Consider the following 72,089-nt stretch of genomic DNA (forward strand, 5'->3'; position numbering starts at 1 on the left):
ACAGCTAGCATTGTCTAGGGGGTGGTTCTAGGGCCTCTGTGATCAATAATTCAGGAGGGACATACCCTATGCCTGCATAGAGATTTTTATTTAATAAGCACGTCTTCTAGGAGCACCATTCAAACTCCTTCAAAGGTATCTTTAATTAGTTTACAAAGTACTGAGTTTCCATTAGGTTTTCTTCATCCATGCTTTGTTTCTGCTAAGAGTTTTTCTGTCTTGTTTATTTTCTTGATGTACCAACTCCTCACTTCTTTGATTGTATTTGCGGTTTTCTGTTTTCATTTTAGTAATTTGAACCCTGATGATTTCTTTTTCTCTACTGATTTGGGGTTTGGCTTGTTCTCAGTTTTCCAGACCTTTAAGTTATCTATCTAATAGCTTTCTGATTTATTAGTGCGGGCACTTAGAACTGTAAACTCCCCTCTTAAGACTGCCTTCATTGTATCATATTTTTACTTCCTTCTTGATTGCTTCAAGGACCCCTTTGTTTCTCAATACTGTGCTGTTTAATCTCCACGAGTCTGTATATCTCTAGTGTATCTTCTTTTGCTCTTGATTTACAGTCTTATTCTATTGTGGTCAGCTACACCACAGGGAATTATTTTCAATTTTCCTGTACTTGATGAGACTTGCTTTGTACCCTAATATATGGTGTATTTTAGAGAAAGTCTCACAAGCTGTGTGGAAAAATATGATTTCACAGTCAGTGTCTTCATGGAATATTCTGTAGATGCCTGGGGTCTATGATGTCATTTCACTCAGATTTTTCTCTTCTTATTTTTTGCTGAGACAACCTGTCAGTTTGTGAGACAGGGATATTGACGTCTCCTCCCTCTGTGCTGAGGCTCTGATGTTGCTTTGGATCTAGCGGTGCTTGTTTCACATAATTGGGTATGCCTGTGCTTTGGTATATTTAGACTCATAATGGCCTCTTGATGAATTGTTCCCTTAATCAGTGTAAATCGACCTTTATCTTTTCTCACTAGTTTTACTTTGAAGTTGACTCTGTCAGCTCTGAGAACAGGGATGCTTGTCTCCCGGATCCATTTTCTCAGAATGCCTGTTTCCATTCTTTTATCCTTAAGTAGCATCTTCCTTTTGTGATGATGGCTGATTCCTGGAGGCAACAAACATGTCACTCCTAATTTTTTAAATCCAATCTACTATCCAGTGCCTTTTCATTGGGGAATTGAGAACATTAATATTGTTACTATTATTAATTGTATATATTGTTACTATTACTAATATTGTTACTATTGTAAGGCATGGATTTATTATACTGCCATTTTTTGACTTTGTAGTATTGGAATTTTTCTTCTTTCTTTCTTCCTTACCTATTATTGTAAAAGTCTATTCTTTCCTGTGGCCTTGGGCATAAATTTTCCCCTCCAGTCTGAACCACTTCAAGTATCTTCTGTAGAGTTAGCTTAGTGGTTATAAATTTCTTTAATCTATTTTTGCCATGAAAAGTTTTTATTTTTCCCTCACTTAGACAATAGTTTTGTTGGGTATAGTAATCTGGGTTGGTAGTTTCTCTTAAAACTTGAAATACATCTTTCCAGGAGCTTCCTGGCTATTAAAGTTTCAGTTGACAAATCATCTATTTTTCTGATGGCCTGGCTTTGTATGTAACCTGGTGTTTCTCTCTTACCACTTTCAATATACTTTCTTTGTTTAGTATATTTAGGATTTTAGTTATGAGGGAGGTTATATATTAAATATAAAAAGGGGAGGTTTTTATGTTTGCTGTTCTAAATACTTCTTGAATATAGATTATTATGTTTCTCAAGTCTGAGAAATTTTACGTTATGATTCTTTTGAAAATGTTTTCTATGCCTTTAACATGAGATTCTTTTCCTTCTTCTATGCCAATTATCTACATGTGAATCATGAAAATCTCGAAATCAGCATCTGTGACTTTTATTATTTTATCTGATTTGTTTATTCCTTCACCATGCCTTTAAGCTCAGATATTCTGTATTCTCCTTGAGTCATAGAATTGTTGAGACCTTTCAATGAGACTTTTCATTTGTGTTACTGTGGTTTTTGTTTGTCTGTTTTGTTTTTTAAATTCCCAGCACTTCAGATTGGGTTTTCTTCAGTAGTTCTATCTCTGCTGAATTCTCCTTTTACACAATCTATTACCTTTCTTATTTTAGTCTACTGCTTGATTCTTTGAACGTGCCTTGAATCATGATTTTGACTTCTATGTCTGGAATTTAATCTAACTTACTCTCATTTGGTGTCTTTACTGGAGGGTTATTAATTTTTGGAGGAATTATCTTAAGTTCCATGTGTGTGTATGTGTGCATGTGTGTGTGTTTATGTTACTGCATTAGGATTTATACATCTGGGATTATTTATATCCTTGGTTTACTTTTTTTTAGTAACTATTTCCTTCAACTGAAGTATTTGAAATGTTCGTGTGGAACGTGAGCATGATAGACATCAGTGTATAATTCAGATTATAGGTCCTAAGTCCAGGAGCTCAGGTGTCTGGTGTAAGTTTTATATTGCTCCCCAAGTACAATATTAACTGAGAGCAACAGCAGCTGTGCGAAGCAACTGTTATGTAAATGTCATAGTAGCCAGTTAACAGCAGTTACCACCTTGGGCTTCTGAAGTTTTTGGAGGATAAACAATGGAACGTGAGATCCAGTTTGCTCAGATTGTGGTGGATGAAGTAGCTGAGAAGGGGAAATTAGGATATTGTTATGATCCACAGACTTTAGGGATTATTAAAGCTATGGAAGATTATAAGAAGTAAAAAGAGACTAAAGGAGAGAGAGAAAAATGAAGGAATAGAAGAGAGTTTGAGGTGTCACTGGGAGTGTAGCGAAGCTTGTCTTATAGGAAATTGGGTGGAAAACATACACAATAATCTTGAACTATACACAAACAAAAGCAAAACCATCCTGCGATGTATACGCAAGAGCAGGACTTAAACAATAGAAATAACAACTTTAAAAAGATGTAGAGGGTGGATTTCTGCCTCAGCTGTCCGGAGCTGAAGAGTGACGTTCTCAGACCCCTCAGGCTCTGGTAGGTTCCAAGTAGTGCCGGGTTGGGCAAGTGGGAGACGTTGGTCTCTGCAGCCTCAGGGTTCCTGGGTTTCTGGTGTGTGGAGGAGGGGGGATTATAAGGCCTTTCAGGAAGGTTTCCCTCTGCACGGCATCCTCTGTGGCCTCACCTGCCTCTGTAGGTGGAATGCTGGTGAGAAGCAGGATGCACAAGGCATCTGGACTCCCCGCAGAGCTCTGAGTTTGGGCTGCCCCGCCTCCTTCCCCATCGAGGTGTCCCCCGATCAGGAAGTTCATAGCAAGCATCCTCTCTTGAAGGACAAGATCGTACTGTGTTTTACCTTCGCTATTTTCGTTCATGGAGTATCCATTATAAGGTTTGGACCATGATTTTTTTTTTAAATCCTTTTCTCGACCCCTAACTCACTCAGACTTGGCATGTTCTCTGCTAAGAGCCCAAAATACTCATCGACCCGTAACACCGGAGGAGATACGAGACCGCATCTCTTCTGTACTACGTCTCCCCATTCTATGAGCTCAAACCTTGCCTTCCCTCGTCTTACTGAGTGGATGTCCCTGTATGACCAGTCCCCTTTGTGAATTTTCCTATTCCTTACATCGTTGTCTTCGGTGTCCTGAGTTATCAACCTTTCTTTCTAGCATCGAATCCCTCGCTGACCTCACATGCCCCGCCAGCTGCTACTCTCTTTCTGTGGTCCCGTTTCAGGAAAAACAAAACAAAACGAGAATTGCCTCAAAAATAGCCCGTCCTCACTGCCTCCAAACCTCTCCTCCCATTTTCCTTTGAACCCATTTCAAACTGGCTCTCATCCCCACCACGCCACTGAAACTCCCGTGTCAACGTCCTCATAACTTCTGAGGCCAAATTAACGGCGAAACCTCAAGCCTTGACTTGGAGTGTTTGACATAGTTGTTCGCTCCAAGGTCTCTGTGGATTTCTGGATTTTTTTTCCTTCAGCACAGGCTTTGCCTTCTGTCTCCTTGATTGACTTCTTGTTTCTCTGTCTTTCAGACACTAGAGAATCCTCAGGGGCCGATTTTCCAGCCTGTCATTATGTCTGTATTCACTCACTAGCTGAGTGAATTCTCAGCTCAGGGCTTCGAAGTTCCTCATGCACGAGTATCTGTGAGACTGAAATCTCCGATCTAGATTTGTTTACCTGGCTGCTGTGATGGAATCTCCACTTGGCTTTGTCTCAAAAACAACTAATGTCACAACTAAAACTGAATTCTAATCACCCAACAACATGGGGATGTTTTTGGTGTCCTGTTTCTGCAAAAAGTAATTCTACTTTCAAAGTAGCTCTGACCCAACCCCTTAAAGTCATTCTTAGGACACATCTCTTTGTACAATATTAAGTCTGTCAGAAAAGTCTATAATATACATGTTTTGGATATTAGATTATTCATGCCTGTAATTTTAAATTGCTAAAATTATTATTATTATTCCATCGATAATAAGAAGAAACAATGCACACCCAGTGCCAGTTCTCTTCTACATATTTTAGCTATGATTCCTTTGAGCTCCATAAAACCCTATGAGATATAATTATTATTTTTCTTTAGAGATAGATAAACTAAGGCACAGAGTAATTTGTTAACACTGCCTGGCTAGTATATGAACAAGCCATGACTGTGGCCTCGATTGTGGTACATGACATTATACATTTGCATACTGACACAGTTTAGAAGTTCCTAGTTGCCATAAATCATGCTTTGCTAATCACCTTTGCTTACAAAGCCCTTTCTCTGTTTGGAATCATTTCCTTGGCATATATTCTCAAAAACTGGTTTACTCTAGGAGTAAAACCCTTCTTCATTCGGATAACTTATTGTCATTAAACATTGGCTTTTTGGAAGTTATTCATAGTTACTAAGAAACCAGCAATTTTTGCTAATAGAGAAGATCGCAGGGGGAACTTAAATAAATCCCACTCTTAATTTAGTCACAACTTATTTTGAACACTCATTCAATCATGTGGTTTTCAGTTTCCTTGTGTGTTATACTGAGATTATCTTCATGACAATTTCCTCCCAGATGCATTAATTGCACCCTTCTTTCTATCAGAAGAAGAACTTTTCGTGTTACTCTCCCTCAAAACAACAAACCCCACTCTCTGCTCACTGGATCAAACGCTGCTGCCTTCTATAAAAGGTTTGATCTGTTCTCTCAAGATCACAGGGACAATAAACCTTACTTTTAATGACTTGCGATGTCTGAATTTTACACCTACCTTTGCTATTCATTGTTGTGTCAAGATCCTAGAGACATGAGGAGGATATCAAGCCATATCGTCCATGGTCTTATGCCAACTATGACCACAAAGAATGTCATTTGAATTTTGATGGGCATTGCATCAAATCCATAGATTACTTTGGTGATACAGTCATGTTCATACATTCATCCTGCTGATCCAGGATCATGGGAGGTCTTTTTGTTTAGTATCTTTTTAATTTCATAACAAGTTAATTTTTTATTATATACCTAGTATAGGATATTTTTCCTAGTTTCTGTCTGAGCAAGTTTATTATTAGTATATTTGGAAGACATTTGGCTTGTGTGCTGACTCTGTAACCTGAAACACTGTTAATCAGCTATCGCTGTTATGGAGAGACCCTGTCTCAAAAACAAGCCGGACAGCATCCAGATGAATGACACCTTGGCCATCGTCATCTTGACATCTGGTCTTCTCATACATGGAAAAACATGTGCATATGTACCACACACTTGAACATGTACAAGCACAAACAAATGTGTACACACATAAAAAGTGGAAAAGTGACTTCAGGAAGTATCAGATATTTTTTCCTAATGTGCACAAGGACCCAGCACAAGATACGGTACCCAGCTCTCCCTTTTTGATTCAATATACCTTACTGTGTAATGTGCAAGCTGTAACCTCAACCACAGAGGACAGGTGCACCTTATGGAAATGAGACTGTACAAGTTTGAGATTGCTGATACACAAAAAATATTATGTGTTGCTGCATAAAATTGTATCTTTTTAAAAACAGCCATGAATGGCAAGATCCAAAACTAGGTTGGAGTAGTGAATGGCCAACTCGGATCACTGACTGTCACCCACAGTGACCGTGTTACATAGTAGGATGGAACCCATACTTTTATTTATGTGCCGAAACCTCTGCACACAAGTCAGTGCTGCATGGGTTACTGTTTGCGCTATAAACCTCATCCCAGATGTTACAGGCAATAAACCACCCAAGGCCCTAACAACTGCAATCGATAATCTGTCATCTGATAATTTGAGAAAGAGGGCTAAGATGCAGTGGAGAAAATGAATAAAATATAGCAGCAGGGCAAAAATAAATCCACAGCAACAGCGTGCCTCCTAATACTTCTATCTCTGTGGAAACTAATATTAAATCACGAGCAAATTGTGTCATGTGTTTGGGAGAGCATCACACAAAATGTACTTTCTCTTCCTTTAAAAATCCTCCTAGCAATCTCAACCCCAGCTTCTATGCCTCAAGGACAATATATAAAACTGGAAGGCGCTTTGGGGATTTCCAATTTAACACCATGTTTAGTGATCCACCAAGGGAATGAGATTCTATGGTAAGCTCCCCGGAAATCAGATCTGCTGTGTGGTGTTTTTAATTCTCTTCAGGACACAGTGAGATACTTTGTGTTATAGGCTAATGTCGAGGCTATTTTTATTCCAGATTCTAATGAGTCTCGAGTTTGTCACTAAGTCACCTTCATGGGTGTCTTTACACAGCTTACCTTCATTACACTTGTTCCACAATGAGGAAAGGAGAACCACATAGTCTATGCCCTTCACTGGGGTGACTAGAGGACTATCCTATCGAGCTAACAGGCAGAAGACAAGTACCTTGGCCAGGCCCATCAGCAAACAGAGCTCGGAGAAACCTGTAGTCTGCATGGAGCAATGTTTGCAGGTGAACAGAATCACGGTTGCTGTCACATATGCTGGGGGCTTGGTCCCAGGCCATCTTAACATGAGGTGGGCATGTGCTCAGAACCCAGGGCATCAGAACTGACCCGCTGACCCATTTTGACCTTTAGCATTTGTAGAAAAGGATCAATATACTGGTTTTCATAAGGGTGTTCACATAGTTGGAGGCATACAGAGATGGTGAAAGTTAGTTGGACTTGTACAAATGCAACTGGGCGTAGTTCTGTCACTCTATTTAGATCCGGGGCTTCTAAAAGTCACAAACAGGCATTCAGTTGCAACAAAATTGTTTTTCACCAAAAAAATTTCAAAAGCTTGTTTTCAAACATTTTTTTTTCTTTCCAAGATAGCAGTTTGATACCGGACTAATTTCTCTCAACAGCACAGATTGATCAGAACAGCACAGACAATACTGCAGACTTAAAGAGATGAGGTCTTGTTTGACCTGTGCTTAGACTCAACTATGGAGCTGACAAAGTCTGGGTGAGACATTCAGTAAGAGCATTGCAAGGAACGCAGGTAAGATTTGCAGACTCAGGATCTTAGAACTGTCAGAGGAACACTCTTTCTTTGCCTTTATTCCTCTCACACACCAAATGTTGGATTTTCCGAGTGGTCTCTGTGAACTCTGTAACCCCTCCAAACATCATTTCCAAATATACATGAATTCCCTATTCTTGTGCCGTTCTCAAGATGTGTGTGAGCATAAAAACAAAAGCTATATATTTCCACCCTGTGTTTCCACATTTTTGGATCCCCTCCAGACACCATTCTGAATATGACACTCGGATGCAGGGCACTAAAAATGGTTCTTGCCTCAAAATAAAACCTTTAAAGATCCCTTAGTAGCTATTCAGGGACTGGAATTCAATTTCCATTCTCCACCCTTTGGCCAGCTGTAGATTCGGAATGCTCACATAAAACACCGAGAGTATGCACTTCATGGCAAATTTGATTTTTCTTCTACAATAGAAGTATGAGTCACAGTTACCACAAGCTGTATTTTTGCTTAGATAACATACAAAGCAATAATGGACCTCATCAAGTGATAACAGGTCCTTTAAAATTTTTATTTTATAGGTAGCTTTCACATAAGGTAGGTACACCTACCTACTGCATCAAGCATGTAAGATCCAAGACTTCAAATCATAATGCTCTATATTTTAGGCCATTATATCTCAAAGCATAACTTCTTAAAATCTTTTATTACAAGTAGTTTGTGCACATAAATGTTACATCACAACAGCAGAGAGGAGAGAGAGAGAGCGAGAGAAAGAGAGAGAGAGAGAGAGGAGAGCATGTAAACATTTGCAAACTACATAAATACTATAGTACCTGCTTTGAAGTTATTCTTACCTTAAGTCAGAATATACTCTAAATGTCTTACATAGAAAACACTGGTCAGTAGCCTATGTGTATGGAACATTATTTTTGTTTTTAACTGATCTGCCTTTCATAAGCCTTTGAAGGAGAAAAATACAAGATCAAAATTCAGTCCACAAGTAAGATAAAGAGTGCTGGCAGCCTTGGTTAAAATATTAGATGTGCAATTACTCTGCACATAGGATCCAGCAAGCCCCTCAGTGGTATCTGGATAACCAAGACTGAGGATCTATTCATGCTCATATTGACGCTATTTGAAGAGGTTCAGCCTGCCGGTCAATATCATCACTTACTTTTCTATACAGCTGCCCATCTAGCTCCTGGCTGTGGCTTCTCTGGGGAAGTCAAAATCCACTGCTAAAATATTTCCTGAACATTTTAAATCCGTGCTGAAACAACTAGAGTCTAGCAGCTACACAAGGAGGCTCAGGTACCATTATTTACTACTTCCTTTGACCTAGGACCTTCAACACCATCTTTGAAAACACACAGACAATGGCGGCAAGATGGTGGCAGAGCCCAACATGCCCTGCGAGATTGCTTGAGTTCGGAGACAACAAGCTGGAACCCACTGTTCATCTCTCCCTTTTCTGTGCACTTTTACTAAACGCAGTATCTTATCTTGACAATGAAAACTTAAAAGCCCCAGCAATGATTCATGGAGGCCTCTAACAACCCTGTCCACGTGCTTACTGAGACAGGTGAGGCTTCTTTACTGCTCTTTCCCCGGGGGAAGAGGGCGGAAGCGTCCTTGGCTTAGGAGCTGTTCTTGTTGCACGCCTGCCCCTGGCTAATGCTGTCCTCCAGGTACTGGCTGCCCGTGTCGCTCCTGCTGTGGATGGTAGAGGGGATGCGGGAGGGGCGCCTCTCAGTGCTGCTATCCTGCGCGGCACAGCAGATCATCTTCCGCATGGTGTTGTACATGTCCTCGTCCTTGTACGAGTAGATGATGGGGTTCATGACGGAATTGAGCAGTGCCAGCAGCAGGAACCAGCGCTTCACGTTCTGCACGTTACACTGCTTGCAGTTCAGGCCGTCCAGCAGGAGCACCACTAGACCCGGAGTCCAGCACACCACGAAGGCACCTGCGGGAAGAGACGAAGAAGTAAGGGCTGCTCAGACCTCCGCATGCTGACTGGGGCTTCTGTCCCCTTTTGTGTTTTGTCACAGGCCATGGGGAGCTTACATCCTTCAGTAGAAGGTTAGAGGTGAGTGGATGGAACCCCCTTTGGTCATCCAGGGCATCAGTCATCTGCTCCTCCAGGCCTCATTATTGATAAAAGATAACCTTTATAAAGTAATTATAGGGTGTTCTACATACGTGAGCCCCAGCAGTGAACTACATTAGAAGGCTGTGGTAGTTACTCACATTTGGACAGAGAGGAAACTGCAGCCCTATTCCTAGTATCTGTGTGCAGGGCCCCAGAACTTCTTACCCATTCTGCTGTTCCCGACTTCAGACTTTCTAAACACTTCCTTGAAAATTCTAGCAATGACTAATGCACCCCACACACAACTCCCCGAAGTCACCCCCCACCACCAAATGACACCGTACAATGGGTATTGTCAGGGGCAAGCAGCCGTGGCCCCTATAGCATTATCTTTAGACTTGAATTAAGTCAAAAGTTCCATCCATCACAAACGCACAACTGTTCTCTGTGACATGTTCACAGGCTGTTTACCTAATCACTTGCTGAGATCTCCATTGGTTTTGTAAGAAACAATTCTCTCGTAGTGTGATAGACAGAGATGTGCTTTGTAGAGCGTGGTGGACCACGAACACCATCCACTAGTAACTGGATCGCACTGACCTTCCCTCTCAGCTCAGTGATGCTGAAACAGGTTCAGTATTATGCTGCCCAGTTAACATAGCCTGGGGCAACAGCCAGCAGCTACCTTTTCTATGCTGCCTACGAGTCAGGCCTTGCGGGAGAAATGTGTTTCTTGATTAACTCATAGGATCATGCTATGAGACTGGCAGCAGAGAAGAAGTTACATACTTTGCCCACAATAAATAGGTCTGCTTTCCTCCACGGTGATATTCTTCACCGTGATGGTTCTATCTCTTTACCATGATGTGGTTCTTCTTCAGTGTTCTTAGGATGCCATTGCTTACAAATCAAGAAATATTATTCATCTCAAGCTTACCACATGCTTGGGGCTGTGCCAGACAGTGCCAAGGAGCTACCAGCTACCATGGAAAACAGAATTCGCCAAGTCTATGAAACCGTACCAACAACTAGTTTCTCTCATTGGCTACAATCTCTGGGGAGTTTTCTTCTTGCTGTTCACATAAACGTGGTTGTATGTGAGGATCAGAGTTGATGAGAAACAGTCTGAAATACTACTGTGTTTGTGCTTCTGAGCTGGGGCTTTGCTTGGGCCAAAGTCAGACATGTAAGAGATAACAGTAGAGGTTAGTTTTCTCATTTATAATTACACATCACCAAAGCCTACTGCTTTCCCCGTTACACTTGTTTGGTGTGTGTGTGTGTGTGTGTGTTCCTGACCTGACTAACACATGGGTAAAGAACTGGATGTGAGTTTCAGAGAGTATGGGGTCTTCATGCACTTATTGTTCAGCTCCTGCAGATCCAAGCCACAGCGGAGGGACAAGGCTTCCTCCACTGCACATCAGGGACTTCATGGCACATCTGGATTTTTACACTGTGGCACAAATCCTTTGGTGGGTGTGCAATCAGTTATTCGGCCTGGACCATATATACTTTTTTTTTTAATAAAAAGAGGGTAGACTAGAATGGACTGACTCGGTTTATTACACAGACCAGTATATTTAATTTCTATTTAACTTTATATGTCACATATGGGTATACTGGCAATGGAACAACAGATCCCTATCTTTAAAAAGATTTATTTTTATAGTTTTTAATAAAGTGTGTTTGTCTGGGTACACGTACAGGAATATGGGTGCCAATGCAGGCATCCAGCGGCATCAGACCTGGAGCTGGAGTCATAGGTGGCTGTGAGCTACCTACAGTCAGTGCTGGGAACTAAACTCAGGTCTTCTAGAAGAGCAGCATGCCCTCTTAACCACGAGCCATCGGTCCGCACCCCAGGGCATATTTCTTATTTCTGGACTTAGTGAGGTCTTTGAAAAGCACTAGTTTGAACCTCTTTCCAGCTCCAATGGTCTGTATTTTCCATAACAAAATTTATTTTTGTTGCTGTTTCTTAAAGAGGGTTGCAATGTTGTCAAGACACAAGTGCTAAACAAGCCAGACATCAGAAGCTAAGGCTGCCAACACTGATGGAAGAGTCTTTCTGTATGAAATTGCTCAACTGCAAACAAAACAAAACAAAACAAACAAACAAAAAACTCCAGTGGGAATGTTCCAGTGTCCTTGGGGAGAAAGGAAAAGGAATGAGGAGAAAGGAAAATAATAGGAGGAAAGGAAAAAAAACAACTTCTGATTTAGACTTTGTTAAGCACACAGTAACATTTAATAAACATGGAACTTCCAAGCCAACGAGACGGGGCAATGGAGCTGAAGGAAAGAGAAAAGACCTCAATAAGAAAGAAGGAAGTTTTCAGATAGTGTGTGTGTGTGTGTGTGTGTGTGTGTATCTGTGTGTGTATGACTGTGTCTGTGTGTGTTGTGAGTGTGTTTGTGTGAGTGTATGTGCATGTGTGTGTGTGTGAGTGTGAGAAAGTGTGTGTGTCTGTGAGTGAGTGTGTGTGAGAAAGTGTGTGTGTCTGTGTGACTGAGAGTGTGTGTGTGTCCGTGTGAGTGAGTGTGTGTGTGTGTGTGTTTAAATCTTGAAAGCTATATTTCTCACTCAGCACATTTGTCTGTGTTAGTCAATCAGGTGACATAAACACTACAAATAAACCTTTAAGTTGGTGCCTACTTGCTAATTCTCTCTCTCCCTCTGTCTCTGTCTCTCACACACAGACACATACACACACACACACATTTTCACTTTCTCTTTTTCAAATAGTTTATTCAGCAGTAATGCGGCACTTTTTATTGAACCCTAATTATATGTCAGTACTGTTTTATTAATTTTTTATGAATTAAGCACTTAATTTTTCAGTGCATTTCTCGGAAACAGGCACTACAATTTTCATTTTAGCCCTGAGGCCCACTGCCAGGTGATGTGCTGAAAGGCACCACTTAGTTGGTAACTGGCAAGACCAGAATTTTAACCGGGGAGCCTTGCACCTGTCCTCTTGCTAGGCTGACCACCCGGCAGTGAGTCAGAATGTGTTTTCCTGCAGAGGGAAGGAAGAGAAGTGCCGCTCCTGGATTCTGAGGTTCTGTTACGTCATATCTGACTGTGGAGCAGCATCCAAGTCAGTTACAGATGTGCAACAGGGAGATTTATCTAGTAGGAAAGGGAGAGGTGAGAATAGAAGGAAAAGGTAGACCAGATGGACAAAGAGAAAAAGTAAAGCTGGCCATAGGGTAAAGGAAAATAGTCATGCTGACCTTCTGTTTCTATTGTTTCCATGAACAATGAAAGACAAGTCTCCTCTGAAAGGACACCCTAAGCTCGGTGGCAGGGGTCGGGGCACCGAGGAAGGCTGATTACCTACAGAATAGGTGTTTCATGCTGAGGCCCACATCCTACACATTAACTGGGATAACGTAAGACCCCAAGCCCTGAAGTCCAGGTTCTCATCCATGTGCTCCACACAGAGCAGGTACTGTTGTATGTGATCTGACAGTTAATTTTCTAGAGGGTCTTACAGTGAGTCATCCAAAAGGTATGATGTCACTCTCTCAAAATATTTTAAATGACAAGTCAGGAATAGTCTGGGCCCTGGGAATCTGTAATAGTAGAAAATTCTTTGAAAGAATGTGAGAAATAGTGGATGTATGTGGGGAACTGTATTAATCCTTAAAAACGGGAGGAAAGGGTTGAGACATGGCTGGGAATTTACCTAGCATGCATGAAGCTATGGGTCCTTCCCACTGCTACCACCAAACAAAACAAGTGGTAGTGCACTTGGAGAAGTGGAGGCAGGAGGATCAGAAGTTGAAGTTCATTGTTAGTTGCATAGAGGTTTAAGGGCAAATTGGGACACATGAGACTCTGTCTCAAGTAAAGTGAGTGGGGGTTGGGAGAGGAAAGATATCCTGGGAATAGAACAGCTCAGTCAGCCCCCATCAATCTTTTATAGTTTCTAGAAAAAAAATCTTAAAGGAATGCTCTGTCTCCATCTCCGTCTCCTTCTCCCTCCCCTTCCCCCCTCCCCCCTCTCCACCTCTCCCCTCCTCCCTCCCTCTCCTTCTCCCCCCCCCCTTTGTGTGTAACAGAAGGTTCAATGCATAAACAATTATTGGAAGGAACTACCAGGGTTCAAAGAAGCCATGATAAGATCAGGTTCCCTCCTAACAACAGAATCAGCATTAACCAACAGGCATCAGTCCACTGGTGCCTATCTGGGGACGAGGGGAAGAAATTAGGAATGCTTTTCTTGGAGAAGATTAGGAGAAGACATGATGGGTCAAGTGTCTTCTAAGACCTGCATGTTGACCACACAGAGGAGATAAGAAAGAGCTTGCCTGGGGTGTCCAGGAGGGCACGTGGAGCACATGGAGCCAGACAAAGAGCTAAGATTTGGATGCAAGGCTTCAAGCAAATGGGGGGATTTAAGAGAAACCTCTATGTGCAGGTCGAGTCTCGCTGGGCCACATATGTCCTTTTGTCTACATCATTCTAGGATGCATACTGGGAGATTTTAATGTTAAAAATAAAGATAGGCTAAATTTCTTCTGAACTTATTTCATTTAGGAAATTGCCAAATTCTATGTAACTATTAGACTCAACCCATTATAAAATTCAGACAGATTTGGCTTGTTATAGGCAGCTCCTTGCCTAAAAACTGATCAAGGTGAATTCTCTAGACTGTTAGTTTCCCATGTTAGCTGGCCATCTGAATTACAAGGGAAGTCGTGTGCATGTGCACGTGTGTGTGCATGTGTGTGAAGGTGTACATGTGTGGGAGCACACATTCACTTGTGTGCACTTATAGACAAACTTGGATGCCATGTTTACATGTTGTCCACCTTGTTTTTTTGGGGATAATCTCTCATGAGCTTGACACTCATCAAATGGGTTAGTCCTGCTAGCCAGCAAGTGCCAGGGATGTGCCCTGTATTCTACTCAACAGTGAGACAATGTTCACGTACCACCATCTACCCACCACTGAGACTGCGGTCATGTACCACTACATTCTGGTTCTTTTTTACACGGGTTCTGATGATCAAACTCAGGTCCTTATGCTTACAAAGCAAATACGCTACACACTGAGCAATCCCCCCATCCTAATAAGAGAAAATTTTAATAATTTACCTTCTGGTCCCCCGGTGGACCTAATATCAGCATCTCTGGAAGTGTGTAGGACTGACAGATTCCCTGGGTGGGTATAAGGTAGCTAACTTTGTAAACTATCTCTAAGCTGACCCAAAATGATTCAAACAATCTGACCTGGATGACAAAAATCACAGACTCCATATTTAAAAGGGGAAAGAGGCAGAATCCTTCAGACTCCATATTTAAAAGGGGAAGGAGGCAGAATCCTTCAAAATGAGAAAGACATATCTCTAGAGATCACATTCTTTACCACAGATTCAAAAAAAATGCTCATGTTCACACGTATAAATCGGTCTACAAACCCTGGCCTCAAAACGACTCCACAGGCAAGACACACACGGTCCTCCTCTGGGCACCGTCAGCTCTTCGTTTTTGCTTTGCCAGAAATTCCTTCCCACCCCTTTAACCTGAGGTCTGGTTTTCGTTCCAAACTGAGCACCCATCCATCACCCACAGTGGTCAGTCCTTCCTTTCAGTTCCTCGATGCCTTCTACTGCAGCATCCACATGTCTCTGGGTGCTCTGCCTGCTTCAGTCCATAGTATCATGGCCCCCAGAGCTCTTGGCCAGGCAGAGTGCTTAGAGGTTTAGATGCTTCCCATTTAAAGCTCAGCCATGCAAGTTCGCTATCTTAGTCTCCTAGGTGATGAACTTTGGCATTTAGAGTACTTGAGCTTGAGCCCCGGAAGGAAGGCCCCATCCCCCTGCACAGGCTCTTAGCACTGTGCATTATTTAAAGTGATTTTTAATGCACAGCCCTTATCTCCAGGCCTCTCATAAATCCCCTAAGTGAGCGAGCTTTACCTTAGATATCCTTGTCATCCTTAGCATGAAGCTGCACCTTAACCAGCAAAGGAGATAAGTCAGATGAACCTGACTGAAGGCTATGAAGAGTCACACGGCCAGGCACTAGGCTAGCTGGCTGCCATCACCTGCCACTGCTGACAGTGTACGCCCCTGCCTCTCAGGACTTGGCAGGAATGGAAACCAGGCCCTATGACTCCAGCAGCTCTCGGAGAAGAACTCAGAGGAAGAAACATTCCGTTGAGCTGGGTATTGAAGTTCAGGAATGACTGTGCAGAGGTGTCGGAGAGAGAGCTCGAGGCACCCGGGGAATCCCAAACAACCCAGGATGGTTTTAAACCAGGTAAGCCAGTGAGGAAGTCAGATGGAGCCTGAGAACTGAAATCTGGACAAGTTCCCTGTGTAGTACTCAGGGATGTGGGTTTTGTAGCTCAGACTCTAGATGCCTCCTTCAACAACTTCACCCAGAGAAATGAGCTAGAATGCCCTCGAACATCCATTCTAGATGATGAATTAACTTCTCTCCCAAGCATCTGAAATGGCGTGAGTTATGTGCCCTTCTTGAAAGGACTAAGAAAACATTTCTTTGTATGGTTCATAACGGAATGCCAGTAAGGAAGACTAGGTCAAAGGTTTCTCTGTCTCTGTAGCCGCTCAATGGATCGTGAAGTCAAGTTAGTAGCTCACAACCGGCACTGAGAAGAAAAATGAACTGAGCAGAAAGCATCGGCATGTATAAAGTGCAGGAAAAGTATATGTGTTTCATAAGATGGGCTTCAGTCATACACGTGTACGTGTGTGTGTGTGTGTGTGTGTGTGTGTGTGCTGGGCTGGGATTTGGAAGCCATGGCGTTTCTTATTGCCGATTCCAATTTAAAACTAAACTCGAAAACCTACTTCTCTATATTAGTGGTTTTCAAATCACTTTTTAAAAGTGGAAGGATACTTTTTTTAAAGGAACTTTCTCATCAGGATTTTTAGTCAGGTTGGTTTTTTTTTCTGACTAAAGAAAGCATGGGAGAGGGAGTGCTGAGTAAGCTGCACACAGCGAATTTGCTCTCATCTTTATCCCAAGGGCCTCTCGTCCCCATCACATACAGTGATGATTTGAATCTGTTCCTCAGGGTGTCAGGCTTTTCCACACTTGTTCCCCCAGCTGGTGGCACTGTTTTTCCAGGCTGTGGAACATCTGGAAGGCGACGCTGCACTGGAGGGAGTAGGTCACTTGGGAGACGGATGCTCAGAGGTATAGCATACCTGTCTCCTTCATATCCCACCCCGTTTCTTATCTGCCCATCTTCTCACCAACACGGACTAAACAACATGCTTGTATAGTCCTTACTATGATGGACTAGAATCCTCTCTAAAGCCCTGTTATGTTGCTTCTGTTTCATAGCTGGTTATAGTGACAAGAAAACCCCAACCCACCTACACACATTTCCGCCCTTGGCTGGCCCACTGAGCACATTCTGGAAACTACCGCTACATAAGGCAGCCTTTTGATACTACTGACTCTTAAAAGTCTTACATTTTTTTCAGTCTAGCTTTATCTACATTCCCAGATAGACAGGAGGAGGTGAGTCTGCTCCCAACTGAATCAGGGTTGGCGAGGGAGGGGAATCCACTTATGATGTCAGTTGCTACCAAATGAAAACGAGATGTGAGCTAAGTATCTCCCAGCTTAGCCAGTTCCCCGGGAGTGCTTGGGCATGGTAAGCTGTGAGAACCACCAGCCTGACCGAGGCTTCTGAAGACTGGCAGAAGTCCAGGTGAAAACCTGACCAGGATCTGAAAAGGTTTAGATGGATGGCAGATGTGTTTGAGGTCGAGAGGGAGAGACAGAACTTGAAGACGAGTTGCTTTCTTGGATGTAGGCACTGAGGGTAGAGTAAGAATCAAGAAGACCTGGGAAGCACGTGTCTGGGATTGCCAAGCAGAGGAAACTGAGGAGGGCTCTGTCTGGAGGTGGGGTGGAGAAAACAGTTGTTCAGTTATAGGCACTTAGAGTGTGTGTGACTTTTTTTTTACATGTAGACAGCAGCTGGAAACAAAGTTGCGACTCTGAGAGCAATGCATAAACATGCTGACTTGGGAGCCATCAGCTGCAGGCTGCAACTGAAGCCATATGCCGTTCTGTCAATAAGTATCTACTAACTAAGTGCCTACCACAGCAGACACCAGAAGTAACTGTCCTCATGATGACAACATTTGAGTGAGAAGCCCAATTGCCTTCATTGCCAAGTGACAGGTCACTTGTACTAATCACACACTGTTATTTCTTAATGGCGTTTTATGCTCTTTAGGTACTCGTTGTAGAGACTCACTAATTGTCTAGTTAGACCATGAAGGAACTTTCTTCTCATAATCAAATAAACTAGTTTGAGTGCCATACTTAAAAATCAAAAATGATGAGCTATTAAAATTAGTTTTTAAATCACACAGTAGAATATTCCTGCCAAGCACTGAGGTGAGAATTTGATGACTTCAGTTTAAGGTTATCAAAAGCATCCAATTAAAGACACATCACATACACATTAGAGGCCACATCAAGGGACAGCAATGCTCCAGGCAGGCAAATTGCCCTCACTCATGTATTTAAGGTGGTTTAGCATTCCTGGGGGAGGAGTAACTGTCACATTGGCTTCAATTGTCAACTCCACAGGATCACTGAGTCGTCTAGGCAGAGGATATCTCACATGAAGAACTGCCAGATCAGAAAGGCCTGTGGCCATGTCTGGGAGACATTTTTAAAATTGTCAATTGATGTAGAAAGGCCCAGACCACTGTGGGAAGTGCCATCTTTGGGCAGGGTGTCCTAGGTTGTATAAGAGGGTAGCTGAGCAAGCTACGAAGGGCAAGCCAGCCATTAGTGTCCCCAGTCTCTGCTTCAGTTTCTGCTCCAGGGTCCTGCCTTGTGTCCCTTGGTGATGGGCTGCAGCATAGAGGACGGGATAAATCATTCCTTTCCTAAGCTGTGCTTGCTGACGGTGTTCACCACAGCAGATAAGCCAACTAAAACAGTATGTGCACGTGATTAGAGTCTCCCTGTGCACAAACCCTGACCTCCCGGACTCATGTTTCTATTCCAGACTCTCAGACATGTATCCATATTTTCATCTGTTTAAAATTTTACACATGCAATTAAAAAAAAACAAACAAAACTTTGACAGGAGAGTAACTCACAAAACACTCATAATGACAAAAACAGCCACGCAGCCTTGTCTCACTCTGGCACATGGACTACTAATTTCATCAAACGGGAGGATATATTTTAAATCTGTTCACTCTGTCATTCTTTGTTTTTAGCCCAGGAAAAAAACCACAGAGTGAAAAGCAATAATACCAACCTAGGAAACCACAGGGCTGTCTGATTCACTAAAATAGAAAATTACAGCCCCACATAAAAATCAGGTGGTGACCCGAATTCTGGCAAAGCAGTCTTCGTATTTACAAAACAAAATGAAAGCGAAGCAAAAATGCAAAGTAAATATGTGTTATGCGTTGAAGCCTTATAATGTATATGGCATACATTAACAGGATATTTAGGGGAAAGTGTTCTTACAATATTGAAGAACTTGGTCCATGGTTTAAAAATGTTGTTTGTATCGGAATTCAAATTCATTTACTGAATTGAATTTATTGAATAAGAGTTTTAAAAGTTTGATAACCAAGAAAAAAAATTTCCCTGTGTCTGAAAGGAGTGGTATGTATACTTCAGCTAATCTGAACAGCTTCAAACAGATGCTGAGCGGGACACTGCCCACAGAGACTCATTTGACACTGCTGTTTCCACTGTCAAGGCTCCTGAGTCTAACAAATAGTTTTTAGACACTTGTTTTAAATTTGTGGCCAGCTTCAGAAAGTTGGATCTCTTCGTGCCAAGCACTTATAAAACACAGCCTGAAGCAGAGGCGCGGCAGCTGGAGCCACAGCTGGCGCCTAATTCTAGTCTTTAACTTGGGGCAAGAGCTAGAAATCATAAACTTTGTTAGCAAACACTGTCTCTACTCCTAGAATCCACATTTAACAGCTTGTGTGTGGACCCCAAGTCTTACCGAGTATTCTCTCAAGGACCTCCCACCGTCTGGGGAAGGTCAGTTGGGAGCATGAGCAGAGAGGGAGCTATTTGGTATAGTATAAACACTGACAGACACCGATTCGTTACCCAAAAGATTTAAAAAGGGCTTCTCACAGAAGTCCCTCTTTTAGAACAAGAAGCCATCTTTGATCCCTTACCCAGAATGTTATCTTTTCAACTGTAGGCATGAAATACTTTGTAACACCAACTGCTCTTAGCACAGAATGGGGTCCTGTGGGAGGCATAAAATGGATGTCTCTTGATGGGTTCACATTTTCAAATAACATGGGAGGCTGGTCCAGGTGGGTACCACTGAAGCTCAGAGGAATGAAGCAGGGAGACATGGGCCCTGAGGGAGTGGATGGAAACCACACTCTCTTACAGAGATGAGAAACTGGGGAAGTAAGCACGGTATCACAGAGGTACCACTGCTCGCCTTGGAGCCCAGATATGGGCATCATGCTTCTAACGGTCTCTAACGATCAAATAAACTTTTTCCTTGAGAGAAACACCCTCACCATTCTCATCATAGAGAGAGAAAAATGCTTGAGATCTGGCAGGCTCTTGAGTTGAAATCCTGTCTATGACCAAGGGCAACCCAGCTCTTTCCTCAGCCTGTAGAATAGAGGATATAGAAGAAGCAGGTGACAAGGCACAGGAGGAGTTTTGTTAGAATTTAGTATGATGATAGGTGGAGAATGTAGGAGGAGCTAAGGTGGGAGGAGCTAAGGTGGGAGGAGTAAGGAGAGGAAGAGGAAAAGGAAGAGGAGTAGCGAGGTGAGGGGGAGGGCGGAGATGTAGGAGCGATGGAGAGCCACAGAGATATGGAGAGCAGTCATGGGTAACAACTTTTATTTAAGTTAGCTAATTGGGAAACGACTCTTTTTGTGTGGGCATATTGTTATTGAGCATTACCAAACATATAAAGCCTTTGATTAATATTTAAGCATTAGAGTCTCATTTTCCTACCGGGCCCATGTGGATGGCGGGATGGTCTGGGCAATGCCCAGTCGTGTAGAGACAGTGTGGAAGATTGACAGAGCCATCTCCCACGCTGGCATCTTGTGGGTGGCAGGGCTGGTGTTTCTGGCTGGTCATTTCTAGCTGCAGAGCACGTGACCTCTGGCCTCGGAACATGGCAGCTGAGCTAGGCAGAGCCACTGCAGCTTAGATAGTGGGCTTGACTAGCAGCTGTTTTAAATAATTACTTCAACAGAAAACACTTCCAAAATGTTGGTTCTGACTGCCCAGAAAGGCTACTCCCTGCTGTGCATCTTAGATAATTTATAAGCAGACCTAGTAATGTACTTTCTATAGTGTGTTCACGTGTGCACACACATGTAAACATGCATTATTTTCAACCACTCTCTGCTGCTATAAAAGACTGCCCTATGGTGGGTAAATTATAAATAATAGAAGTTTATTTAGTTTATACACTGGGAAAACTAAGTGCAATGCCTGCATTCGGTGATGGCTTCACGCTATGTCATCATGTGGCAGAGGAGTGAGCAAGCATTCATGAAACTGGGGCAAGAGAGCGTGACCTTGTCACAAACCTACTGTCAACACAATTAATTCTGGGATTATGATATTCATTCTCCTCTTATTGCCCAGTTACCTCTTAAATGGCCGACTTCATTACACCGATAGTACAGTGACTGGGTTTCAACATGACCTTAAAGGAGATGACTGAACTGTTAATGAGCATGCACCTTCAAGTGTACAGTTCCTCACACTCTGCCCTGCTCCTGCTCAGACCTGGAAGCCCTGCTAGATTGACAGCAAGAGAGATCCTTTTGATATCTTACTCAGCCTGGGATGCCCAGAGCTTACCTTAGGGCCTTCCAACCAAATAGATGGTGTAAAAATACTTGTTATTTTAAGAGTAAATAAATCCCAGATCTTGACTAGAGCCCAGATCCTGTCCGCTCTGATTTTTAATTTATGGCTCTATTTCTCTGTTATGAATCTCTTCACCTGTGCATTGCTGGAATTGGACAAAAGACTCCTTCTGGCTCTTATATTCAGTAACTGTGAGTTTAACCTTCTGTCTCCTTCAGCCATATTCTAATCAAGGGAAAGATCAAAATGGCTATTCCTCATAGTTTCAGATGAAGTTTTGGCTATAGTTTGAGATGATTATCACATAAATCCAGTCAAGACCAGCATCTTGACGGGCATCAGAATGCTACCAGATGTTCATTCAATATTCACTTAACTGATGCTGGACGCTGGTTAAGTTCTGAAAACTGCACTAATTGTTGGGTGACCAAGACAAGGAGGCAAGCAGAATATATAGGTAGCACAGAAGATTGTCCACAAAATGCTACAAGGGTGTTGTCTTAGTGAGCTTTCTGTTGCTGTGATGAAGCCCCATGACCAAAAGCAACGTGGGGAGGAAAGGGTTTACTTCACCGTACAGCTTATAGTCCCTCTTGAAGGGAAGTCAGGGTAGGAATTCAAGGAGGAACCATAGAGACAGGAACTGAAGCAGAGACCATGGAAGGACACTTCTTACTGGCTTGCTCTTCATGGCATTTTCTGAAATAATACAGTACACACCTTCGAAGAGTAACCTTACTTAATATGATGCCAATATGGTGAGTGTACACAGGGCTTCATGCATATGCTTATATGTGTATCACACTGCCCAAGGAAATATCACTCACAGGAATCTATTGTTTATTAGTGGTGACCTCTGGAGTTGTACGATAGGATAGAAGGGCATTGCACCAGGAGGTCACATTACTCCTCCAGAGCTTAATGAACATTTTGTGTGTGTGTGTGTGTGTGTGTGTGTGTGTGTACATTATATTACATAGCTTAGTACTTTGCCATGTCTATAGCTTTATCAGTAGGTGTGACCTCATAGATACCCTGATGAGCATCTACTAACTCATTTTACCAAGCTAAGATTGGACATATCTACTAATAAATTGTTGTTTTTTTAAAGGAATTTTACCTAAAAAATTAGTTACCCTTGATGCCAGAATCATTCTGTGAACATTCTAAGTTTCTCAGATTCTTTTTTTTTTCCTGGTGGAGGTTTTTGTTGGATGAATTTTTGTTTCCTTTTAGTTTAAAAAAAATCCCTTGGAGATCAATGAACTTTATATAATTCAGCTAACAAGTCCCCCAACCCAAATCGATAATTAAAAATAGGTCGTAGTGGGAGATTGGATTTGGACTGAGTATGGTCAAATTATATTGCATGGAGGTATGAAATTCTCAAAAGATAGGTGAATAATATTCTAAAAAATAGGACTAAATTAACAAAATGTATCATATCAGCGAAGGTTGACTGAATAAACTATGATTTATCCAAACAGTGACATAAGCTGTCAAGAAGAATATTAATATGGATATGACATATGCTTATAATTTATTACTTAAATAAAAATAGACCATAAAACATTATGCATGGTATGAACATATTATGCTTAAATGAATTGATTAATTCATTAAATGAGCAGATTCATCAATTATGCATTCATGATTATGTATTTTCGTACTTAGAAATAAATGCTCTCAAAGCAGCTATGTAAAATTCCTAGCAGATGCTATTAATCTCTAGTTGGCACGATCCAAATAGCCTTAACTTCTTCCCTATGCATTTTTATTTTTCATTGGTGTGTTCGTTTTCCCCACAAGCACATCTTTGTTTTAAATCATATACCTCCACTAAAACTATTTCTGTTTCAATCCCTGGGAAAAGTACATCCTCAGACACTGGATTTCTACTGTAACAAACGAAGTCAGACTGATCTCACAGGCTGAGATACCAGAGGTCGCTGCTGCCTCTTTATTGTGGATAGTTCACTAAATGGGAAAATGCAAAGCCAGGATATGAGTCACCGAGAGGTAAAATCATGCTGCAACCCTTGACACAGGATCAATACAGATCAATTACACAAAGCAGGGTATCTGCTGTTAGAAGACTCATCCTCATTTCTTTGTATTTGTTGTAAAGTAAGTCATGAGGTTAAACACAGGATGTACCCAGTGCGGGGCAGTCCTACTGGCACAGGCCTATAATCCTCACTATTTGGGAGGCTGAGGTAGGAGGATCACAAACTTAAGGCCAGCCCAGGCAACTTGCCAAACAGACCTTGTCCTAAAATATAAAATTAAAAAAAAACAAAAGTAAAAGGATGTCTGGGACTGTAGCTCTAGGGGGAGCTATCTGGGACTGTAGCTCAGCAGGAGATGTCTGCCACACACAAGTCTCCAGGATCAGTCTCTACTACTGCAAAGAAAACATAAACCATAGAAAACAAAGTAGCCTGGACAGTGTCTTGAGCCCACAGGTCCCAAATGATCTTTGACCCTCTGCCCCCAGAGCACAGTGATGGCGGCTCCCATCTGAATACAAGGGCATTAACCTGGGAAGTGGAAATGCCAATGGCTTGGGTATTACGCGTGAGAAGGATGCTGGGATCTTTTCAGTTACAGAGTCCATCTTCCAGGCAACTGAAGCTTAAGACTTCTAAGTAGAAGCATTCCCACATGTACTCATACCTGGATCCTACTGACTACAAGTCTGACTTTTCCTGGCTACTGTATTACAACAGTAAGCATCCCTTCTTGCAGTGTGGGTGTTCTCTTGTCACAGGGACAGGAGGCCATCAACCGTGCTGTGGTTTGATGAGAAATGTCCGTATACGGTCATGCATTTGAATGTTTGATTTCCAGTCGGTGGTGTTTGGGAGATGAAGGAACTTAAAGGACTCAAAGCTTTGTTGAAGGAACTACATCATTGGGATAGGCTTTGAGCATTTAGAGCCTGACTCAACTTCCTTTTTGCTCTGCTTTCTGCATTTGGTTGAAGATTTGGTCTCTCGTCTCTCTGTCTATGTCCTGCCATGCCTCCCCTATCATGATTGGTTCTCTCATGAAATTATAAACCCAAATAAACTTTCTCCTTCAACATCTTTGGTCATGGTGTTCTAGTACAGCAGCAGAAGTAACTAATACAAGCTGCACGCACCCAGTGGTTCCTATTCCTCTGAAAGCCTTGTTGTCCCGCCCGTTCACTGGGAGCTCTGAGGTACTATAGGGCTGGGAGCAACTACACTTGCTTAGAACTGCAATTAAACGGTCAAACTAAGCCAATGGAGCACTGAAGGATAGTGTTAGCAGTAAGTCACACTGAAAGACTTTAGGGAAACATTCTCCACCGCAGACACAGCCACGGTTTGTTAAGGACACCAAGGAAAAACAAGTCATTGCTTTACGGCCAGAGTATGGAATTAGGGCTAAGGTACCATTAGAGACTCCCATGAAAGATGGAAAAATACTTCATCATCATTATTACTACATAAAATCAAAACCAAACCAAACCCTCCTTCGAGCTCAGCTCTAGAGTTTTATCTGAGATCTAGACACTGGCGCTAAGATAGAGGAAAATACAGTCACCCTCTTCTCTACTGCAAGCCACCTGGTGAAAGTAGACCAGGTAGGCATGGGACACACAAACACCAACATGAGAGCATCTGCTAATCTCAAACCACCAGCTTCCCCAATAACTCACCTTGCTGTCCCCGTGTTTTAATGTGTTCTGTTGCTAAGAGTCCAAATGGCAAACATCTCCAGTCTTTACTTGGCAAGGGCAACATTCAAAGGACCATTCAACTTCTACTGAATATCTTTTTTCCGATCATATCTGACTTTCCCCAAAGCCAACCAGAATTAGTATTTACCCGAGTTTGCCTCAAGGAAATGTAATGCGACACCACCTTTGCCTCTAAAGACTTTGAGTCCAAATTGACTTTGTAATGGACAAAGCAGTGCAAGTGAGAGCTCACTGTTCCATCCCAAGAACATGGCAGTGATAACCGCTCGGTCTTGTAACTAGTGCACCCCGCTAGAGGCAGAACATAGGCTTGTTGTCTTAATTTCTGCTCCTCCCCTCCTCGCTGGTTCTGCTGCCCTGCATGGCCCTTTCCTCTCATGTATTTATTATTTCTTATTCATTTTCCATTAGGAATCGGGCTAATATTTTATTTGGATAGCAATGTCATCTAACTAGGTAACTTGAAAGTTTAAAGGTAGCCACTGGGGCTGGAGGCCTAGCTACCATTGGTAGAGTCTTAGGCCGGTTTCTCAGCCCTAGCCCTTCTCAATTCCATTATGCAGATTCAATCCTTGGAATTCAAGGTTGTATGTAGACTGTGGAGTTATCTTATAAATACAAACCCTTATCAAACTCTTCCAAGGAGTCAATATTAGCGTTACAGCTCAGGATTCAAGTAAAGAAGAAAGACACAAGCTCGCTTTCCCCCTCCCTCTCCTTCCCTCTCCCTCCATCTCCTTCCCTCTCCCCCTCTCTTTCCCACCTCCTCTGCCTCCCCCTCCCTCCCTCTCCCTCTCTCTCCCCCCATCCCATCCATTGGAGAGGGCCCTCTCTCATTCCACAGAAAGCAGTGTCTACCCTGGTCATTCTCTTCAATATTATTCTGACTGGGTGCCTTCTGCTGCTCTCTGCAATTATTTTGCTTGTGGGTTGGTCGATTCACTGATTAACAGTCAATATCCAACTTGGAAAGTAAATATGAAAGTGGGACTTTGTCTCTTTAGTTCACCTGTCTCAAGAAGGCAAGGTTTTAAATGATGCCTAAGGTACTGTACCTGAAGTTGTCACCCTGCCTCCACATTCATGGACACAGATGCATGTATACCTGCACACACACACACACACACACACACACACTCATGGGAAAGGGAGAGAAAAAGGAGAGGGAGGAGAGGGAGAGGGAGAGACAAAAAAGCAGGCCAATGAGAAGGCGGACATTGAACTTTGACCCCATTCCTCCCTCATACTCTTCCCCTGCACTGTTACTGGGTTCCTCCTCGGTTTTTTTCCCCCTTAGTTTTGTTTTTTGAGACAGAGTCTCACTCTGTAGTCAAGACTGGCCTGAAATTCACAGTGACCTTCGACCTTAGCCTCTCAATATCGGCATCATAGCGGTGAGTCAGCCACTTCCGGCTTCCCGCCACGTCCTTTAGAGCCCCATGCATTCCTTAGTCACTATAGCTTTTTCTGTTCTGGGTTGTGACGAATGTTCCCCATTCCGTTTCACCCTACATACTACATATCAAGCTCAACGGCAGCTGATCACACCCCTGTGCCTGGCTAGACTGAGCACACATAAAGGGTAGAGGCTTGCTGCTGTCATGTAGATTTCCCACTTGGCATGGAGTTCCCATGGAGACAGTTTCTAATGAAAAGTGGGTTGGGCTTAGTTTCTCTTCCTGTGTTCTGGAAAGCACGGCACAAGCTTAACTTCGAGGATTGCGGATTGCGGCAGCCCGCTGTGCTGCACTGCTGAGCCTTCATGGAATATTCTAGTTTCTATAGCCAACCACGGACAAGCACCTTCCCAACCTCAGGACAGACAGCAAGCAGGGTGCCTCTTGTCTCTTCCTCCAAAATGACCGACATGAATCCCTACAGTAAACGTTGGGAAGTCAAGCGATTTAAACACTGCCTGGCCTCTTCTGATTTGTCTCTAGCTGGGAATAACTGTCATAAGGTGACGAAGGACGCGTGTCAAATGAACGGGACAGGCAAACAGGACAGGAACTCAGAGCAGAAATGTCAGATGGAAAAATGATGGGACTATAATACCAGAGAAGCCTGTGAACGGAACACAGAGATTGGAATTATTGTAAAGCAGGAATATTCAGACTTTGTCCTTGTGCTGGCTGGCTAAACTTACACCATAAAAACACACCAAGCACCTTCCGAGTCAGGACCATGAATGGCACCATAATAATGGGACAGGGGCCTCAGCCAAGGGGACCACAGGCTGTGCTATCATAGGACCCTGAGACACCAGAGCCCCTCCTCTCATTTTAAAGGGTTGCCATGATCTGAAGCACAAGAACCAGAGGCTCTGACTATAACCCTCTCGTGCCCACATTTGGGCAGTCTAACGCACTGAGTTTTATTGTTATTGTTTGTTTGAGAAGAGGTCTTGTTTTAGTGCCCAGGCTGGCCTTGAACTCCTGGCTTCTGGCCTTGATGCTCATGTTTTACCCTCTGGGGTAAGAACAAGGACTGTACGGCACCACCACATTCAGCCGTGAATAAAGAAAATATTTAAACCGTGCTACATCATGATTAGAGAATTCTCCATTTAAAAGTTACTTTTATTAGTAAGTGAATTATTAGCATAAGAAGTAAGAATAGTAAGATAAGATATACAAACAACTATAAAAAATTTTATATGGGCATAGATCATTCCAAGTTTAAAGGAGGGTTATTGAATGATCACTGGGCCACTGAGGAGGCTCAGACGGTAAAGGTGTTTGCAGCCAGGTCCAACAACCTGAGCTTGATCCAGGGACCCATGTGAACTCACTCTCATAAGTTGATCTCTGAGAGCCACCCAAGCCATGCCAAGAGCACCTCCCCAGTAAAAATAAATAAATGTAATAAATTAAAGATTGCCCATCTTGGTCCAGAATACAGAGAGGTCACATACTCTGTCTTGATAAAGGAAGCCTGGGATAGTATCTCATTTAAACAGTGGGATGTGGACACCTTGATCCTCCCCTTTTCTTGCTTTGTAGATGTCCTTTCTCCAGAAAACCAGCATACATTTTCCTCCTTAAACATACTCTTTGGTTGTAGGAAACACCTGAGTTTGCTATGTGCACAATGACTAATTTACTAATTTTACTGATAGACATTTTGCTAGTTGGCTAAACTCCAGTAAGACTCCCCAGTAAGCCTAAAGGAGCCCATGGGAGAGGACAGAGAGAGAAAGTGCTCTTCCCTTTGGTGCACAGCTTTGAGTCAGCGCCTTCTGGATGGCAATGATGGATGCTTCTTACTCTTCCAGGAAAGGCTATGGTGGTGTATAGGCCGATACTCAGAGCAGTTGACAGAGGGGCAAGGCAGCCTCACACACCGACAGCTGTGCATCCACAGCCAGAGCGCTGAGTTCAAATCCCAGCTCCACAACTCCCCTGTGCCAGCCATGCTAATTCTATTAACCAACCTGTACACCAGCCATCTAACGTGTTATATGGGGACTAATACGGACACCTGCCTACTTCAGGAGTTGTAGGAGTGAACAGACTTCTTGTGTGAAGTCAAGCGTGTTAGAGGCTACTGATTGGCTTTAGAGATGTCCAGAATGAAACCTGGATCTGGGAAAGGCTGGAGAAATACTAAGAAATCAGAGTTATCTAAGTTACAGAAAGAGAAAGTAACTGCTGAAAAATCCCAGAGCGGTAGTGGGGTGTGTGTTTGTGTGCATGTGTGTGTGATTTCATGTGCATTCGTGTGGATATGTGTGTGTATGCATGCGCACATGCACACATGTATGCATGTGTGTATGTATGTATGTATGTATGTATGTTCATATGTATGTATGTGTCAGTGTGTGTGTATGTGTTTGCATGTGTATCAGTGTGTGCATGTGTGTCTGTATGTATGGATGTGTGTGTGTGTATGTTTCAGTGTGTGTGTTTGTCTGTGTACATGTGTGGGTCAGTGTGTGTGTGTGTGAGCATGTGTGTCTGTATGTGTGTCTATGAGTGTGTCAGTGTGTGAATGTGTGAATGCAGATGTACGTGGAGGTTCCTGTCAGGGGACAGCCTGAGGCATTGGTCTTCATCCCCCAATTTCTTTGAGACAGGATCTGGTGTGTTATTTTCTCACCACGTCATATGTAGCCTGTGAGCATCTGCGAGCATCTCCTGCTCCTTGTTTGCATCGCCTGTACAAGTGCTGTCCCTCACAGACAGCTGGAGCCCATGGCTGGCTTCTATGAGGGGCTGGGAGTTCAAACATTTACCCATTGAGCCATCTCCCCAGCCTGAAGGGCAGTGACTTCTCAAAAATAAACTTGCTCACTTAAAGCTAGGTAAATAGAACAAAGCCAGAAAAAAAGAAGTTCTGCCAAAAATCTATCCATTTGGAACCTTTTGTATTAACTCCAAATGCTGTAGGCATCTGGGTTTGCCGTTATTACTTTTGTTTTTATTTTTCATGTCTTTCTCAGCTAGACCAGGTATATATCAAGAACTGAGACCGTATGGTGCAAATTTACTTTTCGATTCCCAGTTTTTTTTCCCACACAGTATCATTACAAAGTGGGCACTGGATCAATATTTATTCATGAGTCAACGATCAAGTGCCTGCATAAATAAATAGTCTTATTGATACTTGTAGACACTTGCCCAAGTGTAAGACGACCTTTGAATACTAAGGGAACAGCAGTTTTCAACTCTGGAAGAGAAGAGCGAGGCAGGAGCCACTGACAGCTGAGATGGTGGATAAGCAGAGCCCTTCCTCGAGGGACCGACAGGAAGCCTCAGTCTCCCCTTCCTGAACAGCAGTTGGGTTTCCGAATCAACCTGCTTACATAGTGGTTCTAATTACTCTTGCCAGAACAAAGGTACTTGAGGAGCCTTTTGTAAGCTTGTTTTGCCTCTGGCAGATGACGCATGCTTGGCAATTAAAGTGCTTGGTGTTACGCCTTGGACTCGGATGAGATGGAGTCCTTGGCTCCTCTGAGGAAGAGCGCTGGGCATGACTGGTAAAGAGACCACGTGCGTGGAGGCCGGCAGAGTCTGCGCAGATTGGCAGCTGCCTTTACGTCCGTGTCACGTGTTATCTGGACCAACCTGAAAGCCAAATGGGAAATAGTTTCTGTACTCTCGTTTGCGAAAAACGGAAGGAAAGAATGGAATTTTGAGTCGGAATTAAAATGATATCATGAGAGATGGCTCAGGAGTTAAGAGCACTGGCTGCTCTTCCAGAAGACCCGGCTTTGGTTCCTCACTTTGACAAGGTAGCTTCCCATTCTCTGTAACTCCAGTTTCCGGGGATCAACACCCTCTTCTGCCCTCCATGGGCACTAGGCATGAGAGTGGTGCACAGACATACATGCTGACAAAACACCCATACACATAAAAAAATTAAAATTATTTGACTGGAGAGTGTTTAGAACATATATAATAGAATCCTATAAAATCTACTTGTAAAATATCCTCCTTGATATGATCAAGACATGTTATATACTCATATGAAAATATCATAATGACACCTGCTAGTATGTGTAATTAACCTGTCCTAATAAAAACATTTAAAAATGCAGGCACACAGAGGCAAATGGGTAGCTTCCTAGGATGGAGGAGTGTATCTACTGATATAATAGGATTATGATCTGAAAGCTATCTGAGAAACTAAAATTGTGGAAAATAAGGTCTTGGTTTGGTCTGGGGCAGGAAGAATATTGGATCAACAGCCTGGGAGCAAGCCAGGCCCCGGGGACTAGGGGACAAGCTGAGAAGGCTAGGGAACATCCCAGTGACAACAGTCTTGTCATTAGCATCTCAACATGAACCATATCTGGTGTCCTGACACTCCACCATCTCTCTTCCCTTGGCCCTAGGAACAGTGTCTGCAACCTGAACTCAATGGGGTCAAATGTCCCAGGCTACAGTGACCAGCCCTCCTGTCTGCCCAGTTGCCCAAATGTCTAACAGGTGTCCCACTGCACCTTGTATGAGTAAAATTACCAAGTACCAAAGATCCTCCATCTTTCACCACTCCCTGATCTACCTGTCCCTCTGAGGGTGGTTACAGCCCTCAGATCCTTATCAAATCTAGTATATTAACTTAATCGTCTCGCAGATGGCCTGCTTCCTCCGGTCTTACCGACTTCAATTCATTCCCCTATATGACCAGCCAGTTTTACAGAAAACAAGTTTGACCAAGCTACCCTGTAGCCTAAGAGTCCTCAGGATAAAATCCAAAGGCCACTGCCAGAAGGGCAGGCGGATTCTATGACCTCACCTGTCTGACTAGCCAGCTTTCTCCCTGCTCTGAACAAGCACTCGCAGGTGACCTCCTTCTGTCTTCTGTTACCTGCCATGTCAGCATGATCCTTTCACTTTCAACAATCGGTACAGATTCACAACCCTGTGCCTCTCACACCCGCACAGCTCACAGACAACACTTCACACTTACTGTGCCAGGCTCCATTCAAAACAATTTTATATGTGCCACCGCTTAGTGCTCACACGTGTCCTTTAAGGTAGGTGTGGTCATGCTTCCGTTTTACAGAATGAGGAAGCTGAGGCCGCTGGGGAAGCTCGGAAAAGCTCGCATGATTCTCTTCCGACGATTCCCAAAGTGCCACGCTGACGGTAAAATTCAGAACGATTTGCCTTCTCAGTTATCTGTACCATAGACTAGGTCCTTAATGAAGAAGACCTGACCAGTTCGGCGCAGTCTCATATAGGATGCTTAATAAATATTTGTGGGATTAATAAATCATGGCAACTCTCTGCCTCATAGAGTGTTTGCATTCGAGTCTCAGCTCCGCCCACTACTGACCACGTGACCTGGAGCAAGTGCCCTTCAGCAGATCAGTTAAGTCATCTGCCTACAGTGTGGATAATGAGAAAACGAGAAGCCATACTTCAGGGAAGATGCGTACTAAACCAGCGATCATCTGGAGAGTGCTTCAAGAGTGCGGGCACCGAGTGATGACTGTCTGAGTGCTTGCTTTGTTGTTAGAAGCAGATAGCAATGATGATGTATCTATAGGCACTCACGGGATAGAATGCATGCCATCTGCAGAGTTTTACAGGAAAGAGGTAATGTGACAATCCTAAACACATGCTGGAGCTAGAACCGACAGCATCATACAAAGACTTGTTAAAGAGCATTATGTACCTCCATGAAGGATTCTTATCAAACCGAACTCTAACAGGGGATGGTCTGGGAGTGTCATTCTGACCAAGCACAACGCTAACTTACAGAAGAGATGAATTCCTTCCTATATAGAAGGACTGACTGGCTGAGCGGTGGTGGCACATGTCTGTAATCCCCGAACTCCAGGTGCATGGGGTGTGGGGGGGTATCTCTGTGAGTTTGAGGCCAGTCTGGTCTACGAAGCAAGTTCCAGGACAGTCAGGGCTACACAGAGAAACCCTGTCTCAACAAACAAACAAAAACAAGAGGGAGGAGGGGGAGGGGATGAGGAGGGGGAGAGTTTCCTTAGATTTGTGAGAATGCTTAGGATGGCAGAAATTTCATTTTATAAGGTTTTTTTTTCTAAACAGTTTACTAATGACAGAGGAGTTGCAGCCTCACACAAGGTGTGGGAGGGTTTAGTTCTGTGGACTCTTCAAAGCAAAGCAGATGTTCCATTAAAACAATAATGTGGTTGAAGAAAAACTATAACCAAAGGAGTTGACAGTGTGCCAACGGTTTGTGCAGGAATTAAACATTGAATTTCTTGTTGGGGGCACCATCTCTTGCGCAAAGATGTTGAAACGAAGACCCTGTTTCCAGAAAACACCAGCTGGTTTTCACTTAGAATTTTAGTCAGAGATGACTTTCTGCTGTGCCATCCCAAACCTCTATCTCCACATCTGGGACATATGTACAGCCTCACTGGTGCTATTATCTGAACGGTACCCAGCCCTCAGTTCTGAGCAGCTACCCTGCCTTTGGCAATGCTCGGCCTTGCAAAAAGACATCTCCATTGTTTCCAGGTTTTTCTTCTCTAGAGCATAGACCATAACTGAGTTCCTGAAGCCTCCTTCTCCATTTTTTTTGTGAACTATATTTGAAATGCCACTTAAAATATAAGCATAATCATAAAAATATTTACCCAAGAGATCTGCGAAGATAGCAAGTTATTACTTATGGCACATAGCGCTTGGTTTGTTCATTACCTTAATCAAAACATTTTAAAGCAACAGTAGCCCATTACAACAAAAATTATCAGCTACAATGTCAACACTCATGAGATGGAAGCAAGAAGATAGTGGGGTGAGTCTGGCTGCCTAGGTTGGGGAAACCCTTTCTCATAAAGAAAATTTCTTCTGAGAACAGTTTTGAGAAAAAAAGAAAGGAAGGAAAAAAGAAAGGAAGAAAGTAAGAAGAAAAAACATTAACAACGAAAATCCCATCTAGAGTGTTTTTATATCTTACTAAAGGGAAATTTTTCCTTTAAAGGAGAAAAAAATTAGATGAGTCTCCCTGGGGGGGGGGGCGTCTAGAAAATTCTACTGGCTCCTCTGTCAGCCTAGAACTTGCCTGCTTTAGTTTGAAGTTAGTTCATGTATTCAGTTTATGTTCTGAGACTAAAAAGGCCAGATACAAATTACAGATCTTCATTCTACAGTGGAGTTGTAACAGTTATGACCACTGTTGTGTGCACTCCGTGTTAGTCCTCTTCCCTCCCTCCCTCTCCCCCCCCACCACACCTCCATTCAAGCATCCTCACATGATTACATGGTTGAGGATCATGGCAAACCTCATTCCCCTGCTGATCAAAATTGGTTTCTTTGAAGTCCCCAACCCTGACTATGCTGGACCATCTAGAATTCCTTTCCTGGATCCCAGCTTCTGGACAGACAGAATAGTCTAAATTATTAAGGGACAGGTGTCAGAACCGTAGGCTGGATAAACTGAGTTAGTTAAAAAAAAATATGTACATGGAAGAAAGAGGGGCATTTTGATACAGGCATGAAGTAGCTGTGGACTTCCATGCTGTACACAACAGAAGCAGAAGCAGGAAGAATTACATAAGCACCAGGAGAGAAGCTCAGATGAGAAGCAGACAGGAAGAACTTCCCAGCATGCCCTGGGGCACTCCTTACCCCAGGCTGCCCCTAGCAAGTCATCTCCACACCCTGGCATTGTGTAGGACTGCTCCTCTCTTTCTCACTTAAGTGAAAGTCAGTCTATTCCTGTTTCTCCAACCAGAAGGGCAGTTAATGTGTAAATGGAACTCTACATTTAGATAGAGATATCAAACCTGAAATAGCATTCCTTCAAGATCCACCAGGTACTATAATTTCAGGGTCTCAAGCAAAAGAACTTCCCTCATCTGGGGGGTTCCTTCCCTCCCAGAAAGTGGGAACCCCCCACTTTATCAAACCCCCCACAGTTATCCAAGTGAGACCCCCCCAGACTGTACAGTTATCCAAGTGAGACCCGACCCCCCCCAAGGTTGTACAGTTATCCAAGCGGCTTTAATGCTTCAAATGGACTTGCAGATGACATATTTCTGGCACTTCTTTACCCTTCTGAAAAGATGCCTTAAGAGAAGCACACTTAATAGATTACTTTTCACTCTGATAAAATAAGTGGTACAGGAGCCAGTGATAAACCTCCCCGGCTAGCCTATGCATCACACTCTCAAAACTCCTTAAAAGTATTCATCTGTCAAGGTGCCTGTGAACGAGCAAGTTCTTTTTCTCTGTGCAGGTAAATGAATTGGAAAGTCTTTTTCGGGAGAGAAGATAATAGTAATTAGTCCTGTGTTTGAATCCCAGCTTACTATCACATTTGGCGCTCACAAGGAGGTTTTTCTTCTCTGCTTCTTCTTGCATAAGTTTCTTGGAGGACAGCAATGAAAGGTAAAGTTTCCTTACATGCTGAGACACGGCAGAATCGGTGCAGGGAGCAAAGTCCACCCAATAAATACTTTAGTCCCCTAGAACTTCCTCCCAGGCAATGGCATCCTTTCCTAAGACAAGGCAGCTTCCATGATGGAGTCCAGGTGCTGCAGAGAAACGAGCCTCGATTATTTGGTCTTCATAGGTGAACGTCAGCAGTGTCTGGGTGGGTGGCAGGCTTGAGCCCCGAGTCTGGGGCTGCAGAAGCTCTGATGTGTGGTGAAGTCTCCATCCTCATGTTGAAACTGCGCATGTCATTTCATGCCCCGCCCCTACCCTGCTTTTCCCAGTACAGTACACTCCTGCTGATTTCAGCCTGCACCAGAATCTCTAGGTATGAGCTGGACTACCCTTAGACACAGGGCTAGGACCTCCTTCCAAAAGAGTTAAATTCTCAGCGTGACGTCCTATCTTCAGTGATGTTCAAACACAGTAATGAGTTCTGTACAAGGCAAAGAAGCACGAGGAAGGAGCCAGCCTGCCGCCATGAGCGTTTTCTATGGTGGAGGTGCAGTGAGCTGTTTTATCCTTCTTTAAACTTCACAGTCCCGAGTCTTTCGCTGGGGACAGGAGTTATACAAAGTGAGGGACGATGGCAGGGACTCACTGGTCGGTGTCAATGGTAACAACCCTGATCTTCCAGCAGCACCTTCTAAAGAGACTTGAACAGGTCACAAGGTCACTCCAAACAAAAAGGAAGTTGCCCAACGTTCCATTTCTGGCAAAGCAAGTCAGTACAGTTTTAGAACTGTTTCTGGAACTTTCCCAACTGGCTCCTCTCTCAAGCTTTTGCTTTTGCTGATGTCAGCTCTGCCTAGACACATTGCTTTCTCAGGTAACCAGCGTGTTTAGCCTCTGTGAAGCTGGGCCTCTATACAAGTAGAAGAGCAACCTTTCAGGACCCTGTCCTCACCAGCCCTACCGCCTATCTGTCTCTCTGCTTTCTTTTTGTTCACATAGTGTGTTCATATATTGTGTTTGTGTGTGGTCACCCAAGCTGCTATCTAAGCTCATGAAAGCAGGGACTTGTCCTTGGTTTTAAGGAGCCCAGTGATAGCCATTCTTAGCAAATATCATTTGAATGAGTACGGGGGAGTGGACAATGTTCCTCGGACAGTGTGTGCTATTTCAAACATCTTGTACTTAAGCAGAAGGGTGTTTTTCATTTAAAGGTCTGTGAAGTATAACCACCTGATGTGATGGAGAAAGGGCTGTGGTATTGTTCGTGGAAGTGCATTCTGACACAACCCGCTGGAAGGTGGTTGAGAAGCATCTAACAGGATTTTAGAGAAAGTATTTTCTCAATCTACAAACTTTCATATGACCTAGCCTATCAAAACTAGCTTGAAGATGTGCGGTATTGACCTGAGCATCATTTTCATGATGAAATATTAGAAAAAGCTCACAAAATATCAACCATTCGATGTAGAGTAAAATGTAACATTAGAGTTGCTGAGATTACACACGCACGCACGCACGCACGCAGAGAGAGAGAGAGAGAGAGAGAGAGAGAGAGAGAGAGAGAGAGGTGTACTAAAATGATTCTTCTTTGTGTGGTATCACATGCACACAGGTACAAGATGACTGTCTCATTTTCAGGGAAAGAGTTCAGATGTTGTGCTTCGTGGGGGCTGGGTTTTTACCTTCCAGGCCACAGACTCTGTCATATGTACGAACGTTTTAGCGACAAGCAAATTGGTTTAAAAAAGACTTACAAAGATGTTAAAGTTCATTTAAATCCTGGAGCCAATGCAATTTAATAGTTATGAACTTAAGTTCTGAGTATTAATATATTTACATTATCTAATTCTGTCACTTCTAGAGGCTTTATTTAGAAACTCCTAAGAACGTGTCCCATCCATGGCTCAGGGTTACTGAGTGACTTAACCAAACAGATAGGAAACCATTTTGAGGTCACTAAAAGACAAATGGCCATTGTGTATGTTGTTTAAACTTCTTATTGGTGTTGTCTTTCTTTTACTCCCAAGAACACATTCTTTGTTTTCTGACTTTGAGGGAAATGTCATTAAAAGTTAGATTCCTTCTTGGGAAGCCCAGGCTTTCCATCCTCATCCACATCCCACACTTGGATCTGAATGTCAAGGGTCTGCCCTGGGCTGATGTCTTTGAACACTCAGGTCCCCGGCTGACAGCATAGTTTTCAGAGAGTGTCAAAGCTCAGAAAATGAAGCCTTGCCAGAGGGAGTAGACCAAGTGAGAGCAGACCTTGAGGTTTGATAGCTCCACTCCACTTGCCATTCTGTTCTCTGTATCCAAATGCAGCAACATTGTAGCCTGCTGCCCCAGGCGCCTGCTGTAGGCCCCATGGGCCATGATGGCCTGTATCCTTTCAAACTATAAACCAAATACACCCTTCCTCCTCCATGGCGTTGCTTCTTCTCAGGTGTGTGGTCACAGCAACATGCATGTTAACAACTACATACACTATCCAGAGAGCAAATGAGAATACCCTGAAGTACAAATCCATCAAAGACACGTGGAATGAGGCTATCGGATGGTGGGGCATGAGGTGACAGGACGGTAGGGCCATGAGGTCACAGGCCAGGGGGTGACACTCTTTGAACTAGAAAATAACATACAACGACAGTGAAAATGTATGTTTCCTATATTGCAAAGGGTGCTTGTCCATAAGTACTAAGAACAATCAATCGTTTAAATTAAATACTGATAACATGTTTGTAGGCACCCAAAATGAGAAACCAGTTTACAAAAACCTCTCAGAAATCATGAACACTAAAACAGAAGAACGTAGGCCCTGATACAACACATTTTATTAGAGGAAAACTCAGGGCATTGAGTTCACCAACCTCTGAAAGGACACTGAAACCACCAGGGAGCATCTGAAACTGTGCTAATTACCACCGCGCCACTGTCGCATGTACGGAATGTATATAAACACGGGCATAGAGTGTATATAAACACAGACCCAGGAGAACACGCTCGGCCAGTTCACACACCACACCCCAAAGAGTCACTCCTACTGAAGCTTCATGACAGGGGGCCTGTGTCTGAATGGCATTGCGAGCAACAGCTTGGTCAAGGCAGCTCATCCTACTCTGATATTAACAGCTCAATAAAATAAAATTCCAAAGAAATGTGCGTCCATGGGACACAGACAATGAGGGTGATGGGGGAGGGTGGATATGACTGAAATACATGATATAAGTACGAAAATGTCATGACAGAACCTTATGATGCTATTATGTACCACTAAAAATGCTAATGAAACAGAAATTCAAGATAGGTGGTTTATAACACTGCCAAGGAGACTCCCTGAAGTTTTCAAAAAATTAACTGAGGGGTCTTAAAGATGCCCTTGCCACTGGGGTCACACTCTTTTAGTAAAGGTCACAAATGCCCAGCCTCATTTGCATTTTCTCAACCATTCCAGTTCCCACGGAGGGTCACAGCAGCACGCAGAACTGCTGAACCTGACTTTTTTATTTTTAGTTTTTTTTTTTTTTTTAATGCTGCAGTGGTAACTCCTGCCCGATTCAAACATCCTGGTGTGGTGACATGCCATTTAAAGCTAGTAAATTCTGCCACTGGGTTAATTTTAGAAGGCCCTTCTTGCCTCTCGTTTACGAGGTATCTCTGCTTTTCTTTATGGCTTTCCCATTCTCTCTAATGTTTTCAGGCTGCCTCTCTTCATGCTTCCTCAGGAGTGCAGTAATGCAGGATGTATGGTTTGCAGGCCACTGGACGAGGTCATCAAGGAGTCCCCCAGTACTAATAGCTTGAGTAATAGTGCTTTCTCCTCTAGACCACACCATTAAACTGCTCTCATCACCCACAAAGGGGTTGTTTGTGCTGGTGCAGATAAGACTGGGAACAAATTCAAACTGGCTAATTCCAGCCTAACAAAACCATTTATTCCTAATAACTAAAAGAACAAGACAATGTCAAAATATTATAAAAAATTTTTAATGATAAAATGGGAGAAAGAAATGTACTTTAAAGTGGAAGCCACTAGATCAGAATGGTATCACTTCAACCAACTATTTGGAAAAGTGTGTGTCTTGTAGTTTATCCTCCTTAAGATCAAGCTGAAGGTATTACCTGGGGTTCTACAAGATATGGATCTCCAGGGAGGTGGGGGATTTCACTTCAGGACCCTAGTCTTTTATTGGACTTGCTCTGTTTCCAAACCACTATTTGTTGGTTTGTTTTTCCACTAACCAAACTGAATTATTCTGCCCCTCCCCCAACACCAGCTCTGTCACCACCTCCTGGGACACCCGGCATTTTTGTGTCTTTTAAACCTATTTTTCTTTTCCTCTGCTTGCCACCATCTCTGTATCTCGTGCCTGTGAGGTTCCTCCCCTTGGGATAAGAGTAGTCAGAGAGCTTCAGTTATTCCTCCTAAATCCATGCTCAGGGCTTAGCCAGGAGACCATGGAATTAGAAACTCGTGTGTGTGTGTGTGTGTGTGTACATGAGCACACACACATGTGTATACATGCACTTGTATGCATGCCTCTTTGTATAAGCACACACATGTATGTAGGTGCCTGTATATACATTTGTGTGTGTGTTGTCTGTGTGTGTATACATGTACTTGTATGCATGCCTGTGTATTTGCATGTGTCCTTTTACCCATGTATGTGGGTGCCTGTGTATACATTTGTGTGTATCTGTGTGGGTGTGTCCGTGTGTTTGTGTATATATGTATGCACTCCTCTCTGTACATGCCTGTGTGCTTTCACACATGTATTCAGATGCCTGTGTATACATTTGTGTGTGTGTGCGCGCGCACGCACATAGGAGGAGACACAGAACTCATGTACAAGCTAAAAATGCCTCTTGACACAAAGGCCACAGTACTTCCTAAAGCCACATTTCTATAGGGAACTGTCTCCTTGAATAGCTCTCCAAACCCCAGCCCATTGGAGCCCACCCGCACGCACTGGGAGTAAGTCACCTATTGATCAGGAAAGACCCAGTGACCCACAGGCCTTGTTTGGACATCTGCCTAATCCAGCCAACTTTATTAACCAGGGTTTTCACAGCAAGTTGACTATTTCCCAGATCCTCTGGGGCTGGAGCTATCCTGACCCTGTCAGTCTTTCTGGGACTCACTGGCTCTCCAGAGAAAGAATTCACTCTTCCTGACCCTGACCATTGACCCCTGAGTGCACTAAGGAAGCACCATCGCTGTCCTCTGCTCATCTAAGCACATCTGAGGACCCACACTCTGGTGCTGTACCATCTTTGGACTGCAGTTTCATGCTGTGCTTTCTGCAGACTTCCCTGCATCGCTCTGAACAGTAGCCTAAGCCTTGAGATGTCTGCCCAGCCAAGCAGCCCCTCTCCTTCACTGGATCCCAACAGCCCACTCACAAGCCGAGCCTTTCCAGAGCTCGCATAGCCACAGCAGTGGGAGCAGTGTCCATTGCATGTGTGCAGCCTCTTTTTGCTTTACTTCCTTCCCCTCGAGTAAGCATAGGTTTGCTATCACCTTCTGACCTTTCCTGGTCTTCTGTGTTAGATGCCCGAGCTGCCCAGGACGCCAGTTTCCCCGTCCATGACTATGTACCCATCCTGAAAAAATAGCCAGGGAACTCTCCAGGAAACTCAATCGAGCCCAGAGATGCTGGAGGATGTTATCAACTATGAGAAGGAAATATATGTTATAATCTTAGCATCCAACTTTATTTCATGAAAGGATGTCACAGCCCATTCTCCCCCAAACTGATATAGTCAGGATATCTAGAATATTCAATATATCCTCAAGGGACCGTACAAGAATGAGGTCTCTCTTATACAACACTCAAGCTGTAGCCCACTTCCCTGGTGTTGACACTACAGCTTTCTCTTAGACCCTGGTCTCTTGAGTTTTTAATTCTTACTCATTCGACCATATAACAGATACTGATGAGATTCTCCTTTAAAGCTTTTTTGAGATGATAAGATCACAGCGTTCCTCCCTTTCTTTCTTCCAAACTCTCTTTGTTCGCCTTCAGATCTGTGGCCTCCTTTTCATTCATTGTTGTTACATAGTATCAGAAGCCATCTTTGCTCAAGCACCTTGGTTTCTCCATGTTCTCTGAACCTCTAGACTTTGTTAAGTCTCTCTCTGCATCATCTAATACAGCTGCTTGTCCTAACGCTCTGAGCTTCTTGAGGCTTGGTACAAGTCCCCATGCCCCCAGAGTCCATCCTTAGGGGGCTGCAGGATCCACAGAGCCACATCTTAGTGAAGATCTCAGTTTAGCACCCCTCCCTCTCTGTCAGCTCCTCAGTTCTCCCCAGAGACAAGCCTAGGGGGCTCTCTCAGCCAGTAGTGAACCCCCCTTGTCTCTGGTGCCTGAATCTGCAGTAATCCCATGAAACTTGAATTTAAGAACTTAAGGATATCCTTGCTGCACCCTGAGGTGGGTTGCTTTCATGACAGAAGTTTATAACCCAATGGTTGGTGTCTGGAACTGTCCTAGGGACACACTGAGAGACTGTCTGACCTAGGAGTGTGATCCTGTGAGCAGCCTTAAAAAAACAGATATTTCTTTCCTTTCAAGTCAGCAATATGGGCAAAGGCTCAGGCAGCACTCTGTAAATGAACACTAATTTTCTTAAACCATCCATGTCCTCTGACAGTCTATCATCCCATCCTACCAAAAAAAAAATATATATTGTCAGCTTCTGAGCAACATACAGACCCAATGAGTTATAGCTCAAAACTGGTGTCATCTTAAATCCCACTATTCAGCCAAGTCTCAGAAAACACTGTTTGGGGACTGGGAAGATGACTCAGTCAGAAAAGTGCTTTCCATGTAGGCATGAGGATCTGAGTTCAATTCCCAGAACCCACATAAAAATCCAGCTACACTGACATGCAAGTCCTAGGTAGACAGAGACAGCCAGATCCCTGGGGCTTGCTGGTCAGCTGGATCAGTGACTTCCTGGTAATAGTTAGAGACTCTATCTCAAAACACGAACAAAATTCCCACCAAGACGGATGGCTTCTGAGAAATGATGCTTGAGGTTGACCTATGACCTCCATAGAGATGGACATAAGCCTACATGCAAAACCACACAAACATGAACACACACACACCAAGGAAGGAAGGAAGGAATGGAAGGACAGAGGAAGGGAGGAAGGGAGGGAGGAAGGGAAGGAGGAAGGGAAGAAGGAAAAAGGGAAGAAAAAGGGAGGGAGGAAGGAAGGATGGAAGAAAGGGAGGAAAGAAGAAAGGGAGTGAGGAAATAAGGAAGAAGGGGAAGAAAGGAAGAGAAGGAAGGAAGGGGAAAGGAAAGGAAGGGGAAAGAGAGGAAGGAAGGAAAACAGGGAGAAAGGGAGGAAGAAAGGGTGAAAAGAAGGGAGGGAAGAAAGAAGGAAGGGAGGGAAAGGAAGGAAGGGAAGAAGGAAGGAAGGGAGGGAAGAAGGAAGGGAGTGAGGAAAGAAGGAAAGGAAGAAGGAAAGGAAGAAAGGAAAAGAAGGAATGGAGAAGGGAAGAAGGAAGGATAAAGGAAGGAAGGAAGGAAGGAAGGAAGGAAAGAAGGAAGGAAGGAAGGGAAGGAAAGAGGCAGAAGGAAGGGAGGGAGGGAGGATGAGAGGAAGGGAAGAAGGGAGGCAGGCAGGCAGATCTAAACAGTCTCATAATCCCAGGAGAACAGCCTGTTTACCCTCACAAACAAACCCAGCACAGGGGCTCTGAGCTTAGAACATCTGCAAGGACACCTGGCTGAACTGTAGGAAGTCCTAGGAACAAGGAGTTCAAGACATTTCCTGGGAAGACACTGACCCTCCAAGGGAAGGACTGCTCCAGCTGTACACAAAGTTCTCAACGTTGGTCCAAGGCTCATGTGTGGGGCTCTTAAAGGTTAACTCAGTCGTGAGGGGCGCTGTTCTGAACATTTCATTAGCCTTGTCTTGGACCAAGTAGGCAAGCTGAGAACAAAACAGGAAGGATCTGCCCCCGACTCCTTGGTGAGCCCAGCTTGGAAATGCCAGGAATGTCTTGTTGCCAGTGTTCCAGCTTGAAGACAAGAAAAAAGATATCAGCCTGAGAGAAGAAAGGACTACAAGATCAAGGAGATTAAACACTAACCAACACACACAGCAAGAACACTGAATGAACGCTAACTTTCCTGGCTCCTGGAAGGGTTAGCCCTGTCTATCTAAGGTTCAGAGGTCAGTCTCATGGCCAAGCCATCAGGGGCTGGTCACAAGGGCCAGTGTTTTAAAGGGTTTACATTTGCTTTAAATCTCTATTGTGGTTTCCTTAATATCTTCACCGTTTTTATCTTGACTTGTTCTTCGTAAAGTGGGAAATGTGGCGTGAGAGTGGACTAAGGATGCAGGGAAAGAAATGACTTCGTGCTTTTTAGAACATTCGCTGTGCCTCCCCCGCCACCCTGATGGAACGAACCCCAGTCTACACAACAAGCTGTCCTGAAGAGAGGACTGCACGAACCAGGATGGAGAGCCCTGGAGATCCTTCAACCTCCAGGCCCAACTCTAACAAAAAAAAAAAAAAATCCTTTCATGCCTTATGGTCAGTGAAAAAGGTCAGATACTGTTCTAAGAAGTAAAAGAGACAGAGATGGATCCTGACTGAGAACCAAGCGTTTCCCACAGGAGATGACTCGGTATGACTGGTGGGAACCAAAAAGGAAGCCATTATGTCACAGAATTAATATGACAGGTCTCTAGTGACACAAACCAGACCCCACAGCACTGGAGCTGGGGCTGAGGAAACTGCTTGTGCCGAAGAGTCTAAAGGGAACAACCACAGGCTGGTCAGGAACACTCTAGGCCGAGAAGGTAGACACTGGGCTTGCGCACTCTGAGGGGGCACAGATCCTGGACAGAGGGGGTGGACTTCAAATGGATGCTTCTTTGCCTTTTTGACTTGTGACCTTGGACAAGTTTATACTTCTTTCAGACTGTCTTCATACTCAAAATCAGAGACAGTGATGCTTTCCCCCCAGTGCTGTACAAGTTCTATACAGTGTGGTATCTCTTTAAATAAAATTCTGTGTTCTGTTTGTTTGTTGTTTGTTTTGCACAGAGTTGGTTTTAGAAGTGAAGCGGTCTGGGCTGAAAGAGGCTCGGTAGGTAAACTGTTTGCTGCATTTAGCATGAGGACCTGAGTTCAAATCCCCAGAGATGATGTAAAGAGAAATGATGTAAAGCCATACACAGTGGCACACACCTATTACTCCAGAGCTCCTACGATGAGGTGGGAGGCAGAGGCAGGGATTTGCACCTCACTACAGAGCATATGGTCTGCCTGGACAGCCGCAGGAAATGCCCTTTGTACACCGTCACACCCAACTCAGGCCAGCTCCTACCTGTACCTGCCTGACCTCTGCTGCACATGGAGGAGTAATATATCATCTGAGGATGCAAGACCTTCTGTGCTCTGGCTGCAGGACGCCTTACAAACAGAACGGCACTACTGTTTAGAACGTTATTCCATAAACAGTTTGCCCGGCTCCCCTCCCACCCATGGCGGGGGCGTGGCTTCCTAGTCACGTGCATATGTATATGCCTGTCTTCTCCCAGTGAGATCTGGCTTACATCCCACCTCCAAGGGAAGCCATCAGGAACCAGCAGGAACCATCCGTGTCCACAGTATTCTTCTGCTTGGTCCTTTGGTTCATCTCTTTCAGTTAACGTTCTCTGGGTAGGCATTGCATTTCCTCAGATAAACCCATCATTCGGGTTCCTGTGAGTCATGCATGGGGCAGCCCCGCAGAACAGCTCTGACTTAATGTGACCTCTCATATGACAGACTGTTGAGTCATACGCCTCGGTCCTCCCCTGACAACCATAAAACATTAGAGCAAGGCCCATACAGAGTCTCCCTGGGGGATGGGCCGGGTCTTCAGAGGCGGTCAATCAATGTTTAGAATAGAAGATGCAAAAGCTGAAATCTCTTCTTTTTGAGAAAACGTACAAAGGGGGGAAAAGGCCCACGACTATATGGTAAGCCCTGTGACTAGATGCCTGTGCGTTGCTGTTACTTGGCAACTGAGACAGGTAACTTGCTTCAAGGTGTGAGGTTGGGACCTGGTGTATCAAGAAACCAGGAAGCCCTGCGCTCTGACCCCAACGCTTATTTACAATGATTTACAAGGGGAATTTAGTCGCCAAGTTTAAAAGTTAGCGATTCTTTAAGAACGCAGGATTTTTTTTTCTGACACACTATAGAGCTCGCAGAAACAGTATGGTAGTCAAGGAGAACAGTTGGGAGTGGGAAGGGGATTCATTTGTGTAGATCGCTGTCTGTATGCAGGTGAGGGCAAGTGAAATGTAAGGCTGTGATTGGGCAATGGAAAAAGAAGGCGGGGCTAAACGTTTTAAAGAGAGGAAGCCAGCCAGACAGGTGAAAGATGGAGAAAGATGGAGGAAGAAGATGAACCAGATCCACGTGGCCTGAAATTGTCACAAGTAGCTATGGCTATCACGGAGAGCAACAGAATAATATACGGCATATCTGTCCAATCTAGGAGTGCAGCTGGTATCAATATCAACTGAGTTTTGAGTTCTTTGTGTGGGCATTTTAGGGGTTGAGAATATACTGTTATAAATCTGACTGATAAATTCTAAGCCTCTGGAGTTTTCTTTATAAGGGGCTAGGGGTTCAGAGCCAGTTTCAGCAGGCTAATTGTAGGGGAAGGATGGCACGGGAAATGTAAGCCGATTGGCAGCTATCGAATGGCAGGAAAACTGGGTGAACCGCCGCTTGGGGGCGGGGGACCGCATTGCTGGTAAGTAGCCGGTGTTAGCGTAGATTGTTTTTTAAAGATTACATGCTATACACTTGGGGTGTATGGTAGTTGAGGAAAGCAGGTGGAAGCAGGAAGAGGGGGTTCACTCGGGGTGTCTCCAAGCCCTTGGCTCTCCTGCCCTTTATTTCAGACATCTTAGTCCCTCAGTCTGTGATGGGCAGTGATTTCAGAAAACATCCTCTGTCCTTGATTCCTGCCCAGCATTCTCGCCCAGTTTCCTGCTAAACACAGCAGTCCCCATTGAAATTCCCAAAAATTACAATGCTAAAGTGAATTTGATAAAATTCTACCACAGGCCCGCAAGTGTTTGTTATAATACTCTAGCTGTTAAATTAGCCCAGAGAGGCTGGGGCTCTTGAGTGGTGGGTAGTGACCATAATGGCAGAAATCGAGTCCCCAGAGAGGGGACTGCAGGGTTCTGCAACTCTGAGCCTTCGGGGTGGAGGGTGATACAGGTCCTTTTCTCAAAACCCTGTCCTCTGAAGTTAAGATGTAAAATGTGCTTCTAACCTTTGCACACAGAAAATACAATGGTTACTCACAGCTGAAGCCCCGTTGGGTTTCTAATACAAGATAAGTCAGAGGCAAACCCAAAGAAGGGGGCACAAAAGGGGATTTACAGCGCAGGCTGTATTTAATACAGCTGTGCTTCTTGTGGGGTACTATGGGAAGGAACAGGAGATGGCTGACCTGCGATGGGCCTGGAGGGAGGGTGCTGCTTTGGATGAATGAGCGTTGAGCTGACTGAAGACAGAGGCATCTGAAACATTGAGACGCCAACAGAAGGAAGGAATGGGATGACAAATGGCTTCATGTGGAGAAGCAAAAGAAGACAGACTCCTGACAAGGCTGTGGAGGAGAAGGTACCAAAGAGAGTGGGACACAGAGATACACGACAGACATGGTGGCCTTCTCGGTGCCTTGCACTCCCTGGGAAGGGGATGTGGAGGATTAATCTGAATTGCTATCTTGATTATATTAAGGAACATTTATGGTGACAATGAGGCTCACCCTTGGGTGTATATGGCATTTCCAGGGAGGATCAACAGAGGGGTAAGAATCTTCTGAGACCCAAGACCTCTCCTGAATACTGTCAGCACCATCCCATGAACTGAATCAAAAGAGGAAAGGCCAGTCTCCTTCCCCTCCTCCTGGTCCTCTGAGAAGTGGTTGAGCACCCTTACACCCCTGCTACCACAGGGCAAAATAAATCCTTCCTTAGCTACGTTTTAGGTGTTTGATCCCACTAATAAGGGGAAAAGTTCAGCAATGTCGCTGCGGCAGCTGCTAAGGCGTCTTTGCACTCACTCATCCCCAGCCTGCCTGAGAACAGACATCTCCTCCAACCCACAGAGTCCCCGTTGCACCAGAAAGCATCCGGGTCAACAGTTACTCAGTGACCTCAAGACAGAGTATAAATGCCCCAAACTCAGTACTACACTGGTGCCTTGAAAGCTCCATTCTGGATAGCTTTCTTCACGTGCCATCTGATATGACTCCCTGCACACTGATAAGGGAGGGAAGGTCATGAATGACAGCAAGCTGGTCATTCCACAGGACAATGCTGTGGCATGCTTTTCTTCTTCAAGTATTTGCCCTTGGTTAGCAAACACTGCAAGCAGGCTCCTGAGCCGCAGGGCATCTGCGTTAAGCAAGACCACAAAAGCTGGTAACAAAACGTAAAAATTCCCAGGAACCTTGGTTAGCTTCTTTGGCGTTTTTCTTTTAAAGAGTGTGTGTGTGTGTGTGTGTGGTGTATACATGTGAGAATGTGTATGTATACATGTGTGTATGTGTACATGTATGTGTGTGCATGTGTATATATGTGAGAATGTGTATGTGTACATGTGTATGTGTACATGTATGTGTGTGCATGTGTATACATGTGGGAATGTGTATGTGTACATGTGTCTATGTGTGTGCATGTATATACGTGTATGTGTACATGTGTGTATATACACATGTGTGTATCTGTGTGCATGTGTATATACGTGAGAATGTATATGTGTAAATGTGTGTATGTGTACATGTGTGTGTGCATGTGTATACATGTGAGAATGTGTATGTGTACATGTGTATATGTGTGTGCATGTGTGTGCATGTGTGTGCATGTGAGAATGTGTATGTGTGTATGTCTGTTCATGGACATCACTGCACTCATGCTTGCCTGCCTGCCCCCATCCTTCTTCCTTCCTTCTCTTCTTTATTTTTCCCACCTCCCTTCCTTCTCTTCTCTATATCTAGTGGAGCAAAGGCAGTCCATTGATGAAGCACATGGACAGTGTTAAAGGCTTGGGCTCTGGCCCCGGTTCTTTTCAGACCCAGCAAATCTCCCAATTCTACCAAAGGCTACCAGTAGGAGCCCCTGAAAGCAGGGGACCCAAGAAGAGTATCTATAGGATGGAGACAATGCGTCCTGAGGAACATCTTGTACACACGAGATGCTGGCTCTGTGTAGAAGAACTCTTACTGGGCTGGCTGTTCATTATGACATGATACACAATGTTTTAGTCATAAATGTTACAGAAATGAACTATGAACAGTAATGTCATCTGTCAGAGATAGGGCATGGACAGAATTAGGTCTGAGGGAAGAAGGTAGCTCACAGAAATCAACAAGATGAGCGTAGAGATGTTCAACTGGTGCTGACCGCAGCAGACACTCCAGATCTCCAGTGACAGAGACAATGCCATTCACTAGCTCTCAGGTGCCTTCTGCAAAGGAGACCCTGTCAGCCTCGTGTCAGCCTCCTGATCACTGCCTGTTCACATTCCAGAATCTCACACGACCATAGTACTGACAGCTAGGCTTTAGGCTCTGTCTTCAAGGTACTTGGTGGCATCTCTGGGGATAATAGGACAAGAGGACATGAACCCCTCCCGAGGTAAACTAAGTTCTAACACGAAGAACTAATGTTTTCTCAGTACTTACCCAATACCAAGTGCTGACTGAGCTGTTTTATAAGCATCGTGTCTTTGCACCTTTGAACCCTCACCATAGTGCCGGGCAGTGGTGGCACACGCCTTTAATCCTAGCACTTAGGAGACAGAGGCAGGTGGATTTCTAAGTTTGAGGCCAGCCTGGTCTACAGAATGAATTCCAGGACAGCCAGAGCTACACAGAGAAACCCTGTCTCGAAAAACCAAAAAAACAAACAAACAAATGAACCCTCACCATAGCAAAGGTACTGTCTCCTCAGACAGACGGGTACTCCAAGTTACAGAGAGGTTAGCTAAACGGCTCAGGGTCACACAGCCTGAAAGTCACAATATCAGGACTAAGTCTGATTCCCTCCCACGCTCCAAGTCCTTTCTCTTACTGTCTGCTTTGATGTGCATGTAGTTTGAGAACTATGGGTCTGCTGGCTTCCAGAAGAGGGTCAGAGCCATTACGACCTCACTTCCAGTTTGCGTGTCTGTTGGAGCACCTACCTGGTGTTATGAAGAGTGCGTGAAGCAACAATGGAAGTGCTCACTGACCCCATGACAGGAAGTACTGAAGCGCTGCTCCCCTCCTTCCCAGGGCAGAACTCTCCCTGACTACTGTTGGACTTCAACTCCTTCCTCATGTTGGAAAATGAGTTACCCATTTGTAGTGACTATGACATGGCCTCCACAGGCTCCTAAGCTTAAACCTTTGGGCTTCATCGAGTGGCACTCATTCAGGAGGTTTGGAGCCCTTGGGAAGTGGAGACTTGCTGACAGAAATCACTGTCTGTGGGGGCAGACCTTGAGGTGTATAGCCTGGCCCTGTCTTCTGTCTTGTCTGTGGCCTTGCACCTTAGGGCAAGCAGCCCGACACCTGTGCCGCCACAGCCTCCGGCCACTCTGCCACCACATCGTCCTCAGCACAGAGGATTGCACCCCCAAAGTCATGAATCAGAACGGTCTCTTCCTTCCTCAAACAACTCTTTCTCAAGTATTTGGTCACGCCAAGGACGCCGATAGCACACTCCTCCTAGCCGCTGCCCACGTTGTAGGCACACCTTGGCCACAGACACTGGAGGCCAAGCACGATGTGGGTGAGCAAGCCTAGATTCTTCTTCTTTGAGGTCCAAGTTTTCAAAAGCCACTGGACTTCTCCAAATCTCAGTTTCCTCATTTATTAATCCTGTCAAAGTCTAAAGTAGCACGTCCCAGGAGAACAAAGGAGGGTCTAGCACCAATCCATGTGAGATGGGGGGAGGAAAGAAGAAAATACCTAGCTTATTGTAATTATCACAGGCCTTTGCAATAGCCTTTAGCAGTTATATGTGTGTGTATGTATATATGTGTGTGTATGTGCATGTATGCATATATATATGTGTGTATATGTATATATATATGTGTGTATATGTATATATATATGTGTGTATGTGTACATATGTATATATGTGTGTGTGTATATATGTATATATGTGTGTATGTGTACATATGTATATATGTGTGTATATGTATATATGTGTGTGTATATATGTATATATGCATGTATGTATATGTGTGTGTATATATGTATGTGTATGTATATATATATGCATGTATATGTGTGTATATATGTATGTGTGTATATATATGTGTGTATGAACGTGTAAGTACGTATGTATATATCTGTGTGTATATGTATATATGTGTATGCATATATGTATATGTGTGTCTGTATGTATATATGTGTGTATATGTATATATATGTATGCATGTATGTATATATGTGTATGTATCCATATATGTGTATGTATATATGTGTATGTATATATGTATATATATGTGTGTGTATGTATATATGTGTGTAGGTATATATGTGTGTATAGACATGTGTGTTTGTATACACATATATATGTACATATACACACATACATATATTTATATACATAAATATACACATATATATATATTTATATACACACATGTATGTGCTTTTTGGTAGAAAGAGAAGAGGCAAAGAGAAAGAAGCAACCTCTTTGACCTTAAGGCCTGGCTTTTCAAATATTCCTGCTTGTAAACCATGGGAGAGAAGCATTGTAGATCAGACTCCAGCACATACACACACGCACACACAAACGAGGATTAGCACATGATGCTCAACCCTATTAAGTACAATGTATGCTGGCATTTCTTTTTATTAATGTTTTTTTTCTAATGTACTGATTACAACCTTGCCACACCCACCACCTCTCCCTCGTTCAGCTTTAGTGGCTGACACTCAACTGTGGTCTGGAAATGTAAAATAGAAAATTCCAGAAGTAAAGAGTTCATAACTTTATATGTGCTCCATTCTTCTGAGTGTGACACTTCACCTCGATCTCTCCCCCACCCCACAACCCCCAGGACACAGTCGCCCAGCACATCCTCGCTGGATATGAAGCTCTTCCTTTAGTGACCATGAAGCTTGAGGGTCAAACTCATGTCGAGTTGTCACAGTGGTTCTAGCTGGGGAATCCTTACATTATTAGCACTGACTCCAAAGTGCAGGAGTACTTATGCTGGCAACCGGATATAACAAAGAGAAGCCATTAAGCATTACTTTAAATGAGAGAGAGGGAGAGAGAGAGAGAGAGAGAGAAAGAGAGAAAGACAGAAAAAGAGAAAGAGAGAAAGAGAGAGAGAGATCCCGACCAACCCATATGTTGAAGCTGAGGAGCTCTGAACAGTTCCTGTTGTTAATCTAATTTATATATGAAACTTTATCATCAGTATCTATAGGGTTTGGTACTATTAAATTTGGTATATGCTATCTTGGAGTAGGTAAGTGGATTACAACCCACACACTGAATCACTCTCCAGAACAGGAAGTCTCCTGGAAGACTTTAAAAGCACAGGTTCACAAAGCCTTTTACCTTTTGTTTTGTTTTGTTTTGTAAGATATTGCAACATAGAAGAAATTCCAGCTGGCTTCTGGTCCCTGTGCCCATAGATCACGTGGTATGTTGTTTGACAATAAATACAGTTTTGTGTGTACGTTGGTTATTGCAGCTGATTAGGTTGTTGACAAGTAGGATTTTAAAACTACACCTTAAGCAGGGGCTTGGTGCTCTTTGGAAGAAGGGATCATGTCTCCCAGGCCCTCTTACTGAGGACCAGTAAGCAACTTCCTCCGTGGACAGAGATCCACACACTACATCCCAGCCTCAGGGCTGCTGAACTATGAATTATGAACTATGACCTGATTTTCCAATCACGATAATCCAGTATTCACAGCACCACCATCACCTCACTGGTGGACAGTTGCTCCAGTGGGATAGGGATTTATTTATCCGGTTTTATGTGCACCGGCTATTTGGCCTGCATGCATTTATGCACACCATGTTTGTGTCTGTTGAGTGTAGAGCTCAGAAGAGGGTATCTGATCCCCTGAACTGGGGTGAGCCGTGAGCCACGATGTGGGTAGTGGGAATCGAACCTTGGTCCTCTGCAAGAACAAGTGCTCTGAGCCACTGAGCACCTCTCCAGCCCTCTGCTGTCACTTTTGATCCTGCTGTTTCTCATACTTAAGATGTCTTCTCACACACACATAAATTCTTCCTTTCCTTCCAGAGTATACCCCAGACTTTCTAAGACCTCCTCCTCTTCCTCTTCGCTTTCCTCTCTGGAAGTGAGACAAGGCTCATGAATTCATTCATACACACACACACACACACACACACACACACACACACCCCTATACATATGTACACCACACACTTCACACACATACACACATACACACCACACACACACACCACACCGCTTGCCTCTTAGAACTGTTTATGAATATTTATGAACTGACTTTCTAATATTTCAAAAAAACATTTCTAAGAAACTTTGGGACTTAACCCTCTATGAGTACCCCTTACTTAAGAAGGTTTAACATTTTTTTTCATTTAAGTATCTAAATCACACAACTATTAGAGACACCAGTTTTAAGTGTCCAATCTCCACATTCTGAGAAGCGGTGACTATGACTGTAGACTGCATAACTGATGGTTTTTCTAATACCCATCATTTGGGAGACATTTGTGCTAGACAACTGAAGTCTTACAAGAATACCGTCTGGGAGCTTCCTCTCTGGGATGTCGTGAGATGCTCTCATGGAAAAGGTTCTATATTACGCACAGTTAATCCACAATTCTGTGTTGGCTATTGCTCTATAGGAATCTCATTCACTCATCCTTTCACTGTTTCTGTATTTCTCTCTGTAACAAACACAGACACAAACACATACACACTCATACATATACACTCATACATATACACCACATACCACACACACATGCACATATACAAATGCACACACCACACACACACCACTCATACACATATACACCACATATCACACACACACATACACACACCACACACAAACCACACACATACACAAATACACACACCACACACAGACACACACAAACACATGATCACACACCACACACATATAAACACTCACAGATACACATACCTCTTCCTTTCCCTTTTTCTTTGGCTACTTACATCTTGGAAAGAACTTAAAGACTGTCAATTCAACATCAGATGAGGACATTTGCCACCCTCAAAAGATGAAATAGAGTGCCTCAGATCACTCTATAGAAATTTTTCAAAAGATCTGCCATTAAAGAAATTACAAGCTAGAAATCTTAAAACATTACCACCTACTCTTCAGTTTCATTTCCCTCTCCCTAACTTCCTGTCTTCCACCAAATCCCTCTGTCTCACCACCAGGGAAACCTCCCCAGATCCTCAGCACCCAACCCAACGGTCCTCTTGTCACTAACCAATTCCCCAGCTTGTTACACTGGAATCCCATGACTTCTCCTATCCTTCTTAACAATTTCACTGTTTATTCTGGTTTTTCTCTCACCCAACCCCATACTTGCTGAAACCACACAAGTCCTTTATTGTAAACTCTTCCCTAATTGTCATCAAACTCACACACGACAGTGAAGCCTGTGATGATGACAACTGTAGACCCTCCTCGACCCCTGGGAGAGAGAAGCCCTTCCTACCTTTTCCTGTGTGATAGAGACAATGTGACAAAGTGCCGAGAGAGAAGGTGTTCTTGCAAACAGACAGGTAATTCCACAGGACTCATGGCCAAACAAATAATTAGCCTTACAAACAGAGCATGAGACAAGCTCACCTCAATGACATACCTCCTCATGCTACTCTTCAGTCTTTACCAGAAGTGTCAAGAGCCTGTGTGGTGCCAGGGGAAGTAATAATAAATGCAGGCCTGTCCTTCTTTGTACTGGCAATGAGCTACAGGGAGAGTGAGGTGGTCAAAGGAGAGGGCTGGTCAGAAAAGATACCAGCAAACAAAGAAACCTGAGTAGATCTTGGGAGTTTGTTTTGTTGGTAAAGCTTCCTTGCAAGCTTGTGCATCTGAGTCTGGGCCAAAGAATATATATTTAAAAGCAGGGCACGGTTGTGTTCACCTGTAATCCTAGTCCTCAGGAGACAGAAACAGGCGGATTCCTAAGGCCTGCTGGTCAGATGCTTAGCCTCCTTGGTGAGCACCAGGCCACTGAGGGACTGTCACATAAAACAAAACAGTGTCTGAGGAAAAATATCTGAAGTTAGCCTCTGACTTAGACACACACACACCCCTGCACACATTCTTGTTCACACACACCAAAACCTGCACACATGCACACACACACACACAACCACACAGAGATATGTACACATACACACACACACAGAAACCTAACACATGCATGCTCACACAGAGACACACATAGAAACATGACACATGTGTGTTCACACACACACAGAGCTCTGCACACATGTGCACACACACACACACACAGAAACCTGACACATGCACACTCTCACACACACACAGATCTGCACACATGTGCACATACACACAGAAACCTGACACATGCACGCACATGCACACATACACACACTCTCCAAACAAATCAAAACTTCTTACTATAGACGGTGACATCAAGTATGTACATTCTTGAGACCTTGGCCAACCACCAACAGGGAAATGACTTAGGGCACACTGCTTAAACCCTGCATCTGGTTTCTTTATCTGGCTGAGGCAGGATACTTAAAGACACCAGTCTCCCAGAACTGCTATGAGGATTAAATAAATTAATACTCATAAAAATGACTCGGGGTAATGCTGGGCACATATTGGGCTCTACATAAATACTTATTTAACAGACCCTTGCTTTGAACAGTCTTCTTGGTATCTGCTAACCTCCAAGTCTTGGAGATGTAATGGTGGTTTCTAACCACACCACATACACTGAGTAGCGAACATGGCCAAAATGTTTTGAAATCTGTAATCCTTTTCTTTTTCCACACAAACCACAGTTTAGTTTGGAACCCTCTGTTCCTCTGTACTTTGGATCAAGGAGCCTCCATCTTGCTTCCCTTTCCTTGGTGGCTGACTTTTGGCTGCCAGGATACATTCATTTCCTCGTCCTTTCTGGAGCCCCTCTGCTGGATACTCTTTACACCTGTGCTCCTCCGTGGGTCCTCTTTCAGGACCACACTAACATTCACTTCCGGGGTAAAGTGAGACATTCACTTCCGGCGTAACGTAAGAGCATGCCTTCTGCTGGATTCCGGTACCATTTTCTCCCTGCAGAATCCCTCAAAGGTCTATAAGCACAGGACAAAAGCATGGATTTGTGATTCAGGCTTCTTCCCCTGAGTTCAGGATCTGCAGTCTGCCTAGATGTCTGAAAGGATCTTAACCTGACCTTGTCTGAACCCAAATTCCTGACGCCGCCCCGCCCCGCCCCGCCCCGCCCCGCCCCGCCCCCTGACCCGCAGTGACTCCTCTCCCACCTTCGTCATCTCTGTAAATCACATTCTCCACCTTCCCCTCCTTCTCTCACCATATCAATGAAAATGTTATCATTTCTTCACATGCACACCACCTTTTAAAGAAAGGGCATCACTCTTTGCCCAGGCTAAGCTTGAACTCTATCATCCTCCTGCCTCAGCCACCCAAGTACTATGTTTATAATCCTAAGCATGGCAGAGCCCTTCAACCTTATCTTTAAAGCACACTGGGGATCTGGCTACCACCTCCAACAGTGCTCTTGTGAACTCCTCCAACTCCCAGAATGCCCTCTTATGCAGTTTCTGCTTCTACGCTCTCTCTCTCTTCAGCATCTCCCCAAAGCAGCGGTGGATTGTCACTTCTCACCTCCCCCAGAAACACCAAAGTCCTTATGGTTGCATGGCCCTGCATAACCTGAGTGGGCTACCTTATCTGACGGCTGACTGGCCTCATATCTTCCCTCCCTCTGCATCTTCTGTCTGGTGACATGACTCAGAGATCCAGGCTGTCTCTTCATTAGCACATTACATTCCTACTCCAAGGCCACATGGTCCATCGTTGCCTTTGACAATCACAATCGACACTTGTGCGGCACCTAGTCTTTCTGCTAGCTACATTTTGTAGCACAACACTAATCTTCTAGGTCCTGCCTGTGTTGTCTCCCCCATCAGAGCATGTATTTCCTCACTATGAGAATGTAAGCTCTGTGGGCGGAGATTTATGTCTGATCTCTTCACTGTTGCCTTCTGACTGCACAGTGAGTGCCTGGCACACAGTAGGCATTTGTTGCCTGCCCCATGTTTTGCCGAATGCATGAGAACACTGGCTTGCTTGGGTCTGCTTACCTAAGACAGTCATCACCGTCTTCATTAGCTTCATGGGAGCCCTCCGGCGGCTGATGGAGCCACTCGTGTGTGGAGATAAGACGTTGGTTTTCCTCTTGACGTACATGTAGATGCGCACGTATACCACCACCATGATGAAGAAGGCCAGGAGGTTTGACACAGTCCAGAAAATGAGGTAACTCCTGCTGTAAATGGGAGCCAGAGAAGAGCAGGCCGAGATGTTGCAGAGGCAATTCCAACCCAGCGTGGGAACCGCCCCCATGAAGATGGCGATGGCCCACACCAGCAGAATGAGCAGTGTCACCCGCTTTTTGGTCAAGTTGCTGTGGATTCTCATCCTCATGATGGACATGTGCCTCTCCACAGCAATAACCAGCAAATTGGCCAGGGAGGCGGTCAGGCTTGTGTCCAGGAGCCCCTGGCGGAGAAACCAGCGGTTGACAGTCAACGTTTTGGACACTGGGCCAGTGTTAAACATCAGGAACACATAAGCGATTCCGGCAAAGAAATCCGCGGCAGCTAAGTTAGCCAGCAGGTAGTAGAAGGGAAAGTGGAACTTCCTGTTTTTGATCACTGCAGCGATGACCAAGGAGTTAGAAAAAAATATAAAGAGGCAGAAGAATGTCCCAACGCACAAGACGATTACGAGCTTTGTCCCTGTCCACTCGTCCGCTGTGTCTGTGTTGCTCCTGTTGTAAAAGAAGTCCATCCGCTTGTCATAGTGACACTCATTCATGGTGGACAAGAGCCGGGCATCCTAGAAAGGAACAAAGGAAGACAGACATCACTCCAGGTGAACTCACTTGCTAAGCCACCTACTGCCACTGTGACACCCCTGCCCCAGGTGACTTCTTTCAGTCTCACCGGTCTCAATGTTGATGACCCTTGCTTTAGTAAAGTTCACTCCTGGCCTCCTACCTCAGTGTATGGCTCAAAGTTCCAGCAGGGAGTCTGTGTCTCTTGTACTCACACCAGGATCTAGAGGCTCTGCCCGCCTCAGGACAGGTCACTGAACAGCTGTCTAGGGAACGAATGGATGGATGAGCCAGGAGGCACCTGTATGTCGAATGTGCTGTCTTATATGATTCCCACCCTTCACCAGTGACAATAACAGTGTAGCAGGATTCATTAATGAGTGTCTTCTGCTAGTAGTGTCCAGGCCAAATATCTTATTTATGAGTTCTGTAATTAAGAGCAGGCTGGTATCCCAGGCATATTCTTGCCAAGATAATGGTATTGAATTTCTCTTCCGTGGCCAAATGCCTTCTCCAAGAGATTGATCTCCACCCCTGCAATTCCAATCTTGATTATTCTATCACCGGGGTTTAGTTTCTGGCTACAGTTAACAATCACTTATTAAGCATACAGTGCAGGAATGGAAACTTCGGTCTCAGTCCCCCTCCCTTGTCTTCTCCTTCACTTCTTCCTCATGGTCTCCTCTTCTAAATGGCACCAATGTTGATTTTTATACTGGATTTTCCAGTCTAATCCCTTCAACTCAGTTCCTTTCCCAGGATACTCTCTGACCCACAGGTGTAGGGGATAAGGCAATGCCGTAGACATTTAGGGTGTGTGCAGATATCCAACCCAATGCATTTGCTAAGTGAAGGCATGCCCTTGAGACTTTTGTGAAGAGAGACACGAAACTGTGATATCAGGCTTGCGGGGCTAACACTGGACCTTCTAAGCATAAATAAGACTTCTTGGACCCCAAAGATAGGAGATCCTACACAAGGCAAGGTCTGAGGTGCCAATTTCTCTGTGCTTTGTGTTCTGCCTCAGAGCAGTCTATGCTGTGTGTGGTCAAAACTACGAAGTGTTCTGTCAAAATCCACTGGAGTTGAAGGCCAAGATTCTAGCTTCTGACTGGAAGCGATTCTTCATAAAACACAACAAATGAACAAACAAAAAACCAAATAAAGTTGAGATTCATCCTGAAGAGCCACAGGCTCGGAAGACCTAAGTGTTACCCTGACTACCTTTGGGAAGGGAGTATATGTAACTGGGACAATGGAGGAGGAAAACCAAGTTGTGAAGCTTCCTGTAGACTCTGAAATCTAATACCACACCAGAGTAGGAACTGCTGGCCTAGACTACAATTTTAAGTAGAACAAAGCCACTGTATCTCAGATACTCTGCTTCTGAATTTATATTTTAATTGTATAAGTGATATCTTACTCTTAATTAAATGTCACTGTCAGATAAAAGCTCACTTGATGTAATTAAGCAAAGTTTATACTTTTCACAGTTTTTTTTTTTTTTAGCACAGTGTTCTGTGTCCTACTTAACCAACCCCTAGATTTGGACATGAAGTTATTTTGCAGTGTTTGATCTTTATAAGCAGTGAATATTTATAAATACATGACCAACTATAGAAATAATCCATGGTTTTCAGAATGAGATAGAGGATACCAATGCATTTTAATGATTCTGATGGATCTTGTCAAACTGCTTGAAAGTGCTTTGTATTCCTAAATTTACAAGCACCATAGGAGGGTTTAATAGAAAATATCAATTAGAAATTCAGTTGAATGGAAAATTCAGCTTTCAACAATCCTAAAATTACATAAAGATTCAAGACAACCTGAGGAAGCCGTGCTGTGAGCCGTCTGCTTGTGTCACTCCAAATCCAGAACCTCACTGTGGAGGGAGCACCACTCTGCCTCAGCACTGAGCCTCCACCACCATGGAGGGAGCACCACTCTCAGCACTGAGCCTCCACCACCATGGAGGGAGCACCACTCTCAGCACTGAGCCTCCACCACCATGGAGGGAGCACCACTCTCAGCACTGAGCCTCCACCACCATGAAAGACCGCTTAGGATTCCGTTCATCATCCTACCATGTGAGGACACTAAAGCAAGGCTCCATTTTTAAAGCAGAGACCTGGCCTCCCCAGACATGAAACTCCCCAGACATAGACTTCCCAACTCCAAAACTGTGAGAAATAGTTTATATATACCTAGTCCAAGTTACTTTAATGACAGCCACAGGAATTGACCAAAATGCCACATGAGAAGTTTTAATAATGCAATGGTAATACTCTTTCCTTTCACTAATTAAAAATGATTTACATATTCTGTTTTGTTATATGTTCTAGATAGCTAAGCAAAACATTTTTCTAACTTAAGTGTAATATCACTCCTGGGTGATTTATTAGGAATATGATACAGCATATAAGAATTCAGATGTTGTAAAAATCTGTTGAGTTTTTTCTTATTTTATCAAAGAGCTGTTAGATTTTTAGTTTTGGTTGTTCCATTTGGTCAAATCTGTTATTGTGGGAGGCAATAACTCCTCAATGATTGGTACATCAAAAATCTTCAAATTCTATCTTTCTTCCATAAAAACTAAGTTGTAGATTCCTGACTTATTTAACAGAAGAAACTGTTATGAGAATAAGAAATCCTTTTGTCTTGAAAGAGTTGAGCTATAACAGGAAAACTATGATTAACAGAACTTATACCAAGTAGGTCCCTTCCTGCTGCACAAAATTCTGTATCTGAGAGAGAGAGGACGAGCGGCAAAGCTCACACTGGGAATTAGTTTAAAGCAAAAACAAAACAAACAAAACAAAAACAACAACAACAACTATCAAGCAGGTCATGCCACAAAGTTTTGTTAGGACAACAAATAGCTCACAGTTATTTTAATTATAAACAATTACATGTATACAAACAAAAACACATAATTCTAAAATCTGAACAGCTAATTTTAAAGGCATAATTTAATTATGGGTCATTTTTAAAAATTCCATTTTCTATTTCATCCATCCATCCATCCATCCACCCACCCACCTATCCATCCATCCATCCATCCATCCATTCAGCCATCTATCTATATATGACACAATATTTCTCTGTGTAGCTCTAGCTGTTCTGGAACTCACAGTGTAGACCAGGCTGGCCTCTAATTCAGAGACCCCACCTGCCTCTCCCTCTTGGGTACTGGGATTAGAGTATGCGCCACCACTACCTAGTGACATTTAAAGATATTTATAAATGGGATTTCACAAATCTTGCATTCGTTCTGCTTTCAGTTGTACATCCATTGCTCTGAAAAATAAGCTTAGTGTTTAAAGAGAAAGTCTGGGAGGCCTGTATCTCAGTCAACCTTCATCGATTCTGCTGCTCAATTGGGGTTTTTTCACTGAGAACAAGGATTAGGTGGTTTTTGCCTAAAAGCTTCAAGTCACCGTAATACTTTCTATGCAGACAACCGACTGCATCTGGATACCGCCGTCATCATGAAGGCTTCCTGTCACCATCTCCCCGTTTCCTGCACTTGATTCCAAGTTGCCTTGAGGCTCCCAGTGCAGGTTAGCCGTGCATGATCACGTTCTCTAAGAATCACCAAAATCCTCGTCAGTTCATAACAAATGGACATCTGAGCATTACTCGACCTCTCTCAGACCTTTCAAACAAGAGAATGAGTCATTTCACTCCTAGCCTAAAGTGCTCTCTGCGAGGCACTGAATAATTCAACCTGCCACCACTTGGGAATGTAAAGGCTATGACTCAGCATCCGCACAGATAGGGTGTAGCCCATTCGATGCCTAAGACTTTCTTCCACGTTAATGGGATCGGTGGTGTCCAGCTCCCACCCCAGTCCACTCTGCTCCAGTGGAGTAAAGGGATCTGTCTCTTATGCTCAGCCTAATAGCGGTGGATTTGATAGATGAACGCGTTGGTCATCCACTATGTCCCCCCCCCCAGACTGAAACGTCTGAGTTAGGCGTCTTTACTGCCTTACACAGCAGTCACTCAGGGAACTCCATCACTTATTAACTTCAAGGTCTCAGTGAGTTAAGACCTGCCCTCTGGTCTAATTTAATTACTAATATTAAGTGTGCGCCCTGGGCCGAGCGCTAGGCTAAGCAGTTTACATGGATCGCTACACTTCATCCTCCCAACATGACGCCCAGCCATTTTTTCGGAAGAGGAAACACAAGCACCTGCTGGAGGTCACACGGCTGAAAGGCAGATGTCTCTATTTGGGCAGTTTTCCCAGAAGCCCACACTCCACTGTGCTTCCTCCCTTAGCCAAGTGCAACACCAGGAAGAACTGCGAATCCCAGTTAAGCCATATGGTAATGGACATGTTACCGAAAAAGAGGCGATTTGATGAATTCACATTCAGAGACTGCCCCACGGTATAAAACAGACATTCTGAACAGTCTTTAGTCCCTTCCTCTTTTAAAATGGGCTTGGGATGGAGGGAAAAAGACACTTAAAAAAACATGTGTTCCATTTTTACAGTACGTGGGAAGTGATACGGTCACATCGACAAATGCTAACTCTTATTTCTGCGACATCTCAGTTGCCATTTGTTTTTATACCAAAGGGTTAGAGGATTTAGAATCCTAACCCAGACCCACAGGAGACACTAAACTTTGGAGAGATGATCACAACTTCAAACTCCAGTAATGTAAGACTTCATAAAATGGTGGTTTGGAGAGTCTATATGCGGACTCCAAATGAAAACCTCCCCAGCAAAGCTCTCATTTAGACGTTCCCCAACGCGTTTCTCTGAAGAAAAACAAAAACCGATAACCAGGCAAGTCGGAATGTGGAAACAATTATGGAAATGAAGCCATCAGAAAACCACGAAAGTCGCTTTCATTTCTAGCTACTTCTTAAGAGACAAGTTGTTGCCTGGCTTTCTGGGGAACATGCCCTGTCCCTCTTCCAGAAGGAAACGAGGTACACAGAAGATGGGATGAGATGATGCTGTCTGCATTTTCTCTCTCCGTGGTCCACAAACATAGAACAACCCTCTCCTCATTAGAAACCTCATCGAGGTGGGACTCGAACCTTAGTTTATCTGCTACCTTAGGAATGCCTGCATAGGGCATCAGGTTTGTTCAGTGAATTCAATAATTCATGGTAATGGCAAATCAGGACAACAAGAACGATTTAAATGCACCTGAGTTCACATTAGCCATTACCTTCTGCACTTGCTGCTCCCTCTTGGCAGCCGCCTTTCCCTACATGCCCACAGGGCTCATTTTCATACCTCATTCCTGTGCAAGCATCACTTCATCAGACAGCCCTCCCTCGAAGCTCTCTAAGCGGAAGCAGCCATATGCTGCATTCGGGACATTTGCCCTGTTCTCTGATTTGAACCATATCACAGCATCTGACAATCTAGCCGGGATCCTGGTTGCTCTCTCCAGCAAGAAGTTACATTTAGGAAGGCAGCATTTTATGATGTTATGATACACCCATGGACCCCGGAAGAATGCCCAACGCGCACACACACACACACACACACACACACACAGAGAGAGAGAGAGAGAGAGAGAGAGAGAGAGAGAGAGAGAGAGAGAGTCTCAGTAAATGTTTGTCAAATACAGACTTAAGTGAAGAGACCCCGCAGCCACCCATGCCTCGTGACTCTAACCTTCTAACCAAGCTGACCCAACTCCTCTCTTCCCCCATATGTCTGTCCTCTAATTTGAGTCTGACTAGCCTTTCATTTCCCTGGTTTGACTCGGAACCAAATCCTGCCAGCAGAGAGGTGTGAGGATGGTGTCTGCTATCCTTGGATGTGGCTTCACACGAGCAGAGAGTCTGGGTGGGCTGAAGAGCAACCCCACCACAGAGGCTCCCTTGGGTGCAGGCCTCAGAAATGAGGGCTCCCCTTTGAACATAACTTCAAAAGAGAAAGAGAGCCTATCGTCGAAGATGGAGCAATCCAAATCACAGCACCAAGAGAGTATCACAACCTGAAGTGAACCATCCATACCCAGGGCTCAGATCTGGATAAGTAGTTGGAATGAAGAGAAGAAGTCCCCAGTGGACAAATCCCTAATAAATCACAGGTAGACCACTTTTAAGAAGGGAAGCTTGGTGTCCAGGTCTTAAGGCTCTACCTCATGACTTCCTTTAAAAGACACTCTGTCCGAATCGGGACACAGAGAAGGCAGTGACTCTTCAGTTGAGAAGCAGGGCAAACATTTCAGTCAGATGACCAAATTCAATGTCAGCATTCTGAAGTTCTGTTGGTTGTTGAACTCCTGAAACCATGTGTGAGAAAGAACCATTTACTTCATGACCTTCTGAAACAACCTTGTCACTCTGCTAATCATGTTAAAAAAAAGAAGAAGAAGAAGAAGAAGAAGAAGAAGAAGAAGAAGAAGAAGAAAAGCAGAAAAATCTCAAGCAGAGAAGTACCCTTCAGAACTATAAAGTCTTCAAAAAGGGATATTCTTCACCAACTGTCACAGCTAAGAGGCTTAACAACTGAACAGAATGTGTATTCTCAAGGCTAACAAGATCTGAATAAAATAAGCATTTTAATAGCAATAACAGATCTGTGTCAGTTCAATAATTGTAACAAATGTACCGCACCAATTTAGGATTTAACAATGGCAGCTCCTGTGTGCTGTGTATGGGGACATGAACTAGGAAACTTACTGCGTGTTCAACATTTCTGGAAATCTAAAATGCATTGTTTCTAAATATTTTAAAAAATTAGAAACAAGCGAGAGGCTACCAACTCCATTTTACTTACATAACTTCTCAGCGAATTGAGAACACCTGTTTCACCCATCATGGTAAAATAAACAAGGAAGTAACAGTGAGAGGTTACAGGTAAACAGCTCGTGTTGGTAATGGAATAGTAGATACCCCTGATAAGCTTAGATAAAGCCAGTGTGTTTACTGTAGGGGTGCTTGCTAAAGGGAGGGCTGCTGTAAATCTATCTCCTCATTTCCTTATAGACACCCCATCATTTCTCTCCAGTCACCCGAGCCCTCATCTGTCACTAAGACTGAATCTTCAACTGGGACACCTAAAGTTCTTCTGGCGCAGACCTGTGCCCCTTACCAACAGCAGTCTCTACCCATTTTCTGCACAGTCCGTTAGGTCTCAGGGGAGTGGCCACCGCAGAGGACCAGCAAATGCCCACTTGGTGTGACTGGGGAAATCCCTCATCAACTGGAAACTAGAGCTAAGGGGAATGACTCAGTCACGTGCCTGCAAACGTAGGATTTGATTCTCACAACTCGTGTTTAATAAAACTCACATACCTCCAAGTGTAGTGGTATATGCTTGCCATTCCAGAGCTGGGGTGGAGGAGACAGGAAAGTCCCTGTAAATCACCGTCCAGCCAGCCTGGCCTAACTGATTATCTCCAGGTTAATGAGAGGTCCTGTCCTCCCTAAGATGTAGAGAACATCTTGAGGCTGCCACTGGAGGTTGTCCTCTGACTTAACGTGTGTGTGGTCTCCCTCCCACAGCTCCTCTCTGTGTCTCTGTCTCTCTGTATCTCTCTGTGTCTCTGTCTCTGTATCTCTGTCTCTGTATCTCTATCTCTCTGTGTCTGTCTGTCTCTCCCTCTCCCTCTCCCCTCCCCTCAGAAATTGACACTCACAAGTCATCATTAACTGAGAGAGGGTGGCATTCAGGACAAACTGCAGGCCTGGCTTAGCAGAACAAACAGGTTAAGGCGTCAGATTCCTTTAGGCAGGGGAGGTAGCGTGAGATGTGTCAGGGAGTTCACCTACCACCATCTCTCCCTAGGGAGTGGGTGGACTTACAGTATTTGGTACACACCACAGCTTCTGCCCTTGGACTTGTTTAATAAACAGCTGTAATCAAAGGCATTGTTCCCCAGATGTTCCCGATGGCTGAGGACCGCATTAAGCCCCTGATTAAACAGGAAGCAGCAGAAACACAGTAAAGAGAGGAAAACACACGGATTTTATAGGATCAACAAATTCCCTGACTTTGGTTTATCCAAATGCAATGCAAATCTTTAATTGTGTTTACTTTGTTATGAAATTGTAATCCGTATCTAACTCATTAACCTAGCAGAGATAGGTTTTGACCTTTGACTCTCAGTTTTTATGCTAGCCAAATGTTTCAAATTAGTATTTATATGTAACTCCTATGACAATCTTTAGATCACTATACAATCACATTTCAGTGGCTTCACTGTTCAAAGGAGTTGAGAATATAAAAATTTAAAGTGTAGATAGTCATATAGAAGGAAATACAGTTGGCAACCAAAGATTTTTACTTTTATTTTTTTGCCTATATAATATATTTTGCAAACTTTCGCACGGCAGCCTTAACACCAACGACTTCCCATGAGAGGGGAATGACATTTCCTTAGTGTAAAGTCTGCAACGGGTAAATTTGTGTCCCAAACCTTTTTATTGTCATCTAGCTGTGTACTATATCCCCTCATACGGCTATCTCTAGCCACCAGAGGACATTCAGGAGTCCCTTGCTCTGCAGGGCTTGTCCCACATTGCCCAGTGGCAGGTTACTGGTGGTCACAGCAGTGATTCCTTCCTGCTTCTGGAAGATTCGTCCACCCAGGTCAGTACCTGAGTGCAACTTCGGTCTCTGCACAGAAAGGAACATTTTGAGCCAATGCAGCTGTGGGAAACAGTTCTGACTGCGGCTTCAGAGATCCCAGGGAGGTCTCTTTTAATACCAAACAAATCCTCCAGAGGGGCATTCAGATAGAAGGGCTGCTTGTGCCAGAAAGGGGACTCCATCGCTGACGGGGAAGCCCCTGCTCCGCATCCTGCTTGAACCTTATTCGTAACTCATGCCTTCCTGGCAAGAAGATACGAGGTACACAGTAAGAGATCAGAGGGAGAGGGCCATGTTGACTTCCGGCCACAATCTTCCCAGGTTGCTGTGGATGCTCTGGTTCACTTTCTGCTGGGCAGCCCTCTCACGAGATGGCCTTGTCCGAGTGTTAGCTCCTCCTTACTGGCTCAGAATGCCCTATCATTTCTTGTGAATTCCCATGAGTCAGTTCCGGGCCAGTTGCTACTTTGTTACAACCACGTTCCTGTGGGTACCTGCAGGTGGAGGCTGACGGACAACCTCCGACAGCATATTCAGATACACCATCCACATCCTTTAAGGAAAGATCTCTGATTAACAGTTAAGCTGGGATGGGGTGGCCAGTGAGCCCCAAGTGTCTGCCGCCCTGGTGCTGGGCCAGTGCTGGGATTACAAGGTCACGCCACTCCGCACGGTATTTCTATGTGGAGTCTTGAGGCAGAGCTCATGTGCAAGGCAGCTTTACAGTGGCACCACCTCTGCAGCCCAAAGTGCTGATTCATTTTAGTTTCTAGATTCAGACATTCTTAACCCGGTGTGTCAAAAACACTTTAGAAACTACACTGTGTAAGCATTGTCTGCCTACATGTCTGTCTTCACCATCAGATCATGAGTGTCTTGGGGAACATACATCATTTGTGTCCCTAACGCTCAGCAAAGTATAGGGTAGTAGATGTCCAACAAATGTTGAGTGTCCCTTGGTTGGTTGGAAGGAGACGTGATGGAGACAAACTGTTCTGTGGTGGATGCTGATGCCTGGGTACCACATACTAAAAAAGACAGGCTGAGAACCACACTCCCCCCAACATTCTCTACTAATATTCATGTCTAATCCCATGTTTAAGATTGTTGTAAGCAGAGCTGGTGCCCTGTCTCCCACCTAGAAACACAAACACAAATCTGTTTGGGAATGGGCATAGGTTTTGTAATGCATTTTGGTCGGAAGTATTCCCAAATCCTGTTTCCAGCCTTCCTTTCATGGGCCAAAGCTGACAACGGATGGCATCTCCTTGACACTCCTATGCCTGGCCTGGGACTGGACTCTCCTGTGCTTTCCACACTGCCCTCCACATTGATCTTCTGTTTCTCCACCAGCCTTGAACTCTAGATAGCCTTGGACTTGGTTTTTCAGCCCTGTCTTCTTTTGTCTTTGAACACCCTTCCATGAAAAGATCATTGTACAGGCTGGAGAGATGGCTCAGCCGTCAAGAGCACCGGCTGCACTTCCAGAGGACCTGGGTTTGATTCTTAGCACCCACATGGTGGCTCACAACCATCTTAAACTCCAACTCCAGGGGATCTAATGTTCTCTTCTGACATCTGTGGGTGTCACACATGATGTACAGAAACATATGGTCCATGTGGTGCATAAGCATACATAAGACACTTTCAGACATGTCTACAAGGGTCCTGACTCATACACTCCATGGATGTGGACTCTTGCCAGGCACTCTGGCATGACCTAGTGGATCTTAACTTAGTTCCTTCCCCGGATATTTGCTTCCTGGACTTCCTGTGAGAATGGATCTCGGCATCTCACTTGAACTTCTTGTTACTAACCTCACTACACAATGTGCCACCCAACCATCAGGCTGCCCTAAAGGTCTAGCTGGACCCCATTCTCCACTGCTAAGAAGCCCCCTGTTCTGCACGATGTGACACTAAGCTAACGGTCATCTCTAACTCCTCTGCCCCTGACTATAGATTACTCCGAATTCTCTTCTCTTTGAATTATTGTTTAGCTTTAGCCTCCACAGCACAAACTATCAAATCGTGCTTTATCTTTTACATTTGAGTGTGTGTATGTGTGTGTGTGTTCATCTGCATGTGCATACAGACAATCTAGAATCCAGAATCAGAAATCGCTCCACAAACTGTTTCAAACGGGGACTCTCGTTAGCCAGGAAGTTTCCCAAGTAGGCGAGGGTATTGGGTCAGGGAGCCCCAGGAGCCCAGATGTCGCCATCTCCATCTCATGTGGGACACTGCACCTGACTTTTTACAGAGGTTCTGGGATCAAACTCAGGTCTTCAGGAATGCAAGGCAATCTCTTCACCAACACAGCCATCTTCCCAGCCCAGTATTTGTTTTGTTTCTTGCAAAGTTGTAACATTGTAGCCCAGACCCTATCTGTCTTAATCTCCCGGCCTCCTTGTAGCTGGGTGACCATGAGAGCATATAGGAAATGTGCTCTTCACAGTCAGCCCTGAAACACAAAGCTGGCCTGTCTTCCTCCATCTTCTTCCCTATCTGGGCCCAGCACGGAACACAGAAGCAAAGACAAAGCCCTGAGACATCAAAGATGAATACAACCGTAGACTCATGTCCATGAGGAGGAAACAAATACAGAAGCAGAGAATAAATACTTAAAAATACTTAGAGCAACTTGATGTCACAAAATAAAAATGCAGGGCAGGTGGAGTCTCTGAAAGTACACTGATCTTCAGCAGAAATGCTTTTTTTTCTTTTCTCTTTTTATTTCTTTATTGGTGCTGTGGCCTGAGCCCAGTGCCTTGCAAAGGCTAGGCAAGCATCTTACCATTGAGCCACACCTCTCCCCTTTCAGCAGATTTGATAAGCAGTGTCCCAGTGTGTTCCACATAAGCAGGAAGAAAGAAGCCCATAAGCTTGAACTCGCAACAGTACTGAACGGCTTTGAACAAGATCGAAAGATAAACTTCTGTTTTATGGTCACCACACTTGAGACATCCTTGCTTGCGGCTCCAGAAGATGGATTAGAAAGAACCAGAGCTTGAGAGAGCGGCTGCTCCTTGTGGCTTTTATCGATGTACTGCCAGAGAGAGACGATCTCAGGTGAGACATATCTATGTGTGAGCAAAGGTAGAAAAGAACGGAGAGCATCTGGCAGCGGAGGCCTCGGAGTGTTAGAAAACACGGCCGCTTCTCTAACCTCAAAGAGTGGGAATTTTCACGAAAGCACTCACGGTCATTACAAGGCCTTTTAGACGCCCTAGTGGGACCAGGGGAAGAAAAGTTTATAGTGGATGAGAGTCAGGGTACATCTTCCTTCCCACGTTCACTCTCAGAAAACCTCAAAGTAGACGCTGATGGGGAGAATGGGAGAGCTAGGGTAAGCGTAAGCTTCCAAGCCAGAAAATGGGAATGCTTGAGAACTTGGTCCAGAGCAGAACTCACACGTGGTAATTATCATGTAGAATTCACTAGAAGCAAAACAAACAACAAACAACAAAAACACAAGAAACTACTGGCAAGAAAGCCACAGTCTGACCTGGAGAGGCTGATGCCTGTCCTCCTCTGTCAGTCATGGGTCACGTGGTTTTCAACACTCACATTAGATGTGACCAGAGAGCACCAACGTCAGACTCTGGACTCTGGAAGGCCACCTTCACACTTCACCCCTCTGCTGGGAGAGCTCATAATTCCTGCTTAGCACTCACAGGTCTGTCTCTGCTACCTTTCCCCAAGCGTTCTCAGTGTGAGCTATAACTGTGGTTTTTCATTTCTTCTCCACAGTATGGTGAATTCGACATCCAATACAAGAAATGGAAGCGCTGGTATTTGGAATAGACTAGAGAAGGGATGGCCAGCACTGGGCAGTCCTCACAATGCAATGGGGTAAGGATCATGAAGAGTTATCTGCTGACCCTGCATCAGAGGTGGGCTCCTCCTTCTAGAAATGGCTCTGTCTGACATCCACTGATCTACCCACTGCCCCTTCCTTTTTCTCAAAAAACTGGCCTACTTTTTAAAAGCACACAAGGTTACCAAAAGAACCAAATCAAAGCAACGCTTCTGGAATGTAGCACAAAAGCACACCCCCAAGAAGACTGTCAAGGAAAGCCAAAGGCATAGAGATCGCAAAGGAGGAGGTAAAACTGCCTTTGTTCACAGAGGGTAAGATCTTTTGTGTAGAGAACTCTACAGATTCAGTGAGTCTCACAATGAATAAACAAATACACTTGTCAGGATGCAAAGCAGAAGTCAACCACACAAAGCACATTCATTTCCATACACTCACAGTGAACAATCACAACAAAGATTAGGAAAGCAATTACGTTCACAATTATCATCAAAACAGAGCCAAACACCAATGAATACGCTCAGCTAAGGACACAGAAGCTTGTTCACAGAAGACAATACAAAGCTGTTGAGAGAAATTAAAGAAGACACAGATAAGAAATGGGGAAGAAAAAAAAACTCATACTCATGGGTCAGAGACTTAAACTTGTTAGAATGTTCCAGACCACTCAAAAGTGATGAGCAGATTCAATTCAGAAAAACAAAACAAACAAACAAACAAAAAAACATTTGAAACTCATATGAAATTGCTAAATGCTCAAGTGATCTTAGGAAAGATCAAAGTTAGAGAAGTTTCTTATTTCAAACCATAGTGCAAAGCTACTGTAACTAAAATGGTATGGTACTGGCAAGACAGATGTACAGACCAATGGAACAGAAAAAGGAGTCCAGAAATAGGTGTCTGTATAAACAGTCAACTGACATTTGACGAATGGAACAAGAATATAAAGTGGAGGAAAGTTCCTTCTTTGACAAATGGCACTATTCACATTGCCAGTGAGCATGACCTATGGAACCAGTTAGCCTCTTAAAAGCCTTGCTTATCCATTAGAAAGCAACTGAGCTTCTTTGTGCCTTTATTTGCCCATCTGCAAAATGGAGACAATAAGAAAGGCTTCTTCCTAAGGCTATTGGGAGATTCAGTGTGTTTAAAACATTCTTACACTCTGTTGACTTGATTGATGCTCTCATCAGCAGGGCCTAAATACACATATTTCCTCTGGAGGCTCAGGATTTTTTGGTTAGTGAAGGGAGACAAAAGGGAGGATAGACTGTTGGGATGAAGTGAACGTCACAGTGTACACAGTCCAGTTCCCTTCAAAGTCTAGAAAACTCAAGAGTCAAGAGACCCCACGGCTGGTGGTGGAGGTGAGGGGTGGGGATCCAAAAGAGAGTGTCAGGGATGAAAAGTAAAGGAATCAACTTGCTCTGACCAGTAGAGGAGGAGAGGTAGCCATCCTCCTCTCCTTCCTGCTTTGTTCAGAGGCCAGTTGATACTTGTTGATACTTTGTCACCACCAGTGACCAAGGCGTGTACCTAAAGGGATCTTTGGCTCCAGACACATATGTAGCAGAGAATGACCTTGTGAGACAGCAACGGGAGGGGAGGCCCTTGGTCTCAGGGAGGTTTAATGCCCCAGAGCAGGGGGATGCTGGAACGGTGAGGTGGGAGAGTGTAGGTGGGTGGGGGAACACTCTCATAGGCAAAAGGGAGGGGGGAGGGCAGATGTGGGATGGGGATGGTGGAGGGGTAACTGGGATTTGAGATGTAAAGGAACAGAATGATTAATAAAAAATTTTAAAAAAGAAAAGAAAAAGAAAAAAAGAAAGTTCCGGATGGGTATAGAGAAGGGACTTTGTAGCCTGCTGCCCGATGTTTAACCCTTTAACTGCAGACAGGTCCCAACGTAACACTGAGTGAATTTAGGATTTTTTTTTTAACCTTATGATTGTACAAAGTGATGCCCACTCAATAGCAAATGTGACTTTCAGATTGTGAATCTGGATGGGTTTTCTAGGCTAGTCCTACACAGTGTGATGACCTCTCCCACCGCCAGGCAGTTCACATAGCTTCCCTCTCAGTGAAATCTGTACTCTTAGTGACACTGTACTGTATCACTAAGAGACGGTGCTTGGTGGTGGGGTGTATCAGAGGCATTTCAACCTGGGACACTCCCAGTTACTGCAGGGCTATCGGGACACAAAATTCAAGCTTTTGCTGACTCCTTCTGTCCCAGCCTTGGAGCTGCTTATCAGAATGCACCATCTTTGAGCTGTCAGTGAGTTCCTGTCCCTTCCCCTCTGACACACTGGGAGATGCTGGGCCGAGAGACAGGCTACAAATGGGACACTAATTCACTCTGAGTGGCTCCCCACTTTCTGGCCCTTTTCACTGTACTAACCTTCAAAGTCTCTTGTTTTAGCCAATTTTCTCCTCATAGAAGAAATAGAATACACAGAATTGTTCTCTATAATGATGTTAATGCCTTCCACAAGCTTTTTACTGGATTCCAGAAGAAATATGATCTGGTTGTGATAAAAAAAAAAGATCAATTTTG

General features: G+C 44.1%; 1 protein-coding gene across 1 annotated transcript; it reads right to left on the bottom strand.

Moving 5' to 3' along the window:
* Positions 1–8,031: 8,031 nt before the first annotated feature.
* Positions 8,032–57,325, bottom strand: Lpar3 (lysophosphatidic acid receptor 3). The gene is made up of 3 exons (XM_028788118.1): positions 57,301–57,325; positions 56,383–57,139; positions 8,032–9,450 (listed from the first exon to the last, which is right to left on the bottom strand). The coding sequence occupies exons 2-3, from the start codon at positions 57,116–57,118 to the stop codon at positions 9,122–9,124; spliced, it is 1,065 nt and encodes a 354-aa protein (XP_028643951.1). The 5' UTR covers positions 57,119–57,139; positions 57,301–57,325; the 3' UTR covers positions 8,032–9,121.
* Positions 57,326–72,089: the final 14,764 nt, after the last annotated feature.

The sequence above is a fragment of the Grammomys surdaster genome, unplaced genomic scaffold (assembly GCF_004785775.1).
Source record: "Grammomys surdaster isolate TR1022 unplaced genomic scaffold, NIH_TR_1.0 125701, whole genome shotgun sequence".
Classification (NCBI taxonomy): Eukaryota; Metazoa; Chordata; class Mammalia; order Rodentia; family Muridae; genus Grammomys; species Grammomys surdaster.

What these genes read in the sequence shown, in the direction of transcription:
- Lpar3 (XM_028788118.1), bottom strand. Translation starts at nt 57,118, where the DNA reads ATGAATGAGTGTCACTATGACAAGCGGATGGACTTCTTTTACAACAGG. An exon ending in GACGGTGATGACTGTCTTAG is followed by an intron (nt 9,451 to 56,382) that starts GTAAGCAGACCC and finishes CTCTTCCCGCAG; the next exon opens with GTGCCTTCGTGGTGTGCTGG.